Source organism: Xyrauchen texanus, chromosome 2, assembly GCF_025860055.1.
Source record: "Xyrauchen texanus isolate HMW12.3.18 chromosome 2, RBS_HiC_50CHRs, whole genome shotgun sequence".
In the NCBI taxonomy this organism is placed as follows: domain Eukaryota; kingdom Metazoa; phylum Chordata; class Actinopteri; order Cypriniformes; family Catostomidae; genus Xyrauchen; species Xyrauchen texanus.
Genome location: NC_068277.1, coordinates 62,932,850 through 63,004,938, shown reverse-complemented (window position 1 = coordinate 63,004,938; position 72,089 = coordinate 62,932,850).

Below are 72,089 nucleotides of genomic sequence, written 5' to 3'. Positions count from 1 at the left end.
GAGTCAGGTCTCCTGAGCCACCAAATTGCCCGGTTGCTAGGGAGGGTAGAGTCACATGGCGTAACCTCCTCGTGGTCATAATTAGTGGTTGTCACTCTCAATGGGGCGCGTAGTAAGTTGTGTGTGGATCGTGGACAGTAGCATGAGCCTCCACATGCTGTGAGTCTCCGGTGTCTTGCACAACAAGCCACGTGGTAAGATGCGTGGATTGATGGTCTCAGAAGCGGAGGCAACTGAGACTTGTCCTCTGCCACATGGATTGAGGTGAGTAACCACTCCATCATGAGGACCTACTAAATAGTGGGAATTGAGCATGCCAAAAGATGATAAAATGGAAAAAAAAAAAAATATTTAATCTGTGATTAAAACGTCACCTGCGAATAATTTTGTCCAGCATGATGGATTCTGAGCCTAGATGTAGATCGTTAGTAGACAGAGCTGATCACGGAGGTTAAGAAAATGTCACAAGCTTTAAAATATGGCATCACAATTTAAGAAAAAAGGACCACACGGGTCACAGATTAACTGCCTCCCCTCGTCAGCGCCACTATTGCAATGGCATAATTGTTGGTGCCAGATGGGCTGGTTTGAGTATTTCTGTAATTGCTGATCTCCTGAGAATTTCACATACAACAGTCTCTAGTATTTACTCAGTATGGTGCCAAAAACAGTTAAAAAAAAAAAACATCCAGTAAATGGCAGTTCTGCAGACGAAACGCCTTGTTGATCAGAGAGGTCAATGGAGAATGATCAGATTGGTTTGAGGTGACAGAAAGGGTACGGTAACTCAGATAACCACTCTGTACAATTGTGATGAGCAGAATAGCATCTCAGAATGCACAACATGTCGAACCTTGAGTCGGATGGGCTACAATAGCAGAAGATCATGTCCGGTTCCATTTCTGTAATCCAAGAACAGAAAGCTGAGGTTGCAGTGGGCACTGGCTCATGGAAACTGGACAGTTAAAGACTGGAAAAACAGCCTGGGCACAATATCCCAAAAGCATCGCAAGCTTAAGTTGATCGTTGAGACCATTGGCGCCATTGGGAAACTCTGCCCTGCTCTGATGAATCTCGATTTCTGCTGAGGTACACAGATCGTAGGCCCACTGCAGTCTCAGATTTCTGTATAATATTTCACCAGCACTAACTAGAGATTAGCATTAATGTAGCGTTTAACAAAAGATCCCAGATGAAATGATCTGTCTGATGTCTTTCCATATCTAATTAAGTCATTCATTAATCAGATCATGCATCATTGTGAGAGTGCTTTAAAACGGATGTTTGTCAGAATTTTAATTAAGAATTGTAATTATATTTTTGTTAAGTGTTAGGTATGAGCTCAGTGGCCGAAATTAATTTTATTGGTTTAATTTGAAGAGTTCATCTGCAGACAGACATGGCTAGCATATCTTGGAGCCAATGACATTAACACAATGGCAAGATCTAAGAGATGCTATTATATATGTTACGCACACACACACACACACACACACACTTCAGCATTGGTGTTGCGATGGTTATGGATGTGAAGTGATTTGTGAATGCTCAAGAGTTACTGATATCTGTGACTGTTCCCTTAAGACACTGAAGTCCAGCTAATATACAAATACAGAAATTAACATCACTTTGTAATATGTACGTACTCCAATTTTATTTGTTTGTTTATCTCCTTTTCTCCCAATTTGGAAAGCCCAATTCCCACTACTAGGTCCTCGTGGTGGTGCAGTTACTCACCTCAATCCTCTGAGACCGTCAATCCGCGCATCTCATCACGTGACTCGTTGTGCATGACACCGCGGAGACTCACAGCATGTGGAGACTCATGCTACTCTCCACGATCCACACACAACTTACCACACGCCCCATTGAGAGAACCACTAATCACCACCACGAGGAGGTTACCCCATGTGACTCTACCCTCCCTAACAACCGGACCAATATTGTTGCCTAGGAGACCTGACTGGAGTCACTCAGCACGCCTGGATTCAAACTCGCGACTCCAGGGGTGATAGACAAAAGAAAATATTTTTTATATATTAAATTATGCATACCAAAACTGATTTAAAAACACAAATGGACATTCTAACACCTCACTTTTAAATAAATAAAATTATACAGGGTTGGAATGACATTAGTATTAGTTAAACAATGACAGATTTGTATTTTTGGATAAACTGTTGCTTTATGAGTAGCTTGTAGACTGACTACCTACAGTTTCAAAGAAGCAGGTATATTGACAGACACTGAAAGACAGACAGATGAAAGTAACACAACAGCCCTTAACGAACTTCTGATTACAGCGGTGACGACTTTGCGCAATCCTATAAAGTTGTTCTGAAAGCAAGTTAAAACACTTGAGAGGTATGATTAATTTCAAATTCAGAGTTTCGCTCCTAAATAAGAAAGTTTGAGGAGGTTCATATACAGCAGAGTCAGCGCAAAAGTGCAGCGAGCAATCAGCCCTATTCAAGCCCCATTAAACCCCATTGACTTCCTGTAATCAGAGCGCTTGTGCTGGGAACCTTTCAGCTCGATGCTATTTTGCACTTTTGCTTTCAACAAGGACAAACACATGTCCTGTTTGATGATGCTGTTTGGAGGAACTTCTTAAATTACTATATTTTAAAAGCTCTCTTGTTCTAGATTTTTTTCCTTTTAGATGTTCCTTAGAGTTTGAAAGAAAAGTCCTAATGGTCTATCAGCATAAAGTCTGGTCCAAATTGCCATTTCGTCTGGCCGAGAACCACCCACTTAGACAGAAAGAGACCGTCAGACTGACATGTAAGGCGACCAACTACAGGTAATTTTGTTTTTATGTGCCGTTTAGGGGCAGGTTTATCTGAAATAGGTTATACCACAATAATAAACTGTTTTTGTCAGGTCTAGCTCTCTTTTAGATAAATCCAAAAGCGACTTACAGAGCCCTTATTACAGGGACAATCCCCCCGGAACAACCTGGAGTTAAGTGTCTTACTCTAGGACACAATGGTGGTGGCTGTGGGGTTCGAACCAGTGTGCTTCTGATTACCAGATTACCAGTTATGTGCTTAGACCACTACACCACCACCACTCCGTTTACATTTTTTAATTGAGTAAATTGATTGATTAACATGATGTGTTGATTAACTCTTGTACACTTATCAATAGAGAACCCAGTTCCATCTGTAATCATCAAATGTGGACGCCCCCTTTTTTTTTTAAGAAATAGAAAAAGAAACACTATCTTAACTAAAGTAAAAACAATACATTTATGCAATTATTTGGGGATTTTATGGTATTGTTGACCTTATTTACCTTTTAAATGTTTCAGTTACTCAATTCATGTTCATATAAAATAAGTACATTTTATTCTATCTTCACTTTTAATAAATCTTTCATTTCAGAAAATAGAAAGATTGACAAAACATCCAAAAAATCACGCATTGGGGGTCTCTGGTGATATCTGCTGTAATAAAATAATAATTACATGAAATGACAACTATAGCCAGTAGATGGCTGCAGTGCTCCATGCATTGGCTGATCTATATAAGCCAAAGTTGTAACAAACGTAATATCTAGATATTGTTTTTGTCGCTGTGTCAAGTTAAACAGTTTGAAACACATGTCTGACCCCTGCATTGGGAGTTGTGTGTTCTCCAGCTGTGTTTGAATACAAGAATGCTTCCTAATCTGCTGTTTTGCGCAGTCAGTAAAGTGTGTTATTTTGCCTGAACAGCTGGAATTGTGCTTACCAGCCCCTGCTGACTGAGACTAGTTAAACATGAAGGTGGTACTTCAAGCTTGAATTGAGCTACTCAATGTGACATCAATTTGTAGGCAAACCCGGAAATCGAATTCGCCATGGGATCTCTCTGAATTTACTTATGGGTTTTTATAATGGGTTTTTAAACTTATGAATAAAATAAGATCTGTGGTAACATTACATGATACTTGGATGTTTTTTCTACAACTCAATTAAAAAAAAAAACTCAATTCAATTCAATATGGCTTCAAAATTCGCATTTGAGGTATGAAAGTGAGTAATGGTAAAATGATAAATGGTCTGCACTTATATAGCGCCTTTTTAACCTTAGAGGTTACCAAAGCACTTTACACTGTGTCTGATTCACCCATTCACACACACATTCACACTTACACTCATACATTAGTGGTGGCAGAGCTGCCATGCAAGGCGCTAGCCTGCCATTGGGAGCAACTTGGGATTCAGTGTCTTACCACCAACCCTGCGATTAGCGGCCGACCCGCTCTACCACCTGAGCCACTGTCACGATCCGGTCTCTTTCTTGTGTGTTTGTGTAATTGTTTTCCCTTGTGTGTTTTCCTTTTTCCCGCGTGAGCTCATTCGTGCTATTCACGAGCTGATTATTGCCACCTACTTCTCATTAACCCTGGCTATATATACCCTCTTGTTTCTCATGGCTAGTGTCAGATTGTTAGTTTGTGTAACGCAGTGGTGGACAGTAACGAAGTAAATGTAATTCGTTACTGTACTTAAGTAGCTTTTTTGCGTATCTGTACTTTACTGAAGTATTTAAATTTGGGGAGACTTTTACTTTAACTCCACTACATTTCAAAGTCAAAAATGTTACTTTTTACTCTACTACATTTTCAAAATCAGTCGTTCCTTTTTATTTATGAGTGGATAAAAACGTAACTGGTCAATCGAGCCACCAATCACAGTACAGCGCGCGCACGCTTTGTTTTGAACTTGCCTTGGCGGCATCTACTAAGCCTGAACCAGGGGTGCGTTTCCCAAAAGCATCGTTTGCCAACTATGGTCGCAAGTTCCGTCGTTATCATCATAGTTCAACGAGTCGGTGTTTCCCCGAAACCATCGTTCCAACGAACATTCACAAACAGCATCGCAGAGTTGTGTGGTTGGAACGACAGCTCTCGACCTGTGGTTAGAAGCAGAGTTTCTTGTTATTATAACATGTGGGCTTAATAAATTATTATCTTGAGCCAAATAAGCAAGATGACATCCAGTACAATCAGTATCATTTATTTAGAAGACATACAAATGTCCTTTATGTCTTTTAGTTTGTCAATAGATTTAAAGCACCGCTTTTGAAGAGTGCGATGTGTGAACGTGCTCTAGTGCGTAAGAACGAGCCTATAATTAAATCTGGAAATAAAGCAAATAACTGAGAAAAATATGAGATAGTCCTCAGATGACATGTCCGTAATTTATAGCAAAACATCTAGCATTAATTTGATCGCAAACAAATTCATTAAAAGTAGTTTTTACTCCACCACATGTGTGACATCATTAACCAACGTGGCTGAACAACCAATTTGCGACAATACGGTTTCGGGAAACAGTCGTGACTAGCAAGTTGATTTCTTCAACAGTGCATCATACTACGGTAGTGGAGCAGCAAGTTACGTCGTTATGCGGAAACGCACCCCAGAGCCGTTAAATATGAGAGTTGTGAACATAGACGGTTAGCGACCGTGATCTCGCCGCTGCGCGTCACGTGATTCGTGTAGCTCTCAATAGTTCCAAACAAATTGCGTTGCCAATGATTTTAAGCGGGCAGAGAGCAGCAGCTATTATTGCAGCAATTATCGGTAAATATTGACGATAATGTACATTGCTTATTATGTTGACACTAAAATGACTTGCATATAATAGCATTTTTTTCTGGGGAGTAGCAGAAACACTGCATTAATACGTTTTTGTGTTTAATTTTGGAGGGAAATTGGCTGCTCCCATAACATAGAATATATATATATACATATATATATATATATTCTATGTATGTGTGTGCGCGCGTGTGTGTGTGTGTGTGTATATATATATATATATTTATATTTAATGGCGTTATGCAGGTTTATGTGAATGTATCATTACATTAGGATGTTAATAATTATGACCATAGACACTCGAGAAAAATATATACAGTAAATACTGTAAATGTATTATACCTTATGGGAACAGTCCCCTTCCCTCCAAAATTAAACACACAAAAAATGTATTCAATTCAAATATATATATATATATATATGACTAATTAATGTCATTTTATTAAAAGATTGGTGTGCCAAGAGTGACATTAGTCTTCATGTAGACTGAGTTAAGCAAGAGTCTTGTGACAAATTATAATAGGACATTATGGCCATAAAAAATCATAGTACTTGGATACTTAAGTACATTTGAAGGCAAATACTTTTGTACTTTTACTCAAGTGAATGTTTAAAGGCAGCACTTCTACTTTTACTTGAGTAATATTTTACCTTGAGTATCTTTACTTTAACTCAAGTACATGGTATGTGTACTTCGTCCACCACTGGTGTAACGTGTCAGTCTTGCCAGTCAGTCAGTCCTGTCCTGTTTGCTCTTTTGTTTGTTTCTGTTAGGTTGTTCCATTTCACGGTTACCTGTTTGATTATAACTCTGTGGACATTCTTTTGGAGATACTCACCTTGGATTACTTACTCATCGTATTAATCTGCTCTCCGCCTGGTTGTCCCAAATGCATCAGTCACCATGTTCATACTCACCTCTGCCTAATTGCCTCCAGTCGCCTGCAACGTAAGCTGGAGATCTTCACTGTGTTCATTTTCCCTGTATTTTTCAAGAAACTGTTATTGGTTTCTCTGCATCCCTGGGTCCTCCATTAATTCAGTGACAAAACCCTGAAGGAAACCTTTGGCAAAATCTCTTCCTGGTTTTTGGACAACAACTTGAACAGCTCTATTGCGCAGATGGTAGGTATATGACTTATTATGTTCTGGAGGCATGATTAATTTGTGTTATTTTTTTAACTTGTTAATTTCGTGTTAATTGACAGCCCTATTTTCTTCTATTTTCTGCCTAGTTTTGCACATTATTGCATTTATTTTCAATTCTAAAAATCAAATCCAAATATTGTCCCTTAAACAAAAAGTTTACACATATATTTTACACATATAAGAATAATAACGTATTATATTTATAATAACGAATCATCAACAAACCACATAGGCACCAGCATTATAAACACAACACTTGCTCTGTATCTGCCTTTCCTTCTACACCACAGTCTTATCTGTACTGCATGTGCAGTAGTCTGATAGAGCCGCGAGCCCTGCAGCCAGATAACACAAAATAATTAGTTAACATTCAGCTTAGAGACAGACAGAGAGAGAGAGAGAGAGAGAGAGAGAGAGAGAGAGAGAGAGAGAGAGAGATCGTTAAGACTAGGATAAGCCCCCACAATGTCTGCAGCTAAATTATTTCTACATTTTATCCAAATGCATACATGAGATGAAACTGTGTGGGAGAGAGCTCGGTGGCAAGCGAGCGAGCGCGTGTGTGTGTACAGACGCAGGCTTTGAGATAAGTGCGCTGAATAATGGAATTCCAACTTCCTACTTCTCCCTTCAGAAGAAAATTGCATGTCTTCCGTCTGCTAATGCAGATACACCTTTCCCTGCAAAAATGCCACTTTCACAATCTAAAACACTGTGTGTAAAGAGTGCTGTATTTAGGCCTAAATGTCACTGCAAATGTCCACTGTGCGATTTGATCACCTTCCTAAAAAGACATTTTGGCCTGATCTTTCCCTAATGTGTAGTTTTTCGGTTATTTATAATATTTTCTATTGGACAGAAATAAATAGAATTTTTTATTTCAGATAAATATAAAGCTCAGTATTGGTACATAAAATACTGTACATAAAACTAATTTAATTATACATTTATGTAGAGCTGTCAATCAATGAAAATGTTTAAATGGATTACTTAAACGACATGTCGATTAATTATTTGAATTAATCGCATACATTAATATTTGTTGAGAAAGTAAAGATTCTATATATTATATATATAATATGTATACACATATGAGCCAAAACATTACGAACACCTGCCTAATCCCTTTTTTGTGGGTTTTCTCTTGTTTTTTTTCAGGAGCGTCTGGAAGCCGCTCCTTTGAGGGGGGTTATGTCACAATCCCCCATAAACTACAATTCCCATAATTCCCGGCCCTCATCACTGCCAGCACTCACCTGTTTGTCGTTTAGTCCCCATTACCCCTGTGTATTTAAACCCTGCTGTTCCTCCATTCCTTGTCGATTGTTGAATGTTGATGTTTGAAAGTAGATGTTTGGATGTGTTTGTTCATGTGTCATGTTACCTTTGCCCTCCGTGGATGTTTCTCCGGCCTGTGTACCCCTTGGATGTCTTTTGTGTTTTTGTTTTATTTTCCCATTGTGGACGTTTTATTTGTTCCAGTGTTGTTTGTCTAGTTATTTGGCCAATAAACTGCATTTAGATCCTCACCTCACACTGATTAGCAATGTTTTTAATATACCCCATTTCTGGAGAGAAAGTTAGCAAAAGCCTTTTGACACTGCTCCGTCCACTGGACTGGGTCTGGAGCTCCCTTTTTAGTGAGATCAGTCAATTAGCGGGCTGGTGATGTCTGAATATTTAGGCACACACCTTCTATAATAGCTAGCAAGCCCAAGGATCTGTCTCACCTATTTTGGTCTTGGTCTTAGGCAAGTCACAACCACTGCGGTCTTATCAATTTGGGGGCACACCTGATAACGTACCTCCACCCGTCCAATTGTAATCTTCTTGGGGTTGCCGTGAGTCCCTCTCGATGCAGCCCTCAGAACAGGCCTCAGATGCTGCATATGCCGCTGCCAATCATTACTGTATATAATGATGTCATCCAGATAGAGTGCGGTCTGAGAACTTGGTCCATCAGGTGATGAAACGTAGCCGGGGCCCCGAACAACCGAATGTCCATTTTTTCAGTGGACATCGGCATAAGGGATCTGCCAAATACCCTTTGTTAAATCCAGCTTCGAGTAAAAGCAAGCTGTGCCTAACCATATCGAGCATTGCATCTAATTATTCCCGCACTACATATTTCTTGTGCTCTGGAAGCTGATAGGGACAACTACGTACAACTACCCCAGGCATAGTTTCGATGTGGTGCTGTATGAGGTTTGTACGACCAGGTAGAGGCGAGAACGTGTCTTCAGATTATTTCTGCAACTTGAAAACCTTTGTGACTGGAGACGGTGAGAAATGGTCACCACAAGTGACTTGATTGTTTTTATGTTCAAATCTGACCCGAGCTCCACCCTCTCCGGAACTATGGATGCTAACGTCACAGGCACCTCCTTCCTCCATAATTTCAGGAGGTTTAGGTGGTATATTTGATGTGCGTCGCCTCTGTTCATTTGACCTCATAATGGAGATTTCCCACTTGTCGTGTGACCACAAAGGGCCACTTGGCGAGTAATTTGGAGTTCGAGGTTACAAGCACTTTATCTCCCAGTGCGAATTCCCGTTGATAAGCTCCCCTATCATACAACCGGCTTTGTTGTTCTTGAGCTTGGAGCTAAGTCTTGGGGTAGCCAGCGTATTCCCCAAACATCCCTGTGAATGCCCGGCCAATAGAAATGGGCCATTAGACGGTTTAGTCTTTTTTGTCACCCTAAGTGACCTGCCATCGGACTATGATGAGCTGTCTGGAATAAGATTTCCCAACAGCTCTTCAGTATCAACAACTGGGTTGTATCTTATTTTGTCTGAGCATCCTGCATTACTTGATACAACTGATCATTCATAATACAAAAATACATTATGAGAGTTCAATGTCTGGCTGAAGGCGTTGACCATCAATTAATTTGCATTTGGTTGAATACATGTCTCGGGGTTTTGTCTCGCATCTACTCCAGAGGGAAATCCCCTGCAGGGAATCCTCTAAGGGCTGGGGAAGTCGGGACTTCCCCCTCCCTTGCGTCATCCTGACATGGAGCTGACATAGATGGCCATGGCTCCGCCTTCCCAGCCAGCGCATCACACCTCTCACATCCAGAGACCCATCCACACATACTCCTTTTAATAGTTTCACATTTTGGCCAATTAGTCACCAGAATTAGTGGATGTATGACCCAGGAACTAACTACAGCCTCCACTCTATGCTTTTGCCCCCGAAATTTTATAATAAGTGTCACTACAGGGTAATTGTGAATATTCCCACCGCACCTCCACACTTTTATTTGTGCCCAAAGCCTCATCCTGAACCAAACATTGTTGAATAGTGGTCTGATTAAAGTAAGTATCATCAAGGATTGATATGTTCTTCCCCGATACACACAGGTATTCTGTAGGCTTCAGCTCGAACGGGGGCAGCAAGTGGAGTGTCAGGGCCCGCGACTCCAATCAGCCAGCCCAGGCGTTACACCTGCACTTACGACAGCGGATTCAACCACCTGAGGGGCCGAGCGAAGAGACATTGGGGACACCGGCAGCAGGGAAACCCATCAGGAACGGAGAGCCGGCTTTGTTGGTACCTTTCCTTGCCTCCGGGGTACCAGGACAGGCTGATTGACAGGGACAGAGTCAAAGAGAAGAGCTGGGGAAAAACAAGAAGGAGGGGAGAGAGAGTGGGAGGGCTCCACCCTCGGATACGCCGACAGATGGTCCTCAGCCAGTTGGATGGCTTCCTCCAGTGATGCCAGACGTTGGCACTGGATCCACTCCACCGTTCTTTCCGGCAGATGATGGACCAGCTGCTCCAGCACCACAAAATCGATGACTCCCTCTGTGTCGCGGTCCTCAGCCAACAGCCACTTCCAGCAGGTGTCACTGAGCCAATGCATGAAGGCAAACGGGTGGCCGCGTGCATCCATTTTCATCGAACGACAGTGCTGTCGGTGCTGTTCGGGGCTGCGACTGACCCTATACAAGATGGATCTCTTCAGGTCGTCGCATACAGGATACTTGCCGCCGGTATTTGTTGCGCCGTGAGCTGGGCTTTCCCGGACAACAGTGGGATGAGACAGAGCACCCATTAAGCAAGCAGCCACATCGAGATCTCAGCCATCCTCTCGAAGAGGTCTAAAAATGCCTCTGGATCATCTTCTTCCCCCATTTTCATGAGGGCGACCAGAGGCATGGGGGCTGCTGTGTCTGGGGTCATGGCCGGGGCTTTCTCCTGGTGCAGTAAGCTCTGGATTGCCTGCCGGTCCTCTGCTTGAGCCCGGAGCACCTCCTGGAATTGCCGATATTGGTCTTGGCACAGTTCAATCAGAGCCTGATGTTGAGCATGGTGCATACTGGTGAGTGACTTGATGACTTCCGCCAACAGTGAGAACTCTATGTCGACATATGTTTCCTCCAAGGTCCAACACCAGTGTAATGGGGTTCATTTGTGAAGACAAGGAGGAAACGTAAAGACTTTACTCAAACAGGTAATCTTTTATTTCCTTAGCTCAAAAACATTAAATTAAATGGAACACAGTTAGGGCATGTGTGCTAGCGTGTGCTAGCTCTCTCTACCATGGTTCCTCCTTATATCACTCTCCCCACTGCCCAATGCAATCAGGAACAGGTGTTAGACATATTGTGCTCAGGTGTTTGTACCCTTACTCTCTCTCTGTACAAATGCTCCACCATGCCCCCCATCTCCACAACAATTCTGTAATATTTATCAGGAATGCACTACCTAATTAGTCAGAGAGACTACAGTGGCAAATAATAGTATGTGAACCCTTCATAATTAGCTGTTTTTCTGCATTAATTGTTCATAAAATCTTTATCTTTATTGAGCACATCCCATTAAACATTCACAGTGTAGGTTGTAAAAAGTAAGTGAACCCCTAGGCTAAAGATGTAAATAAAAGTGTCAGGAGTTGAAAGAAAGTATTTGGAAAACCTGGCATCCAATTAATGAAACAATATTAATGGTGTGGTTTAGAGCTACTTTGACTTATAAAAAACATTTTGAGTTTTCTATTCACAATAAGATTTCAGAAATCAAGAATTGTTGCTTTGCATAAAAAACTGGAAAGGGTTACAATGTTAACTTGAAAAGCTTAGATATTCATATGTCCACAGTTAGACGTATTGTCTATAAATGGAGATGATTAGTACTATGGATACTCTCCCTAGAAGTAGCGTCCAGCCAAGATGACTCAAAGGGCACATCACAGAATGTTCAGTGAGGCAAAAAAGAACCTAGAGTGACAACTAAAGACTTGAAGGAATCATTGGAACTGGTTAACATCTCTGTTCATGTGTCTACTATACAGAAAACAGCCAAGGAAGGAAGCCACTGCTTTCTAACAAAATATTGCTGCGTGCCTGAAGTTTGCCAAAGATCAATTTGACACTCCACAACACTACTGGGAAAATGTTTTGTGGACTGTTGAAAGTAAGGTTGAATTGTTTGGGAAGAACATGTAGCACTACGAATTGTGTAAAAAGGGCACCGCATGCCAACATGATAAGCTCATCCCAAAAGTGAAGTATGGTGGAAGGAGCATCATGATTTGGGGCTACTTTGCTGCTTCGGGTCCTGGAATGCTTGCCATCATTGAGGGAAAAATGAATTCCCAAGTTTATCAAGATATCCTAAAGGATAATATCAGGGTGGCTGTGCACCAGCTGAAGCTCAGTAGAAGTTGGGAGAAGCTGCAGGACAATTATCCTAAACATCAAAGAAAATCCACTACATAATGGCTTAAAAAAAAGAAACTCCAACTTTTGGAGTGTCCCAGTCAGAGTCCAGACCTTACCCAATAGAGATGCTGTGCACTGACCTCAGATAGCCTTTCACACCAGACATCTTAAGAATATGGCTGAGCTAAAGCAGTTCTGTAAGGAAGAATGGTCCAAAGTTCCTTCTGAACGTTGTGCAGGTCTGATCCGCAGCTAAACAGTTTGTTGAGTTTAATGCTGCCATAGGATGATCGACCAGTCATGAAACCTAATAGTTCACTTACTTTTTCCACAGCACTATGCATATTACTGGAATGTGTTAAATAAAGACATAAATAATTATAATTGGTTTTGTGTTATTACCTTAAGCACATTTATGTTTGTTTATTTGTGGCTTTGATGAAGATGAGATCACATTTCATGACCAATTAATGAAGAAAACCAGCAAATTTCAAAGGGTTCACATACTTTTTATTGCCACTGTGAAACCCAAGCCCTTAACCTAACCTTAACAAATCAGGTAAAGCTTTCCTCGTTAATATGAAAAATTCCCTTTCCGCCCTACATTTAGGAAATCTGCCACTGCTGTATTTACAAACAGAATCATATGGAAAGTGACTAGTTGACTTTAGGCTGATAGTGTCGACAACATTAGCTATAGTTAAATAGTCGACTAGTCAGTGGTGGACAGTAACGAAGTAAATGTAATTCGTTACTGTACTTAAGTAGCTTTTTTGCGTATCTGTACTTTACTGAAGTATTTAAATTTGGGGAGACTTTTACTTTAACTCCACTACATTTCAAAGTCAAAAATGTTACTTTTTACTCTACTACATTTTCAAAATCAGTCGTTCCTTTTTATTTATGAGTGGATAAAAACGTAACTGGTCAATCGAGCCACCAATCACAGTACAGCGCGCGCACGCTTTGTTTTGAACTTGCCTTGGCGGCATCTACTAAGCGCGAACCAGGGGTGCGTTTCCCAAAAGCATCGTTTGCCAACTATGGTCGCAAGTTCCGTCGTTATCATCATAGTTCAACGAGTCGGTGTTTCCCCGAAACCATCGTTCCAACGAACATTCACAAACAGCATCGCAGAGTTGTGTGGTTGGAACGACAGCTCTCGACCTGTGGTTAGAAGCAGAGTTTCTTGTTATTATAACATGTGGGCTTAATAAATTATTATCTTGAGCCAAATAAGCAAGATGACATCCAGTACAATCAGTATCATTTATTTAGAAGACATACAAATGTCCTTTATGTCTTTTAGTTTGTCAATAGATTTAAAGCACCGTTTTTGAAGAGTGCGCATGTGTGAACGTGCTCTAGTGCGTAAGAACGAGCCTATAATTAAATCTGGAAATAAAGCAAATAACTGAGAAAAATATGAGATAGTCCTCAGATGACATGTCCGTAATTTATAGCAAAACATCTAGCATTAATTTGATCGCAAACAAATTCATTAAAAGTAGTTTTTACTCCACCACATGTGTGACATCATTAACCAACGTGGCTGAACAACCAATTTGCGACAATACGGTTTCGGGAAACAGTCGTGACTAGCAAGTTGATTTCTTCAACAGTGCATCATACTACGGTAGTGGAGCAGCAAGTTACGTCGTTGTACGGGAAACGCACCCCAGAGCCGTTAAATATGAGAGTTGTGAACATAGACGGTTGCGACAGTGATCTCGCCGCTGCGCGGTCACGTGATTCGTGTAGCTCTCAATAGTTCCAAACAAATTGCGTTGCCAATGATTTTAAGCGGGGCAGAGAGCAGCAGCTATTATTGCAGCAATTATCGGTAAATATTGACGCATAATGTACATTGCTTATTATGTTGACACTAAAATGACTTGCATATAATAGCATTTTTTTTCTGGGGAGTAGCAGAAACACTGCATTAATACGTTTTTGTGTTTAATTTTGGAGGGAAATTGGCTGCTCCCATAACATAGAATATATATATATACATATATATATATATATATATATATATATATATATATATATATATATATATATATATATATATATATATATTCTATGTATGTGTGTGCGAGCGTGTGTGTGTATATATATGTGTGCGTGTATATATTTAATGGCGTTGTGCAGGTTTATGTGAATGTATCATAACATTAGGATGTTAATAATTATGACCATAGACACTCGAGAAAAATATATACAGTAAATACTGTAAATGTATTATACCTTATGGGAACAGTCCCCTTCCCTCCAAAATTAAACACACAAAAAATGTATTCAATTCAAATATATATATATATATGACTAATTAATGTCATTTTATTAAAAGATTGGTGTGCCAAGAGTGACATTAGTCTTCATGTAGACTGAGTTAAGCAAGAGTCTTGTGACAAATTATAATAGGACATTATGGCCATAAAAAATCATAGTACTTGGATACTTAAGTACATTTGAAGGCAAATACTTTTGTACTTTTACTCAAGTGAATGTTTAAAGGCAGCACTTCTACTTTTACTTGAGTAATATTTTACCTTGAGTATCTTTACTTTAACTCAAGTACATGGTATGTGTACTTCGTCCACCACTGCGACTAGTGCATTATATTTATAAAAAGTACACCTAGCCTACCATCTTGAGCCCACTTATACCATGGTCACTGGACAGCATTGATTTGTTTAAGCTGTCAGTGGTTTCACTTTAACATTTATGTAATCACAAATGTTCTTGGTCGTTGCAGTTTCATGCCCTCATGGTTAATGATATGCAGTGGCACAGAGGACACTCAACTCGCCTGCCAGACAAAACTTGAGACACCTTTCAGGTATCTGTGATGTTTGTCGAGGCGTGCTGACTGCCCCCTGCTTACACAGCTCATAAAAACAAAGTTTTGTAATTGCTCAGATGTTTGGAAAATATGTATGTTTTTATGGAAGTTATGTACAGATCAGGGGGCATGACTAATATCATATGTGTTATGCGTTACATTGACAGCCCTAATTTTATGGTGAATATGCATACTATCTGAAAGTTGAATTCTTCAGTCTCCATTCATTGTAATTGCATAGAATAGAGTGACCTGCATATTCTTGAGAATTTGTCCATAAAGCATGAGGGTGAGTAATGACATCATTTTATATTTTATTATTTTGTGATGAACGAAAGAAACAAACAAACAAACAAACAAAGGAAGATTCTTTTTAAGCTTTCTATTAGCCAATTTGATCTATTTTTACATAAATATAGGAAGATAAATCAGTAGCAAACGTTGTCACGGTACAACCACAAATCGGCACTTTCAACATCTCAAATCTGGCACAGAAACGCCTTGACTTTTGCAACTACTTTTGCATGGGATATGTGAAATAAAATAATTTCAATGTATATGCGCAAAAATGTATAATGTGTAGACAAATATAAAGGCTTCTTCTTATGATGATTCATAAACATGGTTGTATGTCACTCTGGAAAAGAATGGAAATGATTTTGCTTTCAGGCTATGAAAACATGTGTATTCTAATACTTTCTAGCAGTAATACTAAGTAACATGTATGTAGCAAATGTTGCTGCCCATTCTTTAATGACCAATGGGAAAACATTTATGGTCAATAAAGAATACACTTGATATGTTAAAATGTTGAAAGCCTATTATTCATTTTTTGTTGTTGTTGTTGTTGTTGTGAAATCCACCCTTCCTTTTATTGTGTACTAATGTAGATAATATATCTTGGCGTGTTGAATAACAACCTGGCTTCATCAAACTTGTCATTCATCCGTGAGGCAGTTTAGATGTTTGGATTTCTTTCTATCTGCTGTCTGTGGCCTTTAATGAAATCCGCAGAATACAGCCTTGATGTGTTGAGCTGATGCATAGATAAGTTAAATAAATCTGAGACATCATGTAAACACTATGCTGTTGACCAACTTATTTGTAACCAACATATTTTGCCAGGGCGAGCATGGAGGACAGAACACGGATGTGGCCTGCCTTATGTTCTCTGTCCGGAGAAGTATCTTCATCATGGGTGAAAGTGTTCACAATCAGAGGTAGCACAATCATGAAATCAAGATAACCAAAATATGATCCCCACCACGGCATCTCATTAGTTATGAGATATATGTTTATGCACAAAGTAATTAGCACATCTCTTGATAACAATACTCAGCAGTCACACAAATACATGGTCTCTCCTGATACTGTAACATGCTAAAGGTTTGCTATTTTATCATATAAAATAAATCAATCTGCTTGCTGGAAAAGAGTCTCGTCTTGTGAACCCGAAGGTGCTCTTTGGCTGGGTTTCAATCAATCATGGAAAACAGGTTGTCCAAGGTTGTTCATCTAATTAAAAAAAAGATAAAATACTTTTTCAAGTTGGCTTACCACAAAGCAACATTTTAAATATTATGTTTCACATCACAAAGTTATACAATTTCTATTTGAAAAACATTGTCCTACAACATCTACATCAAATGAAACTTGTAATTAACTTGTAACCTTCCTCATAAATATGGCAAGGTAAATTCCTTACTTGATCTGGGAATTCTGTTAAAGGGCATAATGTGTGTTTAAATATTTTTGCCACTACTTTGCTTAAAACAGAATTGAGAGCTTGTAGCATGATGTGTTTACTGCAGTTACCTCCCACTTCTACAGTGTCCTACACTAGCAGGAAAATGATGCATATCTTTATCTGTCCAGCAGACTGCTCATCTTATGCGGTCACTATGCCTTCATCCCACAGCTCCAAGTCCACCTTGACATATTCAGAGATGGATGGGACAACCATCCCCTTTCAACAGAGGACAACCTCTCTCCAAATCAGCTGCATTCTGATATTCTGAATTCTGAGTGTAACGAGGTAGGCATGTCTTTTGTTGTAGTCTATTCATTCTTTTTTCCTAAATAAATAATTCTTTCTTACAGATTACACAAATAGATAGGGAAAGCAGTGGTCTTATCCCCAGTGACCCAAATTGTGGCATCCAGGTTCCTGAAATTGAATGTCCACTGAGCCCAGATGAACTTGCTGAAAAAAAGGCTGCTGTGGACCCAATGCAGCCATCACAAAATTTGAGGGCAAATGTTTACATAGCTGCATTGCAATGCATGCATAGCACTGGCTATAGATAAGACACTAAAAGGATCAGCATTTTGGAAATGTAAAAAAAAAAAAATGCAAAGAACAAAAGTCTGTCTTAAAGACTTAAAGCAGTTCGTATTAAAGTTTCAATGTTGTTGAACTATGAATGGCAGAATAACAATTAAAAGTTTCACTTGAACATACTGAAATCAACACTTCAGGTCTTAAAGTTTCAGTTTTTTAATGTAACTGTATAGAAGACCTGCCACCTTTGAAGGAAGTCACGAGTAAGATCTAGATGCAGCTTACTTTAATAAAAATAAATAAAATACAATAACAGGGTAAACACTTTAACAGGTCAAGACTAGCAACTGGGAAACAAAACAAGATTTAAATGTGACTAAAGATTTAAAAGATGTAACAAGAGTACAAAGGTAAAACAGACATCAGGGCAATAACACACACACACACACACACACACACACACACAAACAATAGGGAACAGCTAGTAGTGATCAGGTCAGTGAATTATGGGAAATGTAGTGCAAGGGAGACTAGAGACAGATAACTGAGGCAAAACACAGGTAAAAACAGTGAATCAAAACATAGACCACCTCTAATGGGCAGCTCCTGTCACCCAAGGAAGGCTGGTAAGGGAGGCAGGGCCAAGGTGGAGCCGGATACCAAGGATACCAGAGCAGAACAGGTGGAAGTCCAGGAGACCAGAGCAGATTTGGTGGCTGGCCAGGAGACTCAGAAGGCCAGAGCAGATCAGTTGGAAAGCCATGAGAACAGGGATACCAGAGCAGATCAGGCAAAAGAAGAGAAGCTCAGGGTAGGTAGAGGATCAGGAGGTTGGTGGCCACAGGGCTGAAACAGGGTCAGGAGGCCTGGGTGGCAACCACAGGTTCAAGAAAGGGTCAGGAGGCCTAGGAGGCGGCCACAGACTAGAGCTGTGGAAGGCTCTGAGGGTGGAGCCCCCGAAGGCAGAGCTGTAGTTGGCTCGAGGGGTGAAGCTGTGGAAGGCAGAGACATGGGAGGCACAAGGGGCGAAGCCATAGAAGGCTGCGCAGATTCGAGGCTAAGAGTCCAGGGTTAACACTGGCAGAGACTTGGAAATGACTTCTGTAGTCATGAACATAGGCTAAGACATGGAGACAATCTCTGTGGTCGTGAACATGGGCAGAGACTTAAACAACCTCTGTGGTAGTGTACATGGGAAGAGAGTTGGTAGACGACCTCTGTGGTCATGTACATGGGCTGAGACTTGGAAACAGAAGTCTTTCTCCTCCTCTTCCTCCTACTGGAGGCGAAAGTTGGCAACGCAGGCTCTGGGACGGCCGAGGCTGGCAACACAGGCTCTGAGATGGACGAAGATTCAAGCTCGTTGGCTGTGGCAGGCTGGGCATTGGCTCGGTTGGCGTTGGCTTGGTGGCCGTGGCATGACACGGCATGGAGCAGACTCTGCCGTGGCTGTGACACAGCGTGGAGCAGACTACTGCCGTGCCTCCGGCAGTTCCCTCCAAATTTTAGCTGTGAGTCCTATCCAGTACATTGATTTCAGGTGAGAATCTGCAAATTCTGTGTAGCTGGCAACAGTGCTGAAAAGGTGAAAGTATTAATTGAAGGGTAAATCCACCAGCCTCAATTGAATGAAGTACACCGCTAGATCAATTTTGTTTGATCAGTTGTTCTGTCACATTTGAAGGAAGTCACAAGAGTGTAATCTAAATGCAGCTTATTTTAATAAAAAATAAGCCAAATTCAAGAACAGGGTAAACACTGGAACAGGTCAAGTCTAGCAACTGGGGAAACAAAACAACTGAAACAAACAAGATAGCAACATGAACTGAAGGAAAACACATAACAACTGACAAAGGTAAACAGACATTAGGGCAATATATATATACATAGGGATAAACAAGATAAATGAAACACAGGTGAGAACAATAGGGAACAGCTGGTAGTGATCAGGGCAGTGAATTATGAGAAATGTAGGACAAGGGAGACTAGAGACAGATGACAGAGGCAAAACACAGGGCAAAACCACAGAAAATCATAACAAGACCAAATCCATCGTTGCTGGATTCGGTCTTGTTATGAGGTTAGTCCAGGTTAGTTTTAAATTGCTTGTATGTGGTGTAGTGAGCAGGCAGGCAAAGAATGCAAAGGCAGGTGGAGGATGTAGGATGTTCTGCTTGCATCACCTTCACCTGCATGTTCTTAATAGGCAGCTCCCAGCCCACCCATAATTTGACCAGCTGCTTCAATTGACCCTGATCAGCTTAAATGGGGTAGACATATGGAGACCAGGGGACAAACAGTTACCAAAACTAAAGTTTTTTAAACTATTTTTGCAATACATATGCAAATTAGTGTAAAGATCTCTGTTGAACATGGAGCAATTCAGGAAATGATAAAGATGTCTGTATAAGGATTTGTATCAGCACTAGGCAGCTCTACAAGCAAACATTCTGACAACATATAGCATACAACAAGGTGACAACCAGTTTTGTTATTGGGAAAGTACAAAAACTATTTATCTATCTCCAAAAACTGCCGTTGGTACACAACAATTCTGCATTTGGTGGTGTCACCAAATCATCATTGTCCTCCTCTTCATCTTCCATGGGCCAGATGATGTTGCTTAAGACTACTTAATTGTAATATTAGTATTCAACAGTGGCATACTGTACATATATACTAAGTAGAAATAAACATTTACATTTACATTTATTCATTTGGCAGACGCTTTTATCCAAAGCGACTTACAAAAGAGGAAGAACATCAGCGAATCATCTTAGGGAGACAGTGGTTAAAAAAAGTGCCATATTACAAAGTTTCACTATCATCAGAATAGTACACCAAACAGATTTAAGTGCAACAAGAAATGTAAAACTTTTTTTATTTTTTTTTTTTTTATTTTTTTTTTTATTTTAGTGACCGGTTAAGTGCTTTTGGAAAAGATGTGTTTTTAGCCGTTTTTTGAAGATAGACAGTGAGTTAGCTTCCCGGATTGAATTGGGAAGGTCATTCCACCACCGTGGTATGATGAAACTGAAAGTCCGGGAAAGTGTTTTGGTGCCTCTTTGTTTTGGTACGACAAGGCGACGTTCCTTAGCCGACCGCAGGCTTCTGGTGGGAACGTAGCTCTGCATAAATGTTTTTAGGTATGCTGGAGCAGACCCTGTTTTATATGCCAGCATCAGGGCCTTGAATTGAATACGTGCATGAACCGGCAGCCAGTGAAAAGAGACAAGGAGTGGTGTAACATGTGCTCTCTTAGGTTCATTAAAGACCAGACGTGTTGCTGCATTCTGGAACATTTGCAGGGGTCTAATAGCACATGCAGGAAGGCCTGCAATGAGAGCGTTACAGTAGTCCAGTCTAGTTATAACAAGGGACAGAACGAGCAGTTGTGTGGCATGTACAGAGAGGAAGGGTCTTATCTTCCTGATATTGTAGTGTAAATCTACATGATCTTGCAGTTTTTGAAATGTGGTCTGTGAAATTTAGCCCATCATCAATGGTTACCCCTAGATTTCTGACCGTTTTGGAAGGCGCAACTGTAGTTGGACCCAGCTGCACGGTGATGTTGTGTTCAACAGCCGGGTTGGCTGGAAAGACAAGGAGTTCGGTCTTGGCAGGGTTGAGTTGAAGGTGGTGTTCCTTCATCCAGGCTGAGATGTCTGCCAGACAGGCAGCTATTCGAGCGGTCACTGTGGTGTCGTTGGGCTGGAAAGACAAGTAGAGTTGCGTGTCATCAGCGTAGCAGTGGTAAGAGAAACCATGTGACTGAATGATGGGTCCCAGTGATGTTGTGTATATGGAGAAGAGAAGTGGCCCAAGCACTGATCCCTGAGGTACCCCAGTAAGTAACTGGTGTGGCTTGGATACTTCCCCTCTCCATGCCACCTCAAAAGACCTTTCTGAGAGATAAGAGTTGAACCAGTCAAGCACAGTTCCAGTGATACCCAGTTTAGAGAGGGTGGAGAGTAGGATGTGATGGTTGACTGTGTCAAAGGCTTATCAAATATATTCTGTGTCAAACATACCGATAATTAAAGTGGTAGTATAGTTGAATAAATCACCTGAGTACTGCAGTCAGCCATTGACTGTCTTCGAAAAACCAGAGATGCCACATGCCTTACCATTGACTTCTTTAGTCTTTGCCTGAGCTGTTTTATTTGTCGCAAGGTTCATGTGATCACCTGAATATGACAGGTATGATTAGTTGATAAACCCTATCCGACTGATCATTTATGTTAGTAGTAATTAGGGATCGTATTAAAGAAGTTTTGCATTATTGTGGGTTATTTTGATTGCTGTTTTTACAGCTTTCTGGCCAAACATGCTTTTGAAAGTCAAGCTTATTGGACCACTGCTGACAATTTTAGCATAACGTTTAATTGCTTATAAACAAAAATGGTAATTTAAAGCTTACTTCATGCTGAAGCAGATTGTGTAACAGCCAAGTGTAGTTGGTTGCTGTCAACACTGGAAGGTACCAAGACAATGCCAGCTCATTAATAGCTGCCTTTTGATCCTCAGTAAGCTCCTCTCCCTTCTCAGTTTTTGAATCATCACCTATAGCAGCCATAAGGCCCTGATGTTGATTTCAGCCACATCCTCAAGCACGATGGTTGCTGTCTGTGGGGAGCCACCTTATAATACATGTATAATGGCTTGGCTAACACCTGCTAATGAAGGCCCACCATGTGAGAATGAATGACCAATCATCCTGCCTGCCATCAAGAACAAGGCTCTCTGTAGAAGGTCTTGAGAGTTGGAAGGAATAAGGTGGTCTGCTTGGCCTTCAGATAATGCAGTGCCAGTTCCATTTCCTGTTTGTAGAGCAGAGAAACCAAAGCATTTTTTTTTCTGATAAACACATTGATTCAGACACATGAAACTGAAAAGAAAACATATATACACCGATTCAACTTTTAACCCCCATAATTCCCTTTCGCCCTCCCAATCCCTAACCCTACCCTGACCCTCAACAAATATCCCTGTGCTCCTACTTGAGATTACATACAAAACAAAACAAAAATATATACAGTATATATAAAAATAAAAATCACACACATTTAAAATTACACGTCTCTCTCCACTTCCCCTCCCCGAGAGCCTTCCAAAAATGCCAAATAGCTGCCCTATTTTTTATTAAACAATTCCACATTTCCCTTCTATATTACATTTCTTCGAATGCTGCCACCCTGCCTATCTCTATGCGGCACTCCTGAAATGAGGGTGCTCCAGCCAACTTCCATACCCTAAGAACAGTCTGTCTTCCAATCATAACACTGGCTAGGACCCAATTTTTTATATTTTTATCCACTATATTAATGACCACCCCATCGCCCAAAATACAGAGTCTGAGGCTAAACGAAACCCGAGTGTCCAATACGTCACACACTTTACTCCGAACAACCAAACAAAAATCTTGGACACCAACACACCACCAAAAAACACGAGTTGTGCCCCCATCCTCCGACTGGCATCGCCAGCAGGTGGGTGGATCTCCAAGACCAAGCCCATACAATCCAGAGGGGGGTCCGATAGAATCGCTGCAAAATCCCAAATTGCATTAGGTGCACCCCTGCATCTTCAGATGCAGACTTGACACTCCCCAGAATCCCAGCCCACACTCCCTCCTCCAATACCAAGTCCAAATCCTTCTCCCATAATCTCTTTAGAGAAGTTGAAGCTCCGTCCCCCAGACGCCGAACCAGCAGGGAGCAACACACCGATGCCCCATGGCCCCCTCCAAAAGCAGCAATCATCACCTCCAGAGCATCTGCCGCTCCGGGAGGGGGGCGCATGCCACTCCCAAAAACAGTACAAAGCAGGTGGCACAGCTGAAAATACCTAAAAAATTGAGACTTGGGGATCCCAAAATGTTGAACCACATTCCCAAAGGATCCCAACACTCCACTCCCATACAAGTCTCTTTATTAAAGGGATAGTACACACCAAAATGGTAATTGTCATCTTTTGCATACACACATGTTGTTCTAAACCCGCATTACTTTCTTTCCTCTGCGAAACACAAAAAAAGATTCTTGGAAGAATATTCTAGTCTGTCTTTTCCATACAATAGCATTCAATAGAACAATAGTTTTCAAGCTTCAAAAAGGATGCAAAACACCATAAAATTAAACCTGACGACTCACGATGTGCTGTGTTCCAAAATCTTTTGAATGATTTCACATCTTGGGTGAGAGTCAGATCGATATTTATGTCATAATTCACTGATAATCATCTTCTCTGTCTTGGTTGTCTCTTTTGTTTTCTTTTTCATTCAAAAAATGTGTCTCCGCGAGTTGCACCAGGTTTGATGCCAATGGTTCTAATGTAATATGTTCCTGGGTAACCTCTGACCGATCGCCAAAAACACCACTGTTCTGGCATGTTCGGAGGCGGTTCAAATGCCTCTTTTATATTAACACCATACAAGACAGATAAAAAAGTCTGAGAAGAAGATTATGAGTAAATGATGTCTTAAGTATTGGTCTGTTTCTCATTCAAAACTACTGTTTCGCTTCAGAAGATGTTTTAATACAGCGCATGAATCATGTGGACCATAAAATGGTGATTTTGCTTCCTTTTGGTGTCTTGAAGATTATGGTCCATATTGAATGCCATTGTATGGAAAAGATAGCCATGGATTCTTGTGCAAAATTATCCTTTTGTGTAAAACTGAAGAAAGACAGTCATACAGGTTTTGATCAACATCCGGGTGAGTAAAAGATGACATAATTATCCCTTCAAGGATGTTGCATAGATTTGCTCTTTGATGTGGATTCTTGAAACAACAAACCAAGACTAACGAGGAATCCATTCTGCAGCTTGTGCATTAACATGCTGATATAATTAAGCTGAACACCATCCCCAGTGGCAACATCTTGTTGCTTTACAAAATTGTAAGAATAGGTAAACATTGTGTGGCAGAAAAAGTATAAATACTAAAATGAATATAGTGTATGACATAATAAATAAATCAGCCAATGGGACAGGAATCAGCAATGTCCTCTGGCATATTTACAGTACATGTCAATATCTCATAACATGGTGCTAGAACAAAGCCATTTTTAACATTACTTTATTTGTGAAATATTGGGTTACCTTCCAATCGGCAGTGAAGAGGTCTAGCCCAATCAATTTTGCGGAGCTTGTAAAAGTGTATTATTCTCCCTTCCTCGTCCTCCATGTCTTCTCTAATATACATTTTTACTTTCAGTGGGGGTTTCTTTTTGCCATAGCATAAACCTTCTATACAATATTTCTTCCCTTTCCAGAACCACAATCCTCTTCCAGTCTGGGGGCAAAAAATAACAAATGGTCAGTTACATTTCTTCATGGTACGGTACTCATGGAAACGAAGACATTCACATGACATTGGACTGAGAGAAAAATACCACAAAATTACTACCTTCATGCATTATTGTGCACTTTCAGATGACATTCATGTTCCAGGTGTTGAATGATCAGGACCAAGTAGACAGTGAAGACCAGCAGTGACAGTGAAGTCAGTTTTAGACAAATTCGAGTATTCTTCAAAAAACTAAAAATATTGTGGGCTTAAAAGTTCTTGTGAGCTTATAACTTGTGGTCAATCATATAAAATTGTCATAAAATGGTCCTTTGATGTATATTTATAACCAGTGTTCAATATATTCTCAGGCCACATCCTCTATTTATCCATGATTTCACTCACACTAAAGATTTATCTTGAGCGTTGGTGATTTTATCACTTTCAACCTGGATAACCTCTAGCCAGACAAATTACATCTGACTCATGGCTCAGGTCTTGGTCCTCCTCCATTTCTTTGACAGATTCAGAGTACTTCAACAGAAAAGGGAGAACATTATAAGCCTATAAAGCAAAGCAAAACAATAATAGTTATGCTTTTAATAAATATGGCTGGCCATTTGTAAGAAGATATTTGATTTAAGAATTCAAGAAGTGTGGCTGGGGGTAGCAGATATTATATCAAGTGAGCTCACCAAATCTAAGAGTCTGACAGCTCAAGACACCCATCAGTACACCTGACCTGGCACTTAATACATCAGATAATTAATCATATCAGTTTCTTCTTGGAGGGGGGCAATGTAGATGAAATTCTTCCCATTGTTAGAGGAGGCCTTCAATATTTTTACTGTGTAGCCCTGGGATCCCTAGGGCACAGAGTGGTCTTCCTTTGTCCACTGCCCCCATTTAAATAGACACATGAAAAACAATAATAATGTTGAACTATTCCATACATTTTTGGTAAAAGCGTAACACATGTAAGTAATGTTTTTGGTATCATAAACGTATGTGATGCTTTTTGGAGAAGCCAACCAACTTTGAGTACTCTTAAAGAAGTACTCTGGATATCTGGATATTAGAAGGCATATTGTGGCAGCGGGGGCGTGGTCAAGTGCCCATCAGGAGAGAGAGGAAGCGGTAAGGGCATTTACACTTGAGATAAAAACACCTGTCTCTAATTCATGAAAGCACCCACGGCACCAGCAGATGGGGAGAGAGAGAGTTACTGGGTCGAGAGCCTTGATGTGAAGCTGATGTGATTGTGTAAAGCCGATAAGTTAGTGTGAAGCTGTTGAGTATGTGTGAAGTTATTGTGAAGCTGTAAACCAAGGAAACTGCCAATTGAAAGTTCCCTACCTGTGTTTGAAGAATCCAGCTCCCGGTGTCTTCCTTCTTGTTACACATAGATTTAAGCAAAATACATAATGATAGCACAAAAAGTGCAAAAAAATTGTGCTTCCATTCTAAAAGGAATAAAATCAATAATTTATTAAAAATAATGTAAACACACAAGGAACAAAAGATTTGTAAGATCTGCTATCTGTCTAAAACATATTTAAACATCAAGTTTAACAAAAAGGCTGACCTCAGTGTGATCAGCATCATCTGAAATATTTACAGTTCTTCTCCCCAGTCCTGCTTATAAGAGAAACGTTTAATCTTTGAGAGTCTTTTGGGAGTTTTATGCCAGCAAGCAAAACTGGAGTTCTAAGATCCTTACAGATGTAACTCTTGCAGGGTCAGGTGTCCTTCTTTTCATTCTTTTATGGCTGCCATGGAAAAGTGCAGGAAAATCTCTTTAAGAAGACAAAATATACATACGGATATAAATAATAACAAAAACTTTGCTCATTTGTGTCTATACACACATATTTATAGAGAGAGAGAGAGAGAGAGACGGTGCAATTGAGCAACGTTTTTGTTATTAAATTAATATTTGCAGGAACATTTGCAATGTAGAGTCAAATAGAAGACAGTCAAATATAAACAAAGTAATATTGAAGACAATCAAAAATAGACACAATGTACAAATATGTACATTATATTTTTAACTTAATTTTTCTTTCTTTCTAGAAAATATTAATTAGTGGTCATTTAGAGGACACCTTCATCCAAAGCAACTCATAGTAGTCTAATTAATGGGACATTTCCCCTTTAGCAACCTGGGGTTAAGTGCTTTGCTCAAGGCTATAATGATGATAGTTCATGGATGGGCATTGGTGGGGTTCAGTCCTGTAACCATTGTTTACAAGCCCACATCTTTAACTACTACATCACACCACCCCCACTTGACTAACATTAGAAAGAAATGTAAAGTCAATGTTGAATCTGTAGCCTTGTACATAAGCTGTTAAAAGAGAAAAGAGATCCATATAACAATGTACAAAAATGCTTATTTTCCATATCACATCACACTTTTAAAGTATGTAAATATTAAAACCTAACTGCGTCTGTTTCATTCAGGATTTTTCTGAGGAGCGGACAATGAGGTTCGACCGGCTCGGTTCAGCGACGTGGCCAGGAGGACACAACGTCTCGTTCCCTCCATCAAGGAATGGAGGTTACATCCGTAACCTAGACGTTCCCCGTCTGTTGCTCACTTCGACGTTGTGTCGAAGAAGCGACACTAGGGGTCCAATTTAAATCACGCCATGCGCTGAGCTGTGTATGTGTACTGCTGACACAGGAGCAGCAGGTATTTAACATGCCAAAGAGACCAGCTATGCCAGGCTGTACGTACCCTTCCCCAACGCCCCATAAAATCATCAAAGCCTTCTGGTTCTTTATCCCCTACAGGGGAGAACAAGGCGACGTGCCAAGCATGGGAGCAGGCCGCTCCAGCAGCACTTTTTCTCTCTCTATGTTTCTCGCATAGAGTTAAAAGAGGCTGGGGCCATCTTAACAATATCATACACATCGTATGATCTTTCCCAGTTCACTATTCTTTCAGGGGGGAAAGACCCTTCGGAGACCAAACCTGCCCAGACTGGGGGAGGTAAAGAGTGGTGAAATACATCACATGGGCTTTTAGGTCACATGTGGAGAATGGTGCGGTGGTAGATCCTACCTCATTGGGAGGGAGGAGTTGCTACAAATACTGCGACCGGGGGTCCGTGTGGACTGCCCAAGGGAGACACGGGTCTGCTCGCAAGGGGACCGTACCACTGAAACTACACACAAGGGGAAAAGTCCACGTGGGAGCCTGTCCTGTGGAGCACCTATTTCAGTACAGGGTAAATTGAAAGTCCTGAGTCTGACTGATTGAAGGGAGGTCTCTGAAGGCCCAAGAGGACCACTGAGAGATCCCAGGAGGGGAACAGGCTTGGCCTGAAGGGATTTAACCTCCGGATGCCTCTTAGGAACCTGAAAATTAAGTTGTGCTTACCCAAAGACCTGCTGTCTACTGTGTCGTGGTGGACCACGATAGCAGCTACATACACCTTCAAGGTGGACGGGGACAGCCTCCCCTCCAACCTCTCCAGCAGGAATGAAAGCACTGACCTAACTGCGCACCTCTGTGGGTCTTCAGCCCAGGAAAAACACCAATTTGCGAACAACAGCCAATTCAGGGCGGAAAGTTGCCTGGTAGAGGGGGCTCTGGCTAGGTTGATCATGTCTACGACAGCAGGTGGTAGATAAGCTAGATCTTCTGCATCCCATCCAGGGGCCAAACGTAGAGGTTCCAGAGGTCTGGGTGCAGATGCCAGAGCGTGCCCCGTCCCTGAGAAAGAAGGTCCTTCCTCAGGGGGATTTGCCAGGGACTGCGAGATCCGAGAACTAAGTCCGAGTGGGCCAATAGGGAGCCACTAGAATTACTTGTTCCCCATCCTCCCTGACTTGCACCTGTGCAAGCAGGCTCACTGGGGGACATGCGTACTTATGCAACCCCGTGGGCCAGCTGTGTGCCAGCGCGTCTGCCCCGAGGGGAGCCTCTGTTCGGGTTTACCAGAGCGGGCAGTGGGAGGTCTCTAGGGAGGCGAACAGGTCTACCTGGGCCTTGCTGAACCGTTCCCATATCAGCTGGACCGACTAGGGGTGAAGCCTTCACTCTCCACTGGGCAAGCGTTGTCGTGATAGCTCATCCGTTACCACGTTGAGGTTGCCTGGGATGTGAGTGGCACCCAGCAACTTGAATTGCTGCTAGCTCCAAAGGAGGAGACGACGGCGAGTTGTGACATGTGATGGGAGCGTACACCGCCCTGGCGATTTATGTACGCTACCGTGGTGGTGCTGTCTGATCGGACTGAAAAGGACGTTCAAAGCCAGCTGTGTATATTGCTTTTTTAGAGAAAATAACTATATTACTGCGCAGTCGTAGCGCCCAGGGGCAAATCTGCACTGCCGTGCAGAGAAGGGAGAAAGCCGCTGATATGCGCCGTAAATCCAACAGCAATCGCACTTAGAGATGGGAGGAACAGTGTGTGACTTGCAGCTCGCTGCATACACAACCAGTCGGCTCGGAAGTAAATTGCTGAATGAAACAGACGCATTTCCCTCCCTTTATACCTGTATGTCCAGGGACGGGGGAACATGCAAATTCTGTCTGCCAGTTTCTCATTTGCCTTTTCTCATAGATCAGAGATGCAAAAGGCTCTCAAGAGAGACCCCTAGTGTCGCTTCTTCGACACAACGTCGAAGTGAGCGACAGACGGGGAACTTAAGATATTTAGAAAAAGGATCAGATTAAAATATAGTATGTGGGTTGCAGAGAAGCAAATCTAACAAAAATATGGCTGTGAGCCTATCTTTCATAATGATATTCTATAATTCTCCATTGTATGATTCGTAATGAATATTGTGTTTAGAATAAACATGTAAATGTTGTAACCATGGTATTAGCAGAACAACATGTGCATTAACAAAAAGGCATGGGCTTGCACTGTGGTTTAGAGGTTGTAAGTGCCGATTTGTGGTTGTACTGTGAAAATGAATTAAAGTACCAAAGTTAATGTGTAATACAAGTTTGTGTTTGTAGTTGTATTTATGTGAATGTCATTTTACACATGTGTGACTTCTTTTCTGCAATTTTGAATTCAGAACAAAAGCTTTGAATTATTGTCTGTGAGTGCAGATTGCAACATTCAACTTCAAAATCAGTGCTGTCAGTGTACATTTCAATTTACTAGTACAAATATTTATTGTATAAGTTCTCAAATCCAAATATGCAAGCTCTCGACGTTTGCTACTGATTTATCTTCATAGAAATAAAGCGGGCCAAGAACAGAGCCCTGTGGAATCTCTTGAAAAGTCTGGACCACATTTCTCTTTTTAAATCCCATCACACACTGTTATCAGCCACCAGACTTCTCTTCCTCTTTATTCCCAGAATTCCCAGTAAATTAGCTCAGCACTTGTGCAGCGATAACAGGTATAATCCCGTGAGCAGGCGCTGGAGGCGTGGTGTAACTGAACATGTGGATATGAGGTGTGTATTCTAGGAAATAAATGTTTGAGCAACACACACACTTAATAATTATCTTTGTTGGCACAAACGCAAGACTGAGAAGACAACCTGATCAGTTAACCACATGTTTTCCTCTTAATTTGTGAAATATCCTGTATAGGTTGAAGGTAAATAAAATAAAACATTCATATGCGAATCAGATATCGCTATTATCAGGATTTCAGGCAAATGCAACTACAGATGTATCCATGTTTAATCAAACCTCTTGTTGTTATTTGTTAAAAGATAGCAGGAAAAAAAATAACATTGACCCCCTCCAATGGGGTCACAGCCGCTCGGTGTCCTGTCAGGTTGCACAGGAATTAATGTAAAGCCACCACTAATCTGACGGATTCTAAGCACATTTCACACAAATAATCCTGGATTCACAAATCCTCCTTGTTTGACATCTTTAAATCAAATACTGTTGTCCTCAGTCAACCTGCAAACTCCTCTTGCGGTGAAACACGTTAAGCTGATATTCCCTAGATCTCATCATTATACAACAAGCCAGTCATGTGTGTGATTTAAAAACAGTCATGTAAAACCCCTTTAATAAAAACTGATGTTGACCTAGAATTAACATAGAAACAGAAAGCAGAGAATACAAGTGACAAATTAAAGGAATAGTTCACAAAAATAAACATTTCCATATGTTTTCGGTGAAACACAAAAAAAAATATTTATATTTTATTTATTTTTCCCCCTTTTTTCCCCAATTTGGAATGTCCAATTCCCAATGCGCTCTAAGTCCACGTTGTGGCGTAGTGACTCACCTCAATCCGGGTGGCGGAGGACAAATCCCAGTTGCCTCCACGTCTGAGACTGTTAATCCGCGCATCTAATGACATGGCTTGCTGAGCGTGTTACAGTGGAGACATAATGCTTGTGGAGGCTTCACGCTATTCTTACTATGCACAACTCACCACGTGCCCCACTGAGAGCGAGAACCACATTATGGTGACCACAAGGAGGATACCCCATGTGACTACCCTTCCTAGCAACCAGGCCAATTTGGTTGCTTAGGAGACCTGACTGGATTCACTCAGCACACCCTGGATTCAAACTCACGACTCCAGGTGTGGTAGTCGGAGTCTTTACTCACTGATCTACTTATTTTTTAAATAAATTTTCTGGCCACTCATTTCCATATCATGAAAGTGAATGAGGACTTTTGAAGTCATATGATAGAATTGTTTTTCACTGAAAACCTTGATATCTGCTTTCGCTCTGCTTGGCACATTCAGTTCTGAGTTCATGAAAGAAGTAACAATGCCCAATTTGTAAACAAATCATTCTTTTGAATCTGTTCATTTCTATCAATCGTTGAACTTGTTCACAAACTGGTCTGAATGATTTGTTCAGTAATCAGACTGACTCACTGATACAATGATCCAGTCACAGTGGTTAACAGTTCCCTGAATGCAAAGATGATCTGAGAAAACCATTACAATTTTAGTCTGTTCCTCACACTATTGTTTGACTTCAGAAGCTCAAGTCCTCTTGATTAATAGAACATTACTCTGTGGTTGATAGGGTGTTCTGGGTGGACACCACAGCATTGATAGGGTGTTCCAGCTCATTGATAGGCATGCTATGTTTTTGCTAAGTTATTTAGAGTGGATGTTTACACATTGCTATGTGTTTCCTAGGGTTTTGTGGATGGTTACCAGGGTGTTGGTAAGATGTTCTGGGTAGTTGTTTGGGTGTTTCTGGGTGGTTGCTAGGGCATTGCTATTTGATTGCTAATGTGTTCTGGTATTCTAACATTGCGATGTGTTTGCTAGAGTTTTCTGTATGGTCACAGGGTGTTGCTAGGATGTTATGGGTGGTTACGAAGTCATTACTATGCAGTTGCTGGAGTTGTCTGTGTGGTTACCCAGTATGTTTCTAGAATATTCTGGGTGGTTGCTAGGGTGTTTGGGTGGTTGATAGGGCATTAATATGCGGTTACTATGATGTTTTGTTGATCTAAGTGGTTGATAACACTTTGCTTCGAGGTTGCTAGGGTTATCTGGGTGGTTAACAAGGTGTTGTTAGGATGTTCTGGGTGGTTGCTTGGGTGTTTTGTGTGGTTGCTTGGGCTTTGCTATATGGTTGCTAATGTGTTATGGTGTTCTTATTGGTTGTTAACACATTGTTATATGTTTGCTGGGGTTTTATGGGGGGGTCAACAAGGTGTTGCTAGGATGTCCTGGGTTGTCACTAAGGCATTGCTATGTGGTTGCTAAGGTGTTCTGAGCTGTAAAGGTATTTCTTTGCGCTTGCTGGTTCTAGTTGGTTAACAGGGTTTTGCTAGGTTGTTCTGGGTTGTTTCTAGTGTGTTCTGGTTGGTTGCTAGGGCATTGCTATTCGGTTGCTAGAGTTATCTAGGTGGTTACAGGGTATTTCTACAATGTTCTGGGTTCTCTAAGGCACTGCTATGTGGTTGCTAAGTGTTAAGTGTTCTGCGTGGTTATCGCCACATTGCTGTGTTTGCTGATTTTTCTGGGTGGATACCACAGTATTGCTAGGATGTTCTAAGTGGCTTCTAGGGCATTGTTATGTGGTTGCTAAGGTACTCAGAGTGGATTTTAAAATATTTCTATGTGGTTGTTAGGGTTTTCTTGGTGGATATCAGGATGTTCTGGGTGGTTGCTAGGGTGTTTCATTGGACATTGCTATGCAATTACTGAGATGCTCTGGTGTTCTGAGTGGTTGTTAATCTATTGCAATGTGTTTGCTTGGGATTTCTGGTTGGTCAACAGGGGTGTTGCTAGGATGTTATGGCTGGTTGCTAGGGCATTGCTATGCAATTGCTAAGGTGTTCTGAGTAGTTGCTTATTGGCTCAAATCAAAAGAGCCATTTCCCATGTTTCTGTGATATTACAGTCTCTAGATATGGTTTGGGTCCCTCCTTCAGTATAAGTCAGCTTTATCATCCACCAATTGAAAATCATAAGTCTGATCACTTTGGAAAGTTACAGAACACCTCTCCTCAACCAGCCCATGATTTGAGGTCTGTAGCACAGACTGAAGATCTTGTTCGGCTCACATGGATGCTCCTCTCTCATGAGTGAAGAGGATCCTGTTCTGACAGTCTCTTTCTCTGCTCGCAGACGTGAGATGATAGAATGAGGTCGTCTGACTCTCGACTCACAGTGAGTTCAGCAGTGGTCAGAGAGCACGAAACACATTAACTCAAGAGCTCAGAGGGGCCAAAAGAGCATCACAACAACTTCGATAAGAGCTGCTCTCCAGTCACATCTCATTACAGGCCTGCTACATCTCACAGAGGCCAAAGCCTTCAGCATACTTCCGGAGAAACAGAGAGAGAGAGAGAGAATGTGTGTGTCTGCTATTTTATGTTACTGAAAACATGTATAGAAGTAAGCTTGCAATGCTTTAGCAATACTGTTCTACGGTTGACATGCAAATAAATACAGAGTAGTTCTTATGAGTACGGTACACTTTGATGTCCCATTAGTGTTTTTTGTCCCATATTTTGCTGTAAGAACTATCGAATGACATGTAAAATACTATTAGCTAACTATAATTTAACATAAAAATGGACTTGGGCCACGTTCCAACAAATACATTTGTGTTTGAAAACAGCTTCTTGAAAACACTCATACTTTGGGAAACAATGACGTCAAGAAACTAAAAACTTCAGTTAAGCAAATGAGGCCAAAGAATAAAAATAAGCTAGTTTTAAACACAAAAATGTGATTTTGACCTGTCCCACCTCAGAGGTCTTGACCTTCTTTAATGTATCCAACAATACAGTCATTTGGCAATATTAAATTAATATTCCACTCATTGTAGTAAAACAAATAAAAATTTAAAGCAATGAAGTAATGTATAATATTCATTAAATATGTGAAAAATACCTATAATAGTGGTCTGTATCACAACAGCTGTTTGGGATAACTGCATATCAATTGTTACAGTCACACTAAAAAGAAAAAAAGCTAGTTGACATTTGTTTACTTTTGGAACACAATTAACATTTGAATACATATTTTCTATACTTTTATGTGTGGAATTGTGTTGTGGATTCAGAAATGCACTTACTGTTGGTTTTGAGGGTGAAAATGTTACTATTTAAACAATAAGTTAATTTCATAAAAAATACATACAATTTACAAAATTGAAAAAGAAGGAAATGTTCCCTTTACAAAAAGCTTCACTAGAATGCTGCGCTGAGAAAAGCTCTTTGGGAACAATCCTACGTGTTTGTGACCAGCTGAAATACGTATGTAACATGCCAATGAAGATTGACTGGAATTTATAGCCTCGGTTGGTGTAATTATTCGATGCACCTGTGACCTTGCTATAAATGGACATGCCACCAGCGTGTCGTCAGATCCTTTTCTTCAGAGCATTCTCTGTGTGTGTCTCACAAGCCTGTCACAAGCTTTCTTTCCTCTGCTAGGATTTAGAATTTGGTTAGGCAGTGCGCAGTGAACCTTTTCTCCTTTCAATCTTACTGATATTAAAAAAAAAAAAAAAAAAGAGGGGGAAAATGGCGGAGAGTCAAAGCAAACAATGCGTGTTTCCCTGTCAATGTTCTATGACTGTCTGGGACATGCATCAGTTTTGCTTTGTTTATTTGGGGGAAGAGCATGCTGCTCTCACGTTGGGGCAGGGCGGGTGCGCGCATTGCGACCTACTTTCGGTCAAAATGATTCGCGCTTGCCTTGCTTACTTCCGAGAGCCGGCACCCGCACTTCATTCGTGGGGCTCTTGTACGGATCTGGTTGAGGAGTGAGAGATGGGTCCGTCCTTTTCCCTCGCTCTCTCCCCAGAGCCGGCTGGTCCTTTCCGTGATCTTGAAGCGCGCTCCGGCACCTATTAAGTTCATGAGGGGGACCTTGATTCTCTTGGGTCTGCAGACTTTGAGTTACCCACATCTGAGCACTCCAAACATGACTCAAATGTGGTTACTCGTGCGGTAGCCAGACTCCAGTTAGACACGCGATCAACAGACCCCTAAACGCTCCAAATCTGGTGGCCAGGGGAAGGGAATGCCTCATCAGTCCCTTCCCTTCTTTGATGACCTCCACGACAAGCTTTCTCGTTCGTGGAGGAAGCCTTATACCTCTTGCAATTTACAAAAACTAAATTTTCATAAGAAAATGTTCAGTAATTTGATCAATATCAGTGCTTGGGTGTGCGAAGGTTAAAACTATTTTAAATGACCAAAATTGTAATATTTAGCATTTTTTACACAACCCTCTTACCACATACTCTCCCCCATTATAAAAATGAAACATTATATAAAAGTTTGAAACACTTTTTTTAGCAAACCTGCTAGCCTCTACCTTAAATGCCTTAATATATGCACTTTTAAAAAGGATTCCTGTACAGAGTAAAGTTTAACAAGTGTAATTTCGAATTTACTCCAATAAATTACTCAAGGTCAGTAACGTAATCAAAATACTTTGGATTACATAATCAGGACAGGCAGATTTTCTTCCCTTTTTTTCTTAATATAAACAAGTAAATAAAGAAAAGATAATTCACTTCACTGTAAAAATACATATCTAAAAAAAAGCTCAAGTATCATGTTTTAAGGAATTTGAGGTATACTGTATATATATTTTTTTAAAGCCAAATAATATTTAAATTCTCATTAAAGCTAGGGTGTGTAATCCAGAGAGGCTAGCAGTTATCTAGCTAGCTTTGAAAGCATAGAGCCCGCCCTCACATCAGAGGTGTCTCCAAAGCCACGCCTCCTCTATCACGCATGAACACACACACACACACACACACACACACACACACACACACACACACACACACACACACACACACACACACAGAGCAGAGTCTAAGCGCCAGGAGGAGAGATGTGTTGGTGGATTGATTGCAATGGTTTCAGATTAACTCATGTCTCATTCACAGGCATTACGATAATAACTAATGTAATTCTCGCGCTCACTCTGCATAGCGTCAAGGAATCCGCACTGATGACGTGTGAACAAGTTGTGCTGTGGTGTGCAAATATAGATTGATAGAGAGAAAGGACATTCTATTATTACATTCGGACCGAATGCAATGATTGGTCAATTATTCTATTTTGGATTATTTTATTATAATTATTATATATAATGTATTATAATTATTGATTGCTATCAGGATGTGAAGAGACTTTCAACCAGTATAACAAAAAATGTTTCTGGAAAAGATTGCACACACTAGCTTTAAGAATAAAATGATTGCAGTATATCTTTGCCCTAATATCAAAGGTCTTAATAGAGAAAAAGAAATGCTCTAACATACATTTTCTTTATAAAATTAATTATAAAATACAATAGTAACTTATAGTAACAGATATAATAGTAGCAAATGCATGTAAAGGAGAGAAATATAATTTTATTTTAGCATAAAGCTAAATGTTCACATGGCAATTTACATAAGGTTAACTATTTTTCTGCTCCAAACTTCAAAACCCCACAGAGTATAGACAAAGGCTACATTGGTTAGCATTTCCCGGAAGAAAGCAGTTCCATGCACAAATGCATTTTTTATGACCGTTCTCAGTTTTTCAATTTTTTCAGTTCATTGAACTGCAATATCACATGATTGGGGAGTAACGGAATACAGTAATGGGATTTTATTTAAGATGCTTAAGCAATATCACACTCGCAATCATGCTATATGGCCCTAAATCAGCATTGCTGTGATTCGGCCACAAGCCGAGTGCCATAGGTCATCACAGCAATGCTGATTTAGGGCCATTTAGTATCTTCAATAAAATCCCATTACATGTATTCTGTTACTCCCCAACCCTGAATATAAACAACCATGTTACTCATTCTCAAGTCAAGTCAAGACAATGGGCACAGTGAGAGACAGTGCAGCGCCGACCAGTACACAGTAGTGCAAAAAGATGTCAAGTCCCAAACCAGGCAGTGATGCAGCTGCTCAGGATGCTCTCAATAGTCCCTCTATAGAATGTAGTGAGGATGGGGGGGTGGGAGATGTGCTTTCCTCAGCCTTCGAAGAAAGTAGAGATGCTGCTGGGCTTTCTTGGTAATAGACCTGGTGTTGAGGGACCAGGTGAGGTTCTCCGCCAGGTGAACACCAAGGAATTTGGTGCTCTTGACGATCTCCACAGAGGAGCCGTCGATCTTCAGCAGAGAGCGGTCACTCTGTTCTCTCCTGAAGTCAACAACCATCTCTTTTGTTTTGTCCACATACAGAGACAGGTTGTTAGCTCTACACCAGTCCGTTAGCTGTTGCACCTCCTCTCTGACCCACCACGGTTGTGTCATCGGCGAACTTAATTAAGTGGTTTGAGCTGTGCATTGCTGCACAGTCGTGAGTCAGCAGAGTAAACAGCAGTGGACTGAGCAAACAGCCCTGAGGGGCCCCAGTGCTCAGTGTGGTGGTGGTGGAGATGCTGTTCCCGATCCGGACTGACTGAGGTCTCCCAGTCAGGCAGTCCAGAATCCATTTGCAGAGGGAGGTGTCCAGGCCCAGCAGGTTCAGCTTTCCAATCAGGTGCTGAGGAATTATTGTGTTGAATGCTGAGCTGAAGTTTATGAACAGCATTCGAACATATGAGTCCTTTTTTATCTAGGTGGGTGAGGGCCAGATGGAGGGTGGTGGCGATGACGTCGTCTTTTCAACGGTTAGAACGATACGCAAACTGCAATGGGTCTAGTGAAGGGGGCAGCTCGGTCTTAATGTGCCTCATGATGAGCCTCTCGAAGCACTTCATGATGAAGGGTGTGAGTGTGACGGGACGGTAGTCATTGAGGCAGGACACTGAAGACTTCTTTGGCATGGGGACGATGGGTGGTGGCCTTGAAGCACGTTGGAACGACGGCACTGCTCAGAGAGATCTTGTAGATGTCGGTAAGAACATCTGCTAGCTGGTCTGCACATCCTCTGAGCACTCTGCCAGGAATATTGTCTGGTCCAGCAGCCTTCCGTGGGTTGACTCTACGTAGAGTTTTCCTCACATCAGCAGTGGTAAGACAGAGCACCTGGTCGTTGTGAGGAGGGGTGGTCTTCCTCGCCACCACATCGTTCTGTGCTTCAGACCTAGCATAGAATTTGTTCAGTGCATCTGGAAGGGAGGAATCTTTGTCACAGGCTGTAGTTGGTGATGGCCTGGATGCCCCGCCACATGCGCCGCGTGTCACCGCTGTCTTGGAAGTGACTGTGGATTCTCTGGGCGTGTGCACGCTTTGCCTCTCTGATGTCCTGGGACAGTTTGGCCCTCGCTATTCATAGGGCAGCCTTGTCGCCTGCTCTGAAGGTGGAGTCTCGGGACCTCAGCAGCGCACGCACCTCCGCAGTCATCCACGGCTTCTGGTTGGAGCATGTGGTGATGTCTTTGAGAAGGTGACATCATCAATGCACTTGCTGATGTAGCTGGTCACTGATGCTGTGTATTCCTCCAAGTTGGTAGAATCGCCATATGTTGCAGCCTCCCTGAACATGTGCCAGTCAGTACACTCAAAACAGTCCTGAAGAGCAGAGATGGCTTCTGCTGGCCAGGTTTTGACCTGCTTCAAGAGCAGTTTTGTGCATCTGACGAGTGGTCTGTATGCTGGAATTAGCATAACAGAGATGTTGTCTGAGTAGTCGAGGTGGGGACGGGGCTCTACCCGGTACGCGCCTGGGATGTTTGTGTAAAAAATATCAAGCGTGTTTGCCCCTCTCGTTGCAAAGTCCACATACTTATGGAATTTAGGGAGCACTGTCTTGAGATTTGCATGATTGAAATCTCTGGCGACAATAAACAGTCCGTCAGGGTGAGCATTCTGCAGTTTGCTCAGTTTGTGCTCTGCACAATAGAGGAGGTAGAGCAGTTGTTTGGTACAGGGGATACATCACACTTAAAGAGGAATAATTCACCCAAAAATCCTGGATGTGTATGACTTTCTTTCTTCTGCAGAACACAAATTAAGATTTTTAGAAGAATATCGCAGCATATTTGGTCCATACAATAAAAGTGAATTGCTGCTAAAATATTGAAGCTCCACAAATCACATAAATCAGCATAAAAGTAGTCTAAGTTCCTCCAGTGGTTTAATCCATGTATTCAGAAGAGATATGAGAGATGTGGTCAGAAACAGATCAATATTTAATTACTTTTTTTACAATTATTTCTCCTCCCTGCTCAGTCAATCTCCACTTTAACTTTCACTTTCTTCTTGTGTTTTTGGTGATTCACATTCTTCATGCATATCGCCATATACTGGTCAGAGAGAAGAATTTATATAAATTTATAAACTGATGATTTAAAGTGGTTGATGGGGGTTTGCTGAGCCAAAAGTTGTTGAGCGGGGGGTGTTCTCTGTCCTTTTCTGCATATCGCGGCCCCGTTTTGTGGTCCATTCTGCATAACGTGACGGCTCATTTCAGCTTTAGTTAGCACTGGGGGGAATGTAAACTCCGGTTATAATAACAGTGGTGAATTCCCGTGGTAAATAAAAAAGTTCTTCATCTAACAGTCAAAAGCTCCACAAGCGATGAGCAGTAGCTAGAGACCATCATAGAGTTATTGCACCATTCCGTGTTGATGTAAACACACAAGCCACCACCACGAGTCTTACCGCACAGAACTGCATTTCTGTCGGCATGAAATGAGGCGAGTCCATGTAGCTGAATGGTGGCATCCGGAACTCTGTCGCTGAGCCACGTCTCCATGAAAACAAAGACGCTGCAGTCTCTAAGCTCACGCTGCGTAGTCTGCTGGAGTCGGATGTAGTCCATGATGTTATTTATTTAAGAATACAATAAATATAATAAACTATCATTTAATTTGGATGCTTATTTATTGTTTAGAATCACACAAATCAGAGTTGTAAATTGTTTAGACATGGCCCAAATATTAGTAACAGGGTTGCAAGAATTGTAAAAGCCTAAAAGAAAATTCTGAAGGTTATGCACCTCTTTCACTGTGCATTTGTTGCAAAGAAAAATACTTAATTTTTTAAGTTTCAGGCCCTATTTTATTCCTTTTTTGTGGAAAGTGCCAGAGACATACAGAAAGAGAGAGAGAGAGAGATTTAATAAGCCAGTGTATGATATGATCTGAAGAGGCCTGTTTTCCATCTCCTGTGTGAAAATAGCCTCCACTCCACAACTCTTCATTTCCTGCCAGGAGATGCTCAGCATTCTGCCCCTGTCCACCAAGATCGCAGTTGAAGTGGGGACAGGGCTTTCTCCTCAAGAACCTGCTTAAAGTGGACACTGATGTGGGTCATCTGTCAATTAAACTCTGTGATTAGATAATAAGACCTCTGGATTATAACGGATTTCTGAAATAAACACTAGAAACAAAAGATAAAGAACTACGGGTTAAACATATGTTTAGATTGAAGATGTGCAAAACTACATATTTTAAATCAAGATTCTGGATGTATGGTTTATATGTACCCTAAACTTTGCAATCTGATACCAATATAATTTACATGTGCATTACAGGTATTCCAAAAAAAGTTTCTGCGCAATCAGTGCAAATATTCAGTGAAAGACTGCATGTTGATATTGATTTATTTACCCTTGTGCGACCCCTCATGAGAGGACTCTCTATACACAATGCATAATTTAAATTAATTTAAACCCATTGTCCATTCTGTTCAGGACACTCTAAGGAGTCATTTAAGGGTTAAACTTCTGACATACTGATTAAACACTGTGTTGCCCTTAAGGCAGTTAATAATTTAATAAATAAGTTGAATGTTTAAAAAAAAAAAAAGCATTTCTAAGAGTTTCTTATAAGTATTTCATGTTTATTTGTAAGTTTTATTTAGAAAATATTAGCGGACAATTTTATTTCCTGTGCGGCCGCCTATCGGTTTCATGGTAAACATAGCAGGCAAATCCAGCATGGTATGGTCAGCGATCTGTTGCCATTCGCATTAAAGCACTGTCAAGGCAAAGCCGTAAGTTTATATATGTGTTTATAAGGATCTTAAGTAATGTATTTTTGTATTGTCTAGTTGAGAAATGCATTTTAAAGCGCCGATGAATGACTTTTATTTTCATCTGTCTAGAGCTCAGTTTTTCTAAGAGCATGTTGTGTATGCTTTCAGTTTTCACCATCTGGAGAAGAAATTAAAATGCAAAAACGTCCCTTGTGGTCCTGGTCTTCTTCAGTGGTTTATCTACGTGTTCATTTGGCAACAGAATAGTGAAAAGGCTTCATTCAGAGCTTCATCGTGGTCAAAATGGCAGCTAGCAACAGATCTGCTACAAACGCTTCAAGTCTTTCATCCTCATCTGCAAGCAGTGCCGCTCGTGCTCGAGCCAAAGCAGAAGCGGCTAGGGTAAGAGCCTCATATGCAAGCAAGGAAGCACAGTTAAAAGTGGAAAAAGTGAAAATCGACACAGAGCTACAGGTGCTAGAATTACAAAGAGAAGCAGATGCCGCAGTAGCTGAGGCAGAGGTGCTAGAAGAAGCAGAGGCAATACGAGATGGGCATGAGAGCCGAAGATCAGAATCAGATAGAGTTAAAAGAGAAAGAACATGTGAATATGTGAAATGTCAAATGGATGTGAATAAACATAATGGCCCCGCTCCAGCCACCTGCAACCAAAGTGTTGAAATAGAGGGCACATTCATCACATGGAATCCTACTGAAAATGACGTTTCAGAAGCAGAACCTTCACCTGTTAACACTAGGCCCAAACGCTACAACCAACACACATCCGTGGCTTTCCAAACCACATCTTCCTCTCCTAAAGGTGAGACTAAACCAAAAAGTAAACAAACAAAGACCGCGCTCAACCCATGCTCTAGCCCTTTCGTGCCTCCCTACAACTCAACTGCAAGCACGTCACACCAAGCAGAGCCACTTGCACAATATATGGCACGTCGTGACCTCATCACTTCAGGTCTATACCAATATGACGACAAACCAGAGAATTTTAGAGCGTGGCTCTCCTCATTTACCGGGGCTACAGCAGACGTTCACCTCACGCCAACACAAGAGCTCGACTTGATGACAAAATGGTTAGGAAACCATTTTGAGTCAAGTAGTCAAATTAAACGGATTCGCTCTGTGTATGTCAATAACCCTGCAGTAGCTTTACAGAAAGCATGGGACAGACTCCATGAGTGTTATGCGGCTCCTGAAATCATCGAAAAATCGCTCTTCCAGAGATTGGATAGTTTTCCTAAAATGACAGCAAAGGATAACGTGAAACTGAGGGAATTGGGGATCTGTTACAGGGGATTCAAGGAGCAAAAGAGGATGGGTATCTGCCCGGTCTTCTCTATCTTGATACGTCACGCGGAATCAGGCCAATTGTGGACAAACTCCCATATGGAATCCAGGAGAAGTGGATGTCACTAGGTTCACAATATAAAGAGGATCATCACGACTGCTTTCCACCTTTCAGTTACTTTTGCAAGTTCATATGCAAAGAAGCTAAGAGACGTAGCGATCCAAGCTTTAACCAACAGTACAGCCAAACCCAATTACATTTAGAAAGACCCAATCTAATATTACACCCCCCAACAAGGACTTTAAAAGCAACTGCCCGCTGCACAATAAGCCCCACCCACTCAATAAATGCAGGACATTCAGGAACAAACTGCTCGATGAAAGAAAGGCCTTCCTCAAAGAGAAAGGAATTTGTTTTAAGTGCTGTGCCTCGGACACTCATCTCGCTAAGGACTGCAAATCCACAGTAAAGTGCTCCGACTGTGAAAGTACAAGCCACGAAACAGTAATGCATCCTGGCCCTCCACCTCAAACCTTCAAGGCTCCTGCTCCCGCTAAAGAGGATGGCGGGGAGGGAAAAGACATCTCAGACAGCATCGCAGTAACCACAACATGCACCAAAGTGTGCAGTCCAGGTCAGTGGGGTTGTTCTTGTTCAAAAATATGTGTCACAAAGGTGTATCCAGAGGGTCGCCAGGACAATGCGGTTAAGGCTTGCGTCATACTCGATGATCAGAGCAATCGATCCTTAGCCAGGCCAGAGTTCTTTGATCTGTTCAACATTAAACATAAACTAGTCAGTTATGATCTAAGAACATGTTCAGGCCTCGTTGAAACATGGGGGGAAATGGCTGAAGGCTTTCACATTGAGTCTTTAGATGGGTCTGTGATAATCCCGCTTCCTCCTCTCGTTGACTGTCAGGACATTCCTAACGAAAGAAGCGAGATCCCAACACCAAACGCTGCACGGCACCAGCCACACCTTCGGTCCATAGCAAAGTACATTCCAGAGCTAGACCATAAGGCAGAAATACTTCTACTGCTAGGGCGAGATGTTCTACGTGCACACAAAGTAAGGGAACAAGTTAATGGCCCTCATCAGGCGCCCTTCGCCCAGCGCCTAGATTTAGGGTGGGTCGTAGTCGGGGAGGTGTGTGTAGGTAAGGTCCACAAGCCCACAGTCAACTCATTCAAAACAATTATTCTGGAAAATGGCCGCCCCACAGTTTTTGGACAGTGCGATCACTTCCGACAGCTCAAGGAAACGCCACACAGTAACAGGCACACTAAGGCTCCAGAGCAAAGTCTGGGACAATCAGTTTTCAACCGCAGCAAAAACGACAATGAGCCAGCTCCCTCCATAGATGACACACTCTTTTTAGAGATCATGGACGAAAGTATGTACAGAGACGATGACAATAGCTGGGTCGCCCCACTTCCTTTCAGAGAGCCTTGCCGGAAAATGCCTAACAATAGAGAGCTAGCAGTCAGACGTTTTTTGTCTCTCAAACGGAGCATGCAAAAGAAACCCCACATGCAGCAGCAATACGTGGAGTTTATTGGAGGGATTTTCTCCAGCGGTCACGCTGAGATAGCGCCCGCACTTAAGCAAGGAGAAGAATGCTGGTATCTCCCCACGTTTGGGGTCTACCACCCTCAAAAACCCAACAAGATCAGGGTAGTTTTTGATTCCAGTGCCCAAAAGGACGGTGTCTCACTCAATAGTGTACTCCTCACTGGCCCCGACTTAAACAATAGTCTCATTGGGGTACTCCTCCGCTTCCGTAAAGAAAGCATTGCTGTCATGGCCGACATACAGCAGATGTTTCACTGCTTTATGGTGCGTGAGGATCACCAGAACTATCTTCGCTTTCTGTGGCACAAGGACAATGATGTTGAAAAGGAGGTCATTGATTATAGAATGAAGGTCCATGTGTTTGGGAACTCTCCATCTCCCACTGTGGCTGTTTACGGTCTGCGCAAGGCCATTGAAGCTGGCGCGAAAGACTATGGGGCTGACACAGTCAAGTTTGTGGAGAGACACTTCTATGTTGATGATGGACTGATCCTGTGCCTTCTCCAGCCGAAGCTATCGACTTGCTCCAAATAACGCAAGCTTCACTTGCTGAGTCCAATCTGCGCCTGCATAAGTTTGCTTCTAATTCACCAGCAGCCATGCGTGCCTTCTCTCCTGAAGATTGCGCAGCAGTCCTGAAAGATCTGGATCTGAGTGGTGAGGAAACACAATCACAGCGCAGCCTAGGCCTAATTTGGGAAACCATGACAGACACATTCACATTTTCAGTGGCCACAACAAACAAGCCATTTACTCGCCGAGGTGTCTTGTCATCTGTTAATAGCGTCTTCGATCCACTAGGCTTATTAGCACCAGTCACCATTCAAGGAAGAGCTCTACTCAGAGAACTCACCTCAGAAAACTCTGGTTGGGACACACCACTTCCAAAAGATAAGCAGAGCAAATGGGAAGCTTGGAGGGATTCACTGCAGGATTTAAGGGAACTCCATGTTTCATTGATGTAAAAGCATGTTCCACCGCCTCTCCGCTCTGAACAGCTGGAAGCCCGGCAGATGTAATGCGCTGTCCGGAATGGCTTCACTCAGCTAGGTTTCAGTGAAGCACAGTGCAGCAGAGTTTGAAAAGTCCTTATTAGTATGTGTGAGGAGATGTAGTTCGTCCGTTTTGTTGGGAAGAGAGCGGAGATTTGCAAGATGAATGCTCGGCAGTGCTGTTCGAACGCCGCACTGACGGAGTTTAACCAGCGCGCCAGCTCGTCTCCCTCACCTGCGTCTCGTAGCGCATTTAAACAACACAGCAGCGCCTCCAACTAAAATGTCCAGCAAAACGTCCGAATATTGAAAAACCAGGAAAAGATTATCTGGTATGTGCTGCCGGATGTTCAGCAGTTCGTCCCTGGTAAAACTGATTGGTAAAAGATTGCTAAACACAGGACAAACTAACAAAAACAACAAAAGAATTGAAGAGCTCCACACCGAGGCGGCCATCTGCGGCGCCATGTTGTTATTTATCATTAACTGTGTACATCTCCCTGGGTGCTCCCTTGTTCTAGATTTCTGCATGAGTTTCCAAGTTGATAGTTTGACTTCAAGAGGCATTCTGTTGCACTTTTCCTAGAAGAAAATTCGACTTTCCAAGTAAATAAATAAAATCTGATTAATTACTTACTAAAAGTAAACGTTAACCTCATCAAAATACAGCATACTGTATGAAAGTAACATAATCTGATAACTCAATTTTAGTCATGACAACTCTCATTTAGAACAGATTTAGCATGTTAATGTGGGTATGGTATATTGAAAGGATATTGGTCTTATTGGACTAGATCTGCTTCGCTGCTGCAGAGCAAGTGCTGTATGGAGACTTGCTACCAGGGGTTGCACGAGTACAGATTTTCAACCTCATCTCTGAAAATTCATACATATTTTACGAGTTGGCTATTTCATATGATTTTTTACAAGTTCATTAGTATATATTTGTACAAATTCATTGCGTGCAAATGCCCAGACATCTAATGCAGAAGTAAGAGTGAGTTCCGCGCACAAGGCATTAAGGACATGCTTATTAATATTATGCCCTTCCCCAAACCCATTCAAATCCTTACTATTTTTAATAGTCAACTATTCAAGTCCATTAGTCGAGTTGAATTAGACTAGTCGTGATGTCATCTTAAAGTTAGCATAGGTGTCTGCACATATTTTAGTGTGGCCTGACTACCTGTAGCTACAGGCAGTTTCCTCTCCTCTTTCAGTCACTTGTACAGATGATTACAGACACGGGATCTAGCGTGCAGAATGGGGATGCATTCCGTCATGTCATCGTACTCCAACTTGAAGTTCTTTTCTAACTCGCCAAATTGTGCTCTTTAAGGAGCAAACAGCAACCAGGTCCAAACACATAAAGTTCTGCTGATCATGTTGAAAATCACTAACTTGCACTAGAGGGTGCCTTTTTAATGATTATGCATTGCACTAGTATTTCTGTTATAGTTGAAGGCAACTTTGCAAATATTAGAGGTTACTGTAGGATCTGTGTCATCTTTATCAAAGTACGTTTCAGCCACTTTGTTCTTTAAGTGAAGAGCCATCAGCCTCCACACCCGCTGGCGAGTTTCTGAAATGTAGGATGGCAGGGGAAGAGTCGTATTTATTCATGAGTAGAGCGATATCTGGTTGGGTGATTCACTAATATTCATCAGGAATGTGCTACCTGATTAGTCAGAAAATCTATAACCCAACCCCTAAAACTAACCCTAACAAATCAGGTAGAGCTTTCCTCAACGAAATTAACAAGTCTTCCCTTGCCATCCTAATTTTCAGAATTCCGCACCCGCTTTATTTCCTACAGATGAGTTTTGTAAATCACGTGGAAAGTGACTAGCAGGGAAGCCAGATAAATGCATAACACAAAACAAAAACCCCCAAACAAGCAGATCTACCGCCAAGACATGTGTACTGCTGCTGCTCCAAAGAGCCATGTGCACTGAGTTGATGCTACCTATGTGTGTCTTGGCCTGCTTGGGCAAATGCATAACATTAATTAACTAAATCTCTATGTGTTCCTGGGCCTGCTTGGCCGAATGTCTTTAACGGCTATATTTAACATAATGTGTACTTGTACCTGGAAAGCCAAGACCATATTTATCGAATAAGCATAGCTATATGTGGATTTATTTAAACCTACAGTTTTCAAACTGGGGGCGCCAGAGCATCTTAGGGGAGGTGCAGAGAATGATAATAAAGTCACTAAGTTAAATCAAAAGATAAATAATTACAAATATATATAAGTTAAATTTAAATTAATAGCTTAATAGACCATAGTCCAGTTTAATAGTCCATAGCTCTACTGCATTATAATACAGATAAATGTCCAAAGCGCATCCATGTACCAGTTGTGCGAGCGGAAATCTCTATTCGGGCTGTGGATTTCCTTCGCTCTGGCACAAAACTAGACGTGCGCTCTCAAATATTATTTTATTAAATCTGTGTTCTCGCTCAGAGAGTACATATGCTGCCTCTATTCATTCATTCAAAAATGTTGCCTCTGTTGATGTGTTATATTGAGGGAGAATCAATACCACAGTTTGAGTCATCATCTCTCTCTATTTGGCTGGTAACTTTTTAAGGAACTGCAGCATAATGCATGGTTAAATTCATATTGTAAGAATTGTATTCTAATGCTCACTGAGGATATAACAGACATGAGCATATCAAACGACACATTAACCTTCAACTAAGGACATCTGTTGCGAACCAGGTCTTCCTACGACTTTCATCTCAGTGGAAAACCTAGCAACACAATCGGGTCAACGTGTCTTTGTGACAAGTGCAGTTTCATAGAGATGGCTCATGTGATGCGAGTTTATTACATATACAGGCTAACGGGTTAAGTAATCCCATTGTGATAAGGACAAACATGTATATTATTTTAAATATGTTAAATAAGGTTTATATAATTAATAAAAAGAATTATAGCTGTAAAACATGCACATGTCTTGTAAATTTTGTCAGAGGGGAGGCTGACTGTTTAAGACTTTGTAAACCCCTGATATAAATTAATGACCCAAGATAGCTATGTGTGCCAGTGCCTGATCTGGCTATGGCTTACCTTGATAAAGAGGCGTTTCTATGTGTCATGGCCAAAGTAGGCATTACCGTGCAAGCCGATAGAAGAAAAAGCCCCAGCAACCACCTGCGTAAATAGCATTTGCAGAGATAAATCATGCAGCACAATTTTTTTATTCTATCCTCCAACTAAAATGTCAATATCATCACATTTCTTGCTTTAGCTTTTGGGTATACAAGTGAATACAATAGTAGCACACTGACATACATCCAGACATTAGCCAACTATATAACGAGGTCAGCTTTTAACTGAAATGATCAACTGTGTTCTCAGGACAAGGGTATTTTTTTATTTTAATGTGTAAGATAGATAGACAGACAGAGCAAAGCTACTGGTCTCCATTTTAGATTTTACCTTCAGTTTTCAGTGAAGAAGACACTCTGTCCCTACTGCTACCTTAGACTCACTTTAACACCATTTAAGGGTCGTGTTAGTGTCCAGATCTGCTTGTTAAATTCACCTGGAGAACCTTTTGTGTCAGTTTCCAGACAGTTCCTGCAATAAAATATCATGGCCAAAGAAAACTGTCTGACCCCCAAATGGAAGTTCTTTAGTTTAAAGAAAACAGACCTTGAAGATCTATGTATCCATGAGACTGGAAGTGCTTCAGGAAAGAGCCATCACTGAAAAGATCAGACTAGAAAAAATTCTTCTGTAAAAGATATTGTATGTCTTTAGAAGACTTGCAATTCAGAGTACAATCTGTACGGACGACTTTTATTACACTTTCATGGTGATTCTGCATCCTTTAAGAAGCTTGAAAGCTCAAGTCTCCATGCATTGTAATTGCATGGAAATTTTGTAAATTTTCAAATCTTCAAATTTTGTCCTTTTGTGTACCACTGAAGACAGGTTTGGAAATACTATACATGAGGATGAGTAAATGTTGATATAATTTTCAGTTTTGATAAAAAAATAAATCCCTTTAATTCAATATACATTGTCTTAAAACAACCCTCATATAAAATCTAGTTCTTGACAAACTTGCCGCAATTTCCCACTCATTATTTTCACATGCAAATGAGCTTGCGATTCACCGCAAATGTTAGCCCAATGTATGTAGCTCTACACCGGTACTGGTGAACCTGCAGCAAACCTTTTGCGACAATGAAGAGTTTTTAGCAAAGCTTGAAAATAATGATTGGCCAATTTGCGGTGAATTTGCCTTTTTTATAAGTGAAGCCTTAATGTCTCTCACAATTTTCCCAATCAAGTATCTTGCTTTAAGAATGTTTTGATATTTTTACCATTCCAAAGACAAAAATACTGACGAAGAATATCATTTTCACACTCTTTTTTTTCTCTCTAGAATTTCTCAGTCAATCGTGGCTGCAATTTAACTGACCAATGTGTTGAATGATATTTGCTTTTTTTCTCTATACAAACTTTAATTTCATCTGCTTTTTTTGTGCCAAGCCTCTTGGTCTGTATGTGTGTGTGTGTGTGTGTGTGTGTGTGTGTGTGTGTGTGTGTGTGTGTGTGTGTGTGTGTAAGTCATCACCGAAGGCCAAATAAAATGAAGTCATAAATCTGATAAAGGTCTTTTGATAGGTGCAATCTGTGTGTATGTGTGACTGTACATGAACAACTGGTTTATGTCTTTTGATGGTTCAAACAAAGTAAAAATCTTCCATTAGACTCTTTTACCCCAGGGGTTGACTCCTGAACAGTTGTTCTGAGAAGATAAACAGTGGAACACTGCCATAGAGCAATATTTCGTCAATTATACAGCTTACATCACACACGGAGGTGGTGCCAAAAAAAAAGTTTTGTATTTTGTTGATAATCCTAAATATATCCACAAATCACATAATTAAACTCATAGAGAGACTCATACACCTAAAATTTTCTTTTGTGTATTCAGAAGTCTCAATGAGGTTGAAGCTCTCTTATATTAATAAAATGAAACTAATCACATAATCATGCATACTGTAGCTTGGAGAGCAAATAAATAGGCTTATCATATATGAAAAGGGAGTTTGACATCAACAATTTTACTGTTTATGTCAAAGACTGTACAGTCAATTAAACTCAACAGCATTTTTGTAATATCAATACAATAAATGTGCCAATTGTTTGTTCAATGTGCGGCTGCTAAATTACACTTCAGCTGTTGTTTATGCATTGAGAAACTGTCCATTTTCATTTGTAGTTTATGAAATATGAATACATTTCATGTTGGATTAAAAGACGATTTTTGTTGCCTTTGTGCAAAAAAAAAAAAAGAAAAAAATGTATTTTAATGTTCAAAATGACTGATCTGACTATATAGGTAGCACCAACACCAAGTCATTTTTAAGGGTTGGATCATGTATAAATACTGTAGATACCTTAATGTAACAACCACACATTTATTTTTAGTTTTTTGTATTATGTGGGGTCACCACTTGAAAAATCTGGGTCTTGTAGCGAAACCAGGAGAACCAGGTCCCTTCTGGCCTCCAGCTATTAATGTGGACAGAAGTAAGAGAAATAATGCTATTTTAGTTTCAGTGTTGTTATTATTAGGGTATATTAATGTAATGTGTTGTGGCGGAGTGAAAATGTGCCCACTCACTTTAAGGACCCGCACCAATCCCAAGCCTGAGAATACAAAATGACTGTTCATTAGAGTGTACCTGGTGTGACAAGAGTGGGGGGGAACAGAGTTAGTACTTGAAGTTTGCTGACCTACACATTAACCTCATTTGTGACTTTCCTTCTGAATCCTGAAAGCCTCAAACACACCAAGGTTCATGTGAACTCTCCTTACCAGCACCCTCTCATTCCTCTACCCACCCAAAGCCCTTAAGACTCTCTCTTTGCGCACACACACACACACACACACACACACACACACACACACACACACACACACACACACACACACACACACACACACAAACAATTATTGTTGTTTAATTGTTTCATTTGGATTTGCTGTACCATTGACTTGTTTGTCTTTGTTCTTTTTGAGATAGTATGTATATATAAGTGAGAACTGAACCTTTTCAGGTTAAGCTGTCATTCCTCCACACACACGTGCACATAAAAGAGTGACATCAGCACAGAACAACCAATCACGTTCGATATGGATAGAGCGAGATCCATATATTTTTCTGCTGAGGAGCAAGAAATAATTATGCAGAATAATGAGGAATATAAAAGTGTATTACAAGCATGCAGTAAAACTGTCTCTGCTGCCAAAGCATGAGAAGACTGTTGCAGAAAGATTGCTGATTGCGTTAATGCGTAAGTTAAACAAATACATTCAAGATACTGTAAAATGATGTATATATGATGTGTGTGTTTGTGCATGTATATCTTGGTAACACTTTACAATAAGGTTGTATTTGTTAAGTTAAGTTAATGTATTAGCTAACATGAACTAACAATGAACAATATAGTGTTTCACGTTAATTCCGATACAATTGTTCATGTTACTCATGTTACTTCACTGTGCATAAACTTATGTTACAAGTTACAACTTTTGATTAAAAAAATGTATTGAATTGCTGAAATTAACATGAAGATTAATATACTGTGTGTGTGTGTGTGTGTGTGTGTGTGTGTGTGTGTGTGTGTAATTATATCAAATATATTTTGATATAAAAAGAGTGAAATGATATTACATCATAAGAAAGATTAATATTCATTGAGTTTTAGATGCAACTCCAAACGTCCTTGGCAGCAGATCAAGACAAAATATAAAAATATTATTCAAAGTGTTGAGTGTTTAGCACAACCTTTGATCACAAACACTTGTTTGCAGCCAACAGAAAAAAAGTGTGAAATTTGGAAAACTGGGAGAGGGCCACCTCCTCCAGAATACACTGTGGTGGAGGAGTTGTCTCTGAGTAGCAATGAGGGGCGGCCGATTATGGATGGGATTACAGGTGCTGTACAATCTGATCCTGGTGATGGCTCCTCTAAGCAAGTGACACTGGGACACTTTTTTAAAAAGTTTTATATATGGCTGACTGTATGTTCTGCAGTAGAGGGAAATACAGTGTCAGTGTTGAAGCCAGCACACATACACACATTCTCCCACACAGAGGGCAGTATGCAGCAGACGGAACACCATAATCCGTGTATCATTCGTTCATTCGTTTTTCAAAATAAAAACAAAAACTAAAAAACGACTTGTTTTCTCAATATTCGTTTCCAAAACCAAAATGAAATAATGGATAACGACCCGTTTTTTTCAATTTCCAATTTTGTGCTCAAATGAGAAATGGAAAAAAATGGATATTGAGCTCTAATCCAATTTTGATATTTTAATGTGACGCAAGTTTCGTGAACCGGATGTGACCCATGCCCACCTGTGGGACAATGATCGTTGGACAAGCCCGCCAAGTATCCCCTTTACTCTACCGTTGGACAAGAAACTGCCAAGTATTCGTTATAGCAACAAAGATGGACATTTTTGTGCTTTTCAGTGGAAGTAAGAGGGTTACCTTAAAGCCAGAAGACATGACCACAGAGAAAATATCTGTTATTTTCCAGGTATTTATTTTTTATTTAAAACTTATGTTATGACTAGCTAACTCTCCCTAGTATCTGCTAGTGTGGCTGTCACTGAGAAGTTTTGGTTGGTTAGCTAGCACCAGCATATTGCTCACTAAATTGATAAGACATATCTAGATCTATAACATTAAAATTGAAGTGTGGTTAAGTTAGTTTTATATTTGACATTCGCAACAATACTCATTAGACTCTCCGTGTCTATAACATTTTCAAGCGACTCTCTGAGGCGCTGGCACCACTGGAAAAGTTATTCCTGTAGAATGTTCTATTCTTTCTGCTATGGTGGCAACAAATGTTTAAACAGTTCTATAGGGAATTGTTCTGTCATGTTTAACATTGCACTGTGAAATGTTAAAGCTAAAAGCACTTTTTATATATCTATACTGATTATACTTGAATTTTAGTATGGTATGATACAAATACTATCATAGCTTACCAGTTCTTCAGAGTATTGTGTTTTGTTATGTAACAATGTCTAATGTTAAAGCTCAGTGCAGGGTTTACAAGTTTTTGAAAATGTTATGTTAATAATTTTTATACTTGTATTTTGACATTAAAAGAAATATGCAAAGTTCTGAACAAATTCTATTATTTCTATGTGTTCTCTGCGGCATTGGGGAGCAGCACTGTGGGGATTCTTGCTGGACAACTACCAGCTGCAAGATGGTTTGGTATCCCTCTGCCTAAAATGGGTAAAGAATGGTTTTAGTTTTGGACAAAATGTTGTCAGATTTGTTAAAGGTCCATACATACAAATACTGTCATATCTTACCAGGTATTCTATGGGCATTCCAGGACTGCACAACTTGGCGAAGTCCAATCTCACTTGACATGCCAGGTTGGAGACACAAAATTTGGTTACGTTTTCCTGCATGTCGAGTAACTCTTGATCCAGCAGGTGAACCAGGGCCCGTTTTAGGGGAACATTTACCCGATTATTGACCTCTGGCCAAATTCTTTCCACACGTAGGTTCTGTTTAAACATAAGAAAAACTTTAAACTGATTGAAAACACTTCAGATAAGAAAACTAGTGTGCAAAATACAGATATAAGCAGACAGCAATGATTTTTTTTAAATGTTCTTTTATCTTGAATTTTGTTGCAGACAGTGTAAAGTCAAGATATTTCAGCTTCAATTGATGTGTAAATATCCATACATTTTTGCCATTCAATCTTTGAATGTAATCAGCAGGACAAAATTCATCCTTGAAGAAGTTGTCTGTACATAAGTTAGCCTGTTGACGTTATGTCTGTGTTGAGACAGCTTTTCTTGCATATACAGGGTCAAGTAAAACTCTCTGCCATGATCCACTCTGATTTGGTCCCGCATGCCGTTGTTGGCAACTGCTGTCCTGTAATAGAAAATATGTGTAGATTATATGGATACATATGTGGATTTGATAGATTCAGATTAATTTCTCATTGAATTGCACATAGTAAACGTAGCACATACTGATTGTAATATATTAATACTGATATTGTACACTAATCCCACATAGTTTTTTTATTTACTTCTTTTTTTGTACATTGACTGGACTTGCCTGTAAACTTCTTCGTAAATAATAAGGTTGTTTTTCACTGGCATTGTGAATTCAGCAACAATTTTGCTGCTGAATCCATCAATAGCCAAGACATGCGTCACTCCAAACATTCCCAGCTTCTCATTTTGGTCTAGGTGGAGTTTGTGGCCCATATACTCCGCATGGTAAGGGACTGGATTTAGATTATGTGCTCCCTAAAACAAGTATAATTCAATCAATGTAGTGCAATAACATTAAGTTAGTTAAAATGTTCAAAGAATTTACAAACGTAATGCATGAACTACTAATATGCAAACTTTAAGTCTAAATTTAAAGGTGGGGTATGTGATTTGCACAACGGCCGGCAGATTTTGAAAATACACAACTCATAAGGTCCTACCTTCTCTCCTCCAACGCTGGCCCTGACTCCACCCATTCGAAAAACATGGACGCGCAATCATGCACGAGCGAAAACTCAGATGCAAATTGTTGACACAGCAGGAGGAGGGGGTCGCATACCACTCTTGAAAGGTGTAAAGCTGATTTTCTCATAACTGTAAAAAAAAAAAAGAACATAGCCAGCCCTGGCGTCTGTACACCGGTCTTCTATTCAAAACAGGATTCATAGAAATGTGGAACAACCCCACTAGCACTATAAAAGCTCTATTCTCCATACATAAATACAATCGCTCACATCAGCTTCCTCCCCAAACAGGTTGTTTAGCTAGCTAGTTCATCACAGGCTGGGCTATAACGTTAGAACAGCTACAATTCTCATGCGCATATCGTCAGTAAAGGCAGTTCCCTGATTAAATACTACTAGTTAATCGGCTTCTCACCTGTCAAGCAGAAAAAATGCCACAGCCGCATCTGTTGGTAGTCCTTCCTGGTCCTTCAGTTGCCGCCAACGTTTAAAAGCATCGCCTAGAATGACCCTTGTTTTTGACCTTTCTCTTTCGGCCGTTTTGTTCGCAATTGCTCTCTCGAAAATAGATTTTCTTTTCTGTGATGGTGTCTTGTCTGCCATTCTACAAACGGAAGCAACTACACCTTCTCCTTCTCTCTCTCTCTCTCTGTACCGGGGCAACTTGCACTTCCTGTTACTGGGTCACGAGCTTTGAGTATGCGCACGAACAGGACGCGCGCGCCAGGGTGGTGGGGAGAGGGGGGCATGGTACGACCGTTTGATTGACACATTTTCTGTCCAATGATTCTAGATGGTCTTGAAAATGATCGGCTGGAGTTTTTCGAGTCCTGCCCGTTCCACAGATGATTAAATTGCTTAATTTTCATTTCAGTGCTTCTAATTTACAGCCAGTAAGTGGGTTAGGAATAGGATTTCAAGTTATTTTGAAAAAATGGTCAAAAAAGAAAATCACATACCCCACCTTTAACATTTCAAAACATTTTTCATAATGAATGTAGGTGACTTATACCTGGCGACGCAGCTCATTATATGGCTGGTGCACCTCTCTGAGAATCCTTCCCACTCGAGGTTCTCCTGCCCTAACCCCCACTGATGACATCCTGTCATGAATTTTCGTCCATAAGATGGACCTGTCTGTCAAGACGACAAAAATCTAAAACAATAATTTAAATGATAATTCAAGTATATAATGGCTATACTTTCGTGGCAAATAAACTTGTTGACAGTCTCTGGCTTTAGATAAGACATAAAACTAAACATTGGGATTGTGTTTCATATTAGTATCAGGTGTAGACCTGACAGCACAACCAGACATCTCTGGCACAACTATTTGCTGAAAACTATAGGGATGAAAGTATACAACCTAAACTGCGCTTGCCTTGTGTTTCTTCACACTTCAAATGTAACACTCTACAATCTCTAAAATAATGATTATGAAAAGCATATGTGAACACTTACCTTATCTATTGATGAAATGATTGCCATTTCAAGTTCCGTGTCTGACAGATGTCTTTTTCGCCTGAGCTTGTATTGAACACAGAATCTTCTGACAGACATTTTTGAGCATCTCGGGACACCTAACTGCAGCGCGTTGGAAATCTCGGCATGCATTTTTTCATCATCAAAAAGCTGCCTAATCATGTCAGAATATTACTCCAGTCTGGCCATGATCATCTTATAATAGTTTGTTTTGCTCTGATACATGGACCAGTCCTTGTAAAGGTCACATGCGGGTCATGAAACTTGTGTCAAATAAAAATATCAACATTGGATTAGAGCTCGTTATTCGTTTTTTTCCATTTCTCATTTGAGCACAAAATCGGAAATTTATAAAACGGGAACGAATGATTCACGGATTCATCATGAACCTAACAGTTGTGCTTTACATTGGCCTACTTTTAATTATTAGGGTGAAGCTAATGATGAAGACACTCCGTCTGTGTGTTCTGTGACAGTTGCTGAGGTGAATGCACTGGGCGTTTTTATTATGGCACACATTTGAATGTGAATCCTTTTTTCTCTTTTATTGTAAGATTTTTTTCACAACCTGCCCCAGAAACTGAGGCCTCTACCTCAATGGGCTTCAGAAGGAATGTGAACAAGGTAATGCTTTAAACCCTTGACATAAATGACAGTCTGTCTTGTGTTTGTAGAAAGTCATGCCGCTTTTTGTGATTTGATTAACCTCCAGAAATCTTGTAATGATTATGTTTGTTCAGGTGGAAACAGACTCAGTCAGGGCCCTTTATAAAAGGAGCCTACAACTAGATCGCACACTATAGGAGCTGGACTGTGAGCTGAGGAGGCTTCAAATTAAAAATAATTTAATTGGGGATCAAACAGCTGGAAAAACAGATCTCAGTATGTGAACTTATCTAACCAAGTAACACTTTAGTATGAACACTATGAATATGTATTAATGTATCTTTCTCTTGCTCTTTCTCCCTCCCTGGCCACATAAGCAATAAAACAGTTTGAGACCGATCTGCAGTTTCAATGTGCATTTATTAAGTAAAATTTTATATGGTGATTGCATCTCTGACTGTCACGATCCCTTGTTGTCTGCCCTGTCTTCTCTGTCTCACTAGTCACATCTATGTCACGTTTCCTTGTTGTCTGCTCCGTGTTTTCCGTTTCACCCGTCACCGATCCCGTTCCATGTCACGTTTTCCCTGTTGTCCGCCCTGAGTCTCACTGTCCATGTGTGAAACTACACTTCCCACAATTCCCGGATCACACTCCCAGCCCTGATCACTGTGTTATTGTCCACACCTGTCTGTTATTTTGTCATTGCCTTGTCTGTTTATTTAAACCCCGCTTTCTCCCCTTCCCTTTGTCATTCGTTGACGTTACATGTTCGCTGTTAACTTCTCTCCCTGCTGTTCACAGTTTATGTTCGCTGTCTGCGTGTTCGTCCGAGGATTTCCCTGCTGTTCGTGTCCCCCGCTGTTAACCTGTTCGTGGATCTCCCTGCCCTTCGTGTATGTTTCATTACCCGCACCCGTCTGTATGTTATCTAGTCTTTAGTTTCCTTTACCCATCGTGGACCTTTTATTTGCTCCTGTTTTTGTACTGTTATTATTTGTTTGTCAATAAAAGCTGCGATTGGATCCGCACCTCCCGTCTGCCTTCTCCTCCTTCCCACACAGTCATAACATTGACAGCTTCGACAGCAGGGTGGTCAAGTGTGATGGGGTCTGTAATGCAGTTCAATGGAAAGGAGGAGGCGAGAACCGGCTTGACAATATAAATAATATTTTAATTATAAACTTAAACAAAAGACACAAACACACATGACGGACATGTCCGTAAATGTTCTCTCTCTCCCGCACAATCCTCCGCAGTTGGCCTTTATCCCTCTCAGAGGCTTGATTAGCCTGAAAAGGGACCGGGTGTGAAGAATCACGACCCGGCCCCGCCCTCCGCTCTGCCACAGGGTCAATTTCATCGGGGAGAAGCTGGTTTTGTGGTGGCACATGTAGACACTATCTGTGATGCCCAGTCTGGTGACACTCTTAAGCGCCGAAGGCATTAGAAGTGTGCCTTTAGGATGCCAAAGGTCATCTCGATCTCGACCCTGGCTTTACTGAGGGCCACATTGAAGCAGTTTTGTGGCCCTGTCTGAGGGTCAGGATAGGGGGTTGGGAAAAAACTGTCATGCATAACCCCTGTCTCCTACCAACAGGCCATCACAAAGCCCTGCCATAGAACTGAAAAGTGAACATTGAGTAAGTTTTGCTGTGTCACAATTAAAATGAACACCAAATTTAACTTACCTTCCTCAAAGTGCTGACACAACACAGACTCGTGGAAAAATCATGAGTCGTATTCTGATCCAGCACAATTGGCATCCAAGCTTGTGATCATACATTCATGATCACAAGTCATCTGCAGATGAAACGTACAGTAGATCATTGTCATATCTGTTAATATTAATATTAAAGATTGATCTCACAGAAATAACAATCAGCTTACATGTATAGTAGGCCTATCTGAACATTAAGGCTGTGAAAGGACTTTCTATTCACATACTCTGCCTCATGTTCTCCTAGAGATGTGGAGATTGCAACATGTGTGCAGTCTATTGCTCCTATGACTCTAGGGAATCCTAGAGATAAGATTGAATTATTGAAGATATAAAAGATTGAAAAAAGATATTCTTAACATGTATTGTATAATATATTTCATATATTTAAGTGAAATCTGTTTTCTGAAAAAGAAATAAAAAGTGAAGGTAAAAGGTCAAATTAATTAATGTGATGTCACCCTATCAATATATCTTACTGCCAATTTTATAAAAGCCCTCTTTTATGGACATGGTTGATAAATGTCCAGGGAACATAATGAAGCTCTCTAAGTACCCCTGCAGTGCAAGGACCACCTTGCGAATGTTCGACAAACAGTAATTTTCCCTATGTTCTTTGCATCACCGAGCGCATACAAGTATGTACCATTTGCAAAAAAATGCAATGCAATACATACCATTTGCGGTACAGTAAGGGCATGGCTTCGACATGTCTCATTTGTTATGTGCGGCTCAAGAAGTTCGCAAAGATACAAGATTCCTTCCGCTAAAAATCTGTATCTTTCATACAAGTAAGTATCAGGAAAGGCAAGGGGATTTTGTCTGTCCATTAAAAACTGTTTCTCTGCGAAGTGCTCGTCTAACAATTTGCGCAAGAGATGGCCACCTTATTTTGGAGAAAAGGTGAAGCCATTGCAACAGACACCGGGAATTAGTTACGTCACCTAGATGTGACTTTGCTCACAGCTGATTGGTCAAATTTCAGTCTGAGATCTCAAATCCAGGACATAACCTGCCCCGGTGCAGGTTATCTGTGCAGCATAAGATACCATGGCGACGAACACAGATTAAAGCCGAGCTGCATTCATGGTACCTAAAACCCAGGGGTGGCGCAAACTAATCTTAAACTTACCTGACTACCTACCTAAACCGTCTTCATGGTACAAGTCTCAGGGTCAGATTATACTTGTTGACAGACCTAATCCTGTCTGGCACCTGAATTATTGATTCAATTATTTATTGAATTATCTATTTAAATTGAGTTTAGGAGATGCCACTGTTACAGTGTCTTTCACATCACATTCATTAGCCACGTTTCCACTATTGGGCCAAATGAGGGTGTGCTAGTGCTTGACAGGGCTAGTTGCATTCCCACTGGGACTTCCAGGGTTTCATCGTGCCTCCTCGAGGCTTTCTCGATTATCCTTGGGCCAAACAAGGCCAACCAGGGATTGAGGTATGTTCAATGTCAAACAGTACAGGTTCTGGGAAAATAAAATACAGGCACAGTACAAATCCATTAAAATGCCCAATGGACAAAGCAGTGCCCAAAAAAAATTACTATCCATGTTTTGGTAAATTTTCATAGATGGTGTGCTGGGAAATTGTCCCACCGTTAGTGACGAGACCACTTGGGACACCAGGGCAACTTGATATTCTAGATAACTAGATACCTCAGCTTGAGCTTCCCTCTTGCTTGTGGGTGTGTGACGTTAGCACCATAACAGGGACGGGGATCTTGGCCGATGGTGGGAACGCAGATACGATTTTGGTCTTACGGCTCGATGTTAAGGTTTTTGGCCCCGGCTGGCCTGTTGATAGCTCTGGCTCGCACTAGCCCGATAGTGGAAATGCGGCTATTGAAATTAAGTGTAGGAATGCAGTTTATCGCTCAGTAGTGTTGCAGTTGCATACGACTGTAATTCTAGCTTTGGGTACTTCAGACATTTGGAAAGCATGGCCAAAATTTTAGCACACAAAACATTCAACCTCCTGTCACTGATTTTACAGTGAGTTCCATCTGACATAAATGCTAGCAATGAAAGTAGCCTTAACTAGCGAGAAGAAAGTTTCTGCCAGTGAAAAGTTTTCGGTTTTAAGAGTTCACAGGACCAGAAGTGGCCATAGTAGAAGAAACATCTGTGACGAGGAGGAGAGCGTGGCCGGGCTGTAAGGAATGCATGCCTGGTGCCGAGTTGCATCAATCAGTGGGAGAGAGAAAAATAAGGAGGAGCTGGAGACTTTGTTTTTAATGAAAAGTATTTTTGGTTTATAACCTGGTTTCCTGTTTCCTAATTTCTGATGAACAAGAGCCTTGTCTGCCACAACACCCTTGTACAGTTTTGGTTCATCCATATGGAGCTCTTGCTATTAAAATATATTTGAAAAAGTCTATATAGACTACATTTAGAAAACATGCATTCTAGTATTCTACATTATACAAAATAGATATATTGTCCCAATGTGACATTTTCAGTTCTGCTTATTTCATTGTATTTTATTTATTGATATTCTCAAGACTGACCTACATATCCCCATTGCGCTTGCATCATGCATGGTTTGTGGACTCTGCAGTATATTCAGTGTGTGAGATCCTTTAAAAGCAGAATTGTGTTCTGACTGAAAAAGCCCTTTTAGCCAGACTGCATCTCTTTAATATTAATATCACAGTGACTGTTCTTTGTTATCTCTGTAGAAAATTTCTAGAATTAAACATGTTGTGAAGACAAAGAGCAGCTTTTTCTTCCTGCCGGAGAAATACTGTCAGGTTCGATTCTTTATGTCTGGTTGAGCAGCGAGTTGTTTTGGGTGTTTGTTTGGACGCAGAACTGGCTTAAGTCAAACTCATGCCTGCTCGCAATATTGTAAATACAGCCGAATGTCAATGACTGTGCTTATATACACTCTTAGAATGTGATTAAGTCTGTATTCTGTGATTAAGCTGGAGCTTAATGTTATTATGTTCCTCATTAGATAAAATATTATTGCAGTAAAATATGTTGAGCACTGTTTAAATTGCATAATTCAGGCATACGCTTCAAACAGGGCTGTAAACATACTTTCTTTTTGATGTTAGCACTGGTGCTTGTGACGTGAATTAAAAAATAATTAACAAAAATGTAAATTTGTTAGTACATTAAGAGTATGGTCATTACTATTTTGATTATTTACTACTTCAGTTTACCACTACAATTTTGATACAATGTTGTAACAAAGGTTCAGGTTGGGTAGATAAATGAGGAAGTGGGAACCGGTTTCCACATTTCACGTGAGTCCGCTTTTATTCACAAATAACTCTGAATCTCTGTACAGCTTCAATCAAAACACAAGATGTTTTTTCAGCGTCACTGAAATAACAGTCAGCTTTTCAGCTTCACATAACACAAGGCTCTTTCTCTCGGGGACAGACATGAAGACGCTGGTCTGTCTGTCTCTCTCCTCTCTCTGTGAACTTAAAGATGGTAATTAGTCACAATTAATCTCAGGTGGAGGTCCTTTCTGCCCTCTCTCTCTACAGACTCAACCACGCCCTCACCTCCACAAATGTCTATTATAATTTTATATATTTACGTTATATATTTTATTACTATAATTATTAATCACAATAACACCCACATAATTTCCTTTACTGGCCATTTTAATTTTGCACAATTTCTCAGGCTGTAAATGAGCAGGTATCATGCAGCTACCCCAACACAAACCCGCTTAAGTCTGAGCACTCGACATTTGGCAATAATCACACCAATTCTTTGTGAATAATCAAATGGCAAGTAGTATGTAAATGGAACTGAAGAAGTTTGCTCATGTCACGTAAATGTCTTGTTCTGAGTAATTTTTACTCTAATCAATGGCATTAATTAAACGATTAGTGTACATGTGTGCATCCAATGCCTAAATATTTAGTTCCCTTATGACTCACTACACTTGACATTGTGTCCTGCTAACGCATATGTTTGACCATTCTTCCATAACACCAATATTGCTTTTAGGTATCAAAGCTGTCCGCTATAAAAGCAGGTGCGCAAACACCATTCCTCAGACTCAGCTCTCATGGATACAGACTGCAAGTGCATGAGTCTCAAGACACTTAGCTCACAAATCATCCTCAGTTTGTGTTACGAGCCAGTCTCGAACCCGGGTCTCTGGTGAGGGAGTGGCACTGACTATCCACACTGAGCCACAGAGCAGTAGGTTGAGCCCAGAAGGAAGACAAACACTTAGATGAGCCAAAAAAATGTATAATAAAAAGTATTGTCCCAAAAGAGTCAACTTGGCACAAGGGGAAAAACAGAATACAAATCTTCTCAATCCAATGAAGAAAACTTGAAGAGGAAATATCCAAAACAAAGCTCAGTAAGTCCAGCAAGGGAAAAAACTTAGAATTCACTCCTCCTAGTTACAGGACAGGCTGAGAGAGCAACACAAGGGACTGGTGGCTAGCACATTCGAAACCAAGTGACAAACAAGGGAACTGAGGTAACTTAAATACATAGTACCAAACAAGACACAGGTGAAAACAATGATGTTAAAAATGGCGGGAAAACAGGGCACAAAAGAGAACTAGGGACATCTAGTGGGAAAAAATGGGAATTACAGGTAAATACATGACAGTTTGAGGGACAATTCATCCTCCTGCGCCCTCCCACCTGCCTCTTCTGTGACATCTGAGGGATAACACAAGGAGCTCAATCTCCATGTCTTTGCCAAAACATTATGTGTGTGACAAGCTCCGGCCCTCTGCAGGAGCGCATGGTCTCATTTCATTCGGCGGTTCTGATGCTGGGGATGTCGTGTCTCTCACTGCATCAGGCAAGTAGTCAGTGGATGATGCTGCCACCCCTTCCCCCAACGAGGGAGAGGAGCATGCACGCACCACTGACAAGGAGATACTTCACATCTTTCAAGGGTGGTCGAAAAGCTCAATCTCAAGTGCTCTCCAGAGGAACCTGCTCAATTGTGCCTTGATGAAATGTTCCTGCAGTCCGGATGCTGTCAAGCAACCATGTTCTGCAGATCTGCCCTATTCTTCCCTGAAGTGCATATGAACTATCAAAATCCTGGCACATGCCCTATCCAGCTCACTCGCACCATGATTCCATCCTCTCTAATGTGGATCACAGGGAAGAAAAAGGTTATGCCCAACTACCCCCTGTGGAGGAGGCGGTGGTAGCACACCTCTGCCCGGCGAGTAGCAGGATGTGGAAATCACCCCATTCATCCTTCCAAGCCATGCCGACTGACATCCGCACTGGCTGGAAGAGCATACTCAGAGGTGGGCCAAGCTGGTTCAGCACTCCGCTCGATGGCGGTGCTCCAGGTCTTTCAAGCCAAGCTCCTCAAGCAAATGGATGAGCAAGGCTACGATCCAGAGACATTCAAAGAGCTCCGTACAACTACGGACGTAATGCTACATGCCACTAAAATCACTGCACAGGCAATTGGCAAGTCACTGAGCAACCTGGTAGTTCTGAATCGACACATCTGGCTGACCCTCACGGGAATTTCATATTGGGCACTAAAAATGATTGAACATGGGTATATAATCTAATTTGCATGTTGGCCACCCCATTTCAACAGTGTTCTGTCTTCCACGGATTCGTCCGAAGACGTTCCAGTATTACGAGCCAAAATACAAAATATCCTTGTGAAAAGCACAATAGAGGCAATTACAGACCCTTTATTTTCTTGTTCCAAAGACGGTGGGCTTTGGCCAATCCTAGATCTGAGACATTTGAATTGCGCACTCGCAAAGCGCTCATTCAAATTTATTACTCAGAAACGTATCTTATCGCACATCCGCCCACACTATTGGTTTACATCCATAGATCTGAAAGATGTGTATTTTCATGTGCAAATTGTACGACATCACAGGATTCTTTTGATATTCGTGTTTGAGGGAATGGCGTATCAATTCAAAGTCCTGCCCATCGGACTGTCTCTGGCTCCTCGCAAGTTCACAAAGTGCATCGATATGGCTCTCGCCCCTCTGAAACTGAGCGGCTTGCTCATTTTTAACTACCTCGACGATTGGCTGTTACTGGCCCAATCAGAGGCTATGTTATGCCAGCAAAGAGGCATACTGCTTCAACATCTAAATTGGGGCTCAATGTCATAAGTGCAGTGAGCACACTCTCCCCCAGCCAACAAATATCCTTTTTGGCAGTCCGCCTCGACCCCGTGAACGGGCGCGCACACTTCACGGGTTCAGGCCATTCTACAGTGTCTGTCTCAGTTCAAACTGGGGAGAACACTTCCACTGAGGCTTTTTAAAAAGCATTGCGGTTTAAGGTGGCGGCATCCATTAGGTCTTTTACACAAGACCCATGTGCCACAACATGCTTGGTGCCATGGGTGCATGCACATCACTATATCTTGCTGCTGCATAGCTGCTCTAGCACCTTGGACAGCTCCTGCCTTTACAAGCGAGGTGTCATGCTGGGGCAGATTTTCAGGTAGAAAATGGTGACTATGGACATTTCCAACACAGGTTGAGGGTCGGTGTGCGATGGACGTCCAACTTTCGGCACCTGGATAGGTGCGAGGAGGGCATGGCACATCAACCTTCTAGAGCTATCAGCTATATTCCTAGCCTTGAAGGCTTTTCAGTACGAAATAGTGAACTGTCATGTTCTGGTTCGCTCAGACATTATGACTGTTGTGGCATATATGTGTTGTGGCATAACCTTCTCCTATGGATATCTCCTTTCCCTGAAAGCGACATATGTTCCAGGCCATCTGAATTATGCTGTGGCCCTATTGTCATGCCAAAGGGTGATACCGGGCAAATGGAGACTTCATCCTCAGACTGTGCCATTATAAGTAAACATGATTTAATCATAAAATTAATTAAAGGAGCAAAATGGTTAAATCCAACTTGGCAGGCTACAGTCCCGACTTGGGACCTAACTTTGTTTCTTTGTGTGCTATGGAGGATGCATGAAAGGAATGTCCATCTCCAAGCAAAGACTTTCTCACTGGATCGTTGATGTGATTGCCCTGGCATAGGAGTCGCAGGGAAAGATTTGCCCAATTGGTGTTAAAGCACACTCAACTAGAGGCATGACCTTCTCATGGGCATGGACAAACAGTGTCTTTACAAGACACGTTTTGCTGCAGGATGGTTTCTCAAAACACATTTGCAAGGTTTTACAACCTAGACGTTATGTCTCTCTCTTCACAACTCTCTGTTTAGAGCTCTTGCTATTTCATTGGCCAAACATATACTTCTGCTCCTCCTTAAAAGTATGGGCGCCCCATCATTTTACACAACCACCTGCATTCCCATAAACTCACAAACACATTAATTATATATACAGATATATACAGATGTTACCTCAATTCCCTGAAATGAAGGGAACAAGACTGTGAATTCTGGGCACACTACAAGACTCAAGAGTTCTTTGAGGTGTGAGCAATGTGCTCTTTGTCCCTCAGTCATAAAATTTGGAGGAATGGTGTTTGCACACCTACTTTTATAGTGGACTGCTTCACGCCTAAAAGGGCAGTGCTCAAACACCATAGCTAATATTGGCATTTTTGTAGAATGGTTTTAACTAGGTTGTTCAGAAGGACACTCCCATATACATTAGCAGAACGCAATGTCACATTCGATTAGTCTCAGGGAACCGAAGTTAAGTACGTATCTGAGACTATTGCACAGCTCTATTTGCTAGTGATGGAGCAAGAAATCATTAGAGCTTATGTTATCCCACATTGCCCTACTATAAATATTGAGAGTGAAAGATATTTTTAATATTTAGAGATTTTATTTAGAGACTTGTTTCGAGTGAAATGTGAAGTAGCTTTGCACAGATGTTCTGTGAAAATTCATCATCTGCTATGCTTCATATACATACATGGCCTCGAAAATATGGGAATTTGTTTTATTTTAGCTAGGTCAGGAAGAATTAGGAGAATAGCATATTTAATTGCAAAATATAAATTTTACTCACCCTTGTGTGTGTGTGTGTGTGTGTGTGTGTGTGTGTGTGGGCGGGCTTGGGTGGTTTACAAGGACATTTTTTTAGGTTACAAACTGGTAATTACAAGGGTAGTATGCTATAAATGTGGTTTATGAGGACATTTCTAGTGTCCCCATAATTCAAATCGCTTAAAAAACATCCTAAACTATTTATTTATATTTTGTAAAAATGCAGAAAGTTTTTTGTGAGGGTTAGGTTTAGGGGATAGAATCTATAGTTCGTATAGTATAAAAATCATTATGTCTGTAGAGAGTCCTCATAAGGTTAGCCACACTAACATGTGTGTGTGTGTGTGTGTGTGTGTTTATGATAGTGAATTGTAAGACAACAGGGATGTGTATATTTTCTGGGCTGAAATTTTGAGCATCTATGGTAATCAGAAGCAAATTAGCCAAACAGAGCCGTGTATAACATTGTTTAATATTGTAGTTAAATGTTGTTTATACTCTTTCTCACTGCAGTTGGATGTTGTTAAAAATCTGTCACTGTAGATTTATGTTGTTTAAACAATTTCTCATTGTAGTTTGATGTTTAAAATGTCTTACTGTAGTTTTATGTTGTTATATCTCAATCTATCACTGTAGTTTAATGTTGATAAAACTATTTCCTATTGTAGATTGGTGTTGTTTAAACTCGTTCTCATTGTAGTTTGTTTAAATTGTTTCTCACTATAGTTTCAAGTTTAAACTCTTTCTCATTGTAGTTTAATTTTAAAACGCTTTCACTTTAGTTTAATGTTTATAATCTTTTTTGCTATACTTTCACATTTAAATGCTCTCACTGTAGTTTAATAATGTTAAAACTCCCTCTAACGTTATTTTGATGTTGTTAAAACGTTTTCTTACAGTAGTTTGATGTTAAAATTCACTCTCTCACTTTGGTTTAATGTTGTTTAATGTCTTTCTCACTATATTATGATGTATTTTAAACTAATTCTTACAGTACTTTAATGTTGTTAAAACTATTTCTCACTGTAGTTTGATGTTTAAATTATTTCTCACTCTTTTTCTTTGTAGTTTGATCTTTCTCATAGTAGTTTGATATTGTTTAAACTGTCTTGCTGTAGTTTGATGTTGATTAAACTCTTCACTCTAGTTCAATGTTGTTTAAACTCTCTCACTGTAGTTTATTGTTGTTAAAATCCTATATAACAGTAGATTAATGTTGTTTAAACTCTCTTGCTGCAGTTTAATGTTGTTTAAATTGTCTCACTGTGTTTGACATTGTTTAAACTTTTCACTGTAGTTCAATGTTGTTTAAACTGTCTCACTGTAGGTAAATGCTGTTAAAACTCTCACTGTAGTTTGTTGTTGTTTAAACTATTTCTTACTGTACTTTAAAGGAATGTTCCAGGTTCAATACAATTTGAGCTCAATCAACATACTTTGTGGCATAATACCAATTACCACAAAATTGTATTTTGACTCGTCCCTCCATTTCTTTAAAAAAAAAACTTGGTTCCAGTGAGGCACTTATAATGTATGCAATTTTTAAGTATTATAATACACGCTATTTTAAAATTATAGCCACAAGACATAAAGGATATGCATTTAAAAAAAATATTAATAAAATAACTTTTTCTGTATTATGTTATAGTACATTTTACGGGTTTTTACCATGGCAATGTAATGTCAACAAACATTAAAATTATTGTAAAAATGACCATTTAAATAACTTTACAGCTCAAATAATACATAAGTATTTACAGAAGAATTACTGCAAGTGCCTTTATAAAATTATACATTTCACATTTCTGTTTAAATCCTCCAAAAATTGGCCAAATTCACTTTCATTGACCCCATTCACTTGTCATGAATGTGTCTTCACTTGTCATGATTCACATGTAAGTGTCTCACTATAACACAGATTTTTGCTTTGTAAAGGAGGGATTAGTAGAAACACATGTTTGTGGTAATCAACGTTATACCACAAATGCTGTCGACTGAGTGTAACTTGTATTGAAACCGGAACATTCCTTTAATTTTGTTTAAACTTTTTCTCACTGTAGTTAAATTTTAAAACTTTTTATTACTGTAGTTTAGTTTAAATTCTTTCTTATTGTAGTGTAATGTTAAAACGTCTTGGTTACTGTTGTAACCTCCATTCCCTGATGGAGGGAAAGAGAACTTGTGTCGATGTAGTGACACTAGGGGTCACACTTTGGAGCCCCAAACACCTCTGATCTTTGAGAAAAGACCAATAGGAATTGTCAAGTGGAATTTGCATGCCACTCCCCCAGACATACGGGTAAAAAAGGAGCTGGCTCACAACCACTCATTCAGATTTTTATCTACACGTATCTACAATGGGAACAGGCTGTGCCAGTTGCAACCTTTTCTCTCTTTTTTTCTCTCCCCACAAAGTGAAAAATTTTTCAGCTGGGGCCATATCTATTCGCATTGAGGAAGGTGTTCTTTCCCCAAGAGGGAAAGACATCGAGGAGACCACATCCTGCCTGAAGGGGAGGTTAACATGGCGAATACATCACATCGGCTTACCAGCCGCATGTGGAAGAAGCCCCATGGTAGGTCCTACCCGGAAGGGAGGAACTCTACAGCATGGCGACCGGTGACTCGGATTTGCCTTCAGGGAAACCGTACCATGGAAAATATGTCACAAGGGGTTACCACAGGTAACCAGCACATGTGGAACACCTACCCAAGTACAGGGCATACTAGCACATTTACTGGGCCCGGCTACAAATTCCCCCACTGAATTCAAACAACAATTTGCCAAAGTAGGGCTAAAGAGGAAGAACATCCAGTCTTCACCATCTCATAAACTCGCATGGGGGAAAAAGCACACGTCTTCCCCTCAGGGAGGGGAAAGGCACTGTGCGGAAGCGGTATGCCCGGCCAGCTGCCCGCACACTTACCTGCTCATACCTGTCAACACACGGGACGAAACTGGCTCAACCTGGAGATTATAAAATATCACAAATGTATTGGGTGTTGCTCAGCCTGCTGTGCTACAGATGTCTGCTAGAGAGGTGCCATTGGCAAGTGCCCAGTAGGATGCCACACTCCTAGTGGAGTGTGCTCATAGTCCCAAAGGGTAGGGTATGCTAAAGCGATGTCATCCACGATCCAGTGGGCAAGCCCCTGTTTGGAGACAGCATTCCCTTTCCACATAGCACGGCAAGTGTCTCAAGACCACATGAGAGTACACTGGACCGAATTCCAGTTACGGTGTTGCTGACAGAATGCCTGCAGTTCCCCAACCCTCTTGATGGATGTGAGCACAGTCAGGAGGGCAGTCTTCAAAAAGAGTCTTCAAAGAGAGAGCCTGCTCTCGACAGCAATGGGCACACTGCCGCTGGCCTCTGGACAGGACCCCGGCAGCGTTGGCACATCAACTGCCTAGAGTTGCTGGCTGTATCTCTTGCCCTATGGAGGGTTCTCCCACTAATCCGGAGCACGTCTTGATCCGTTCAGACAGCACCACAAAGGTAGCGTACATAAATCGCCAAGGCGGCGTGCGCTCTCATCATATGTCACAACTCGCCCACCATCTCCTCCTTTGGAGTCAGTCATGACTCAGCTCTCAGACTCATCCCTGGCAACCGCAACATGATGGCGGACGCGCTGTCGCAGCAGATAGATCTCTTTTCCTCCTAGGACAACTCCCACTGCCTGCTCTGGTCCTCCCTTACAGGAGCTCCTCTCGGGACAGATGCACTGGCACACAGCTGGCCCCAGGGGCTGCGCAAGTACGCATTTCCCCCAGTGAGCCTTCTTGCATCGGTGATGTGCAAGATCAGAGAGGATGAGGAACAGGTCATCCTGGTGGCCCCTTACTGGCCCACCTGGACCTGGTTCTCGGATCTTACACTCCTCGCGACAGCACCTCCCTGGAAAGTTCCCCTGAGGAAGGACCTTCTTTCTCAGGGACGGGGCACCCTCTGGCAACCGCGCCCAGACCTCTGGAACCTCCACGTCTGGACCCTGGATGGGACGCGGAAGATCTAGTGGATCTACCACCTGCAGTCGTTGACATGATCAACCAAGCCAGAGCTCCCTCCACCAGGAAACTTTACGCCCTAAAGTGGTGCTTGTTCGCGGATTGGTGTTCTTCCCGAGCCGAAGACCCGCAGAGGTGTGCAGTTCGGTCAGTGCTTTCATTCCTGCTGGAGAGGCTGGAGGGCAGGCTATCCCCCTCCACCTTGAAGGTGTATTTAGCTGCTATCGCAGCCCACCACGACGCAGTAGATGGCAAGTCCCTATGTAAGAACGACTTGATTATCAGGTTCCTGAAAGGCGCCCGGAGACTGAACCCTCCCTGGCCAAGCTTGTTCCCCTCCTGGGATCTCTCAGTGGTTCTCTTGGGCCTTCAGAGACCCCCCCTTCGAGTCCCTGAAGACGGCCCTCCTGATCACGTTAGCCTCCATCAAGAGGGTTGGGGACCTGCAAGCATTCTGTGTCAGCGACACCTGCCTGGAGTTCGGTCTGGCACATTCTCACATTATCCTGAGGCCGCGACCGGGATACGTGCCCAAGGTTCCTACGACCCACTTAGGAACCAGGTTGTGAACCTGCAAGCGCTACCCCTGAAGGAGGCAGACCCAGTCCTTTCGTTGCTGTGTCTGGTACGTGCTTTGCATATCTATTTGGACCGCACACAGAGCTTTAGATGTTCTGAGCAGCTCTTTGTCTTCTTCGGTGGACGGCGGAAAAGGGACCTGTCGGTGGACCCACGTTCCTTTGGGCATCCCCGCTGCCCCAGTCACCGTGCTTGTAGAGCACCCCCTCATTAGGCTGGACCTACCACCGCGCCATTCCCACGTACGGCTTCACAACCTTTGTGGTGTATTTGCCACATGTTACCTCCCCCTTGATTGGGCAGGATGTAACTTTCGCAGGATCTTTTCCCCCTGAAAGAATAGGACCGGGAAAGACCGCCTTCCCCGACGCATCTGATAGCGTTAAGATCCTATGTGAGAGACATAGTGAGAGAAAGGCACAACGTCGAGTGAGTGACAAAAGGGGAACATCATGGTTACTGTTGTAACCTCCATTCCCCGAAGGAAGGAACAAGGCATTGTGTCCCTCCTGCCACAGCACTAGACCTACCACTGTAAACGGCTGTACCTTGTTTTCGGCTTCTCAAGGCAAAATCCTGACTGACAATTGCTGCCCCGCTTCCCTTTATACCCGTGTTTCCGGGGCGGGGCATGAAAATTCTGTCTGCCAACTTGACATTGGCCTTTTCTCAGGTTCAGAGGTACATTTGGCATCCCAGGAAGACCCCCTTGTGTCACTTCATTTGACACAATGTTTTGTTCCTTCCCTCGGGGAACGGAGGTTACATTAGTAACCATGACGTTAAATGTTGTTAAAACTCTTTCTCACTGTAGTTTGATGCTATTTAAACGCTTTTATAATAGTTTAATGTTGTTAAAACTCTTTATCGCTGTAGTTCGATGTTGTTTAAACTCTATTTGGTGGAGTTTATTGCTGTTAAAATTCTCTGTCAATGTAGTTTGATTTTGTTTAAAATCATTGTAGATTAAGAGAAAAAAAACTACAATCTTGAACAACACAAAATAGGTATCATTTGAAAGCATAAAAACTCTACATTATAATGCATGTAGGCGTTATAACCAAGAACTGAACGAATGCTTTGAAATTTGCAGACAAATCAGAAGTCTTCCCTTTTGATTATTTATTAACACATTTGCACTGTACAGATTATTGTTATCGGTAAAAACATAAAACTGATCAAATAGCCATGTGTCATATGG